This window comes from Lathyrus oleraceus, chromosome 3 (genome assembly GCF_024323335.1).
Source record: "Lathyrus oleraceus cultivar Zhongwan6 chromosome 3, CAAS_Psat_ZW6_1.0, whole genome shotgun sequence".
NCBI classification, from domain to species: domain Eukaryota; kingdom Viridiplantae; phylum Streptophyta; class Magnoliopsida; order Fabales; family Fabaceae; genus Lathyrus; species Lathyrus oleraceus.
In genome coordinates this window covers 486,113,613-486,185,701 of record NC_066581.1, presented here as the reverse complement: position 1 = coordinate 486,185,701, position 72,089 = coordinate 486,113,613, and the positions used below count along the sequence as shown (strand labels likewise).

The following is a 72,089-nucleotide window of genomic DNA, read 5'->3' as shown; positions in this document are numbered from 1 at the left end:
AGAAACCGATAAGACAAGATTACTGGTACTAGGAAGATATTAAATTGGTGCTTCAAACTCTTGGCTATATCTTTGAAGTTGGTCTAGTTGTTTTTGGGAAGTCTGAAAAGACTTTGGTTAGAACTCAGAAGAGCATTGTTGGAACAATATTGTTCCTCATAAACAATCTCATAAATCTAATTTGAAACTGAATAAAGAAAGATATGACTATCTTTTTGTTTTTATGCAACAGTTTCTAATCCTGAGAATCTTACTCTATTATCAAAATTTAATGATGTCTAGAAGCTACCTTAATCAAAAGCTCTGAAACATCTTCTGGTTAACTAATAGCCTCTAAATCATCTTAGCCTATGATACTATGAATAATATCAACTGCCTCTAATATGCATACAAACGAACATATTATGGTAACTGTCTCTAACATTTGTCCCTTACGTGTCATAATTTTTTAAACATCTTCTGACACGTGGATTGTAACTGTTGAGTAAAAACTCCTTGGTTTTTGGCTATTTGTCTTTATTATTGTGGTTGTTGTTTCTTTTTTTCTTTATGTTCTGTTTTGTTTAAATTTATTTTTCACTCAAAACACTCGAGTTATATCAGAAGCACACATTTCACTATCTCACTTCCTACACTATTGTCTTCTCTAACCTCCTCTAAAAAAAACCTTTTTCAAAAGAATCCTAGAAACCCTAAAATCTTCTTTAACAATGTCGTCCTCATCATCTTCTCAACATGACATGATTGTCGAATTTGGCAAAAGTTTAACTATCAAACCCAAATCCATGGATTTAAATCAGGATCATCTGAAGCTTTTGGTGGAACAAATTATTGACTTTGACTCATTAAATCAAAATGTGTATGATCTTTGGAGCTACTTCAGAGTTCAAGAGTGGTCTTCATTCTTTGATATGTTAAATGGACCAACTTACCCTTATCTTGCAAGAGATTTCTGGGTTAGGGAAGAAGTCTTTAATGAATATGCTACTTCTGAGAAACTCGGACTATTGGTAGAAAATGACAGTTCTTTGAAAGGAAAGAGTATATAAGAAGTGGGTTTAAAGAAGTTTGAGGAAGTTGATATTAGATCAGCAATAATGGGTGTTGATGTGATCATCACTCAGAAGATGATTGTTAAACTTTTGAAAGCACCAAACTCTAGAAGGTTTATTATGAACACTTAGGAGAATAGTCATGAAGTTGAATCCATCAAAAGATGTTTTTTTGTGAACTCTAGAAATTTTTGTTCTTCTGACTTTGGAAAAGTCAAGAACATGCGAAAGAATTTCAAGCTTTTGTTTAAAATTCTTATTATTTGTCTGATCCCCGGAGAAGGCAGCACTAATCAGGTTTCAAGGGATCATAAGCACTTCATCTTTTACTTAAATAATGAAGATAAGATCAATCTCTCAGTATATATCTTCAATCATCTATGTGAAGCCACTAAAAATAGCACAAAGCTTCGTAAAAAGAATATGCCATATGCAAGACTGTTACCTGAACTAGTTTATCAGGGCCATCTAATTGATGCCCTTAAAACATTGTCAGACAATGGGGATCTTAAGGAAATACATGGAAACATCTTGTCTACTTCTGTTCTTTCTAACATGAAGCTTTTGAGGAAAACTAATGTGAAAGATTCAAGGGTGCCTCTCTCAATTAGATGTACTAATCCTGACCATATTGAGGATTATCTTGTTATCGTCGGGATGGATAATCCTGAAGTAATTAGAACATACATTGAACAGGAATTCAAGGAGGGGGTGGTTATAAGACTCAAAGACTTACCCAACAAACCTACTGATGTATTCAATTCTTCTAAAAAGAGGGAGCAAGTTGCTTCAATTGCTCAGAAAGTTTCACATAAACCCTCTAAGAAGAAATTTATACATCATAAGGAGATTGAAAAATAGATTGAAGAAATCATTGCATCCACTGAGTTGATGCCCTCTAAAATAAGAAGTGGAAAATCTCCCAAGAAATTGGTTTCTTCATTTGTCTCATCAGAAGCACCTTTGAGGAAGAAGAGATTAATAAAGTTGTGTGAAATTGAAGAGAACGAGGAAGAAGAGGATGATGGTGTATCCTTGGTTAGGAGGAAGAAAGTTGCAGTTGTTGTTGCTCAGGAAAGTGTGGTAGAGCCTATCTTCAGAAGTGCTCAATTGTTAGCATCTATTATGTTGGATCAAAAAAAATCCAGAAACTTTTGATGCTTTGATTAAAGAGGTTGGTGGTGGTGGTGTTATGGAGTTTGTTGAGGTTCAGGCTGCTAAAGTTATTGCAAAATTAAATTCTGTTGAGACTGAAGCTTCTGGTATTCCATAAGAAGTTGTTTCATAAGTTGTTGTTGAAGAAAATCATGCTACTTCAGAAGCTCTAAACACTGATATGACAAGTATTAATCTAAACTTTATATCTAAAGATGGTTTTGATTACTCTACCCTAAACCACAAATCACCATCTCCCTCATCCAATCATTCCCCAAAACACCTTTCATCACCAGCTATTGAACCCACCTTTGTTCAGAACCAGAAAACTCTTTATTTTGGTTCTGAACAACCATTACCCCTTAAAATCATGCTCGAACCTCCCATAGATATTTCAAGTGGGAAATCTGCTTCTTCTAGTTCTGAATCATAATCTGATGAAGCAGGGTTTGATGCTCACCTTGGCCTAAAATCTACTACTCCTAAACTTGTCTCTATTAAACCCATCCAAGTCATTCCTATTCAAACCTTCTCTCCTGAAAAACAACAATCTAACCAAACGTGTTCTGCTTCTGAAGCTGAACATGTAACATTATCCAACCAGAAACTACCTTTCCACTATATTTTCAACCACATCAACCATCACCTCAGTCATCACCTCATAAAGAACCTAGTTTTGTTCAAACTCAACTCTCAGGTCAAGATGCATCTGAACACCAGGTTGAAACTAAAAAAAGTTCCCAGGATCTATCTCTGGTCAAATTCACATCTAAACCTAGAATTCAATCTGAACATATATCTTTTGACTTCCTTCATCCTGAAACCTTTGTAAACCATTTCTTTTTCCTTCGTAGGTTTTATTGATATTTTCTCTTTCCTTTTGGAACAAATAAAATTTGGTGGCAACTCTAATGTATTCGAGCGTGCGATGCGCTTGGATATTTTTCACGACGTGACATATTCTACAACTCCTATCTTTTGTAATATCATTTGTGTAGTTTGTTTTATATGTTTATTTGTTTACTTCTTGTATTCTTCATTTCATTTATTCATACCTAAGTGGTTGTATGACTATTTATTTTTGTTTTAAAACATTTTTAAGTGCATCATATTAATTATATGCATTTGAGAATTATTTTTTTTGTTCATGCATTATTTAATCTTCCATCCACATATGTTTTGATCACATATTTGTGTTGTTGTGTAGTTGTATGTCTACTTATGCATATTATTGCATTTAGCATGTCTATATTTATATATCTTAAATATATCCTTTGATGTTGTATATTCTTCTTAGTTATGATTAGATTATATTTTTCTCTTAATTATCATTTATATTGCTTATTATTTTACGTTTAGGCTCCTTAGCATCTATCTCTTTTATCTAGTCAAACATGGAGAATTTGTAATGTGAGTCTATATTTTATTTATGTGTTTTATGTTGTCTGTGCTCTTGCGCAATGTTTCATAGGGAGCACAAGAAAATGGATAAAAGCATAGATCACACTTTGCTTCTGATTAAACTCGACTCAATTCCAATGGTAAGCTTTCCAAGCATCAAAAATGGGGAGACTGAAGTTGCATTGCATGTCTCTGATACCTAAAAGGTTGTGGTTTTGATTGCTTATCTTTTAAGCTTTTCGTTTTTCTATTTTTGGCAGCGAGTCTCCTCGTCAATTGCACATTTTTGGATTGATTTTTAATCTGTATTTTAGCATACATAAATTAAAGTGTTTGATTATAACTTAAGCAGTATGATTGATATCAATCTATTGAGTTTTTTAATCAATCACTATTTTTGAGAATGATTAAACTCATGACTATAGTGGAATCTCAAAAAAAATTGAATTTGGTGAAAAAGAGATCCTGCCTTGGTGATTTGAATCGCATTATTTGTTTGACTAGAATCAGACTCAAAGAGCTCATGAATTAATTTCCATTTTCATATTTGAATCACATGAATGTCTAATTCGAATAATACCATTCCTATTAGAATCACACGAATGCTTGACTCGAATTGAACTGAACTGAGAATTCTCCTGGTTGCTTTTGGTACTCTTATTCGAATTACCAGTTTGTCTTATTTGAATCATGTGACTCAAATCACAGATGGTGTGACTCAAATCACACAAATGGGTTTCATATAGTTTTTTCTTCTTGATTCAAATCACTTAGTATTCTTATTACAATTATACCTATTGCTTTTGACTCAAATTATACATCATTTTTCTTTCATTTTATGCTAGATCTCCAACTCATATAAATATCATTTTCTTTCAAAACCTTCACAATGTTAGAAAACATACACTTCTAATATTGATTTGAAAAATCACAAATCACTTGTTCTCTCATTTTTTCAAAAGAGATTTGAATCTTTCTTGAATACTTGAAAACTATTTCTTTAATCTTCTACCTCATTATTTTTCCATTGTCACATGGATTTAAATATCATCTTTAGAGATTTGTGATTGTTAAGGATTGACACATGGATCTAAATCTCATATTTGGATATTTGTGATTGTTGAGGATTGACACATGGATCTAAATCTCGTCTTTGGAGATTTATGATTGTTGAGGAGATTCTGTTATTGGATCTAATGTTTCTTTGATATTTTTTTTAAATTTTTAGAGGTTCGTAAGGTGTGTGGTGTGGTGGTTGGTTTTGACATTTCCAATGGAAAAGAATAAGGTTCTTCTCTCCTGGTTCATCTTGGTAATATTATATGGAAGCCTAGAGATAAGGTGGGAGTTCTTATTAATCTTGGGGCAGACCGACACTCAAAATACCAGTAGGATTTAGGAAAGATTGTTTCATAATAGAGACTTTGGAGCATGATTGTTGGGGCTAGAAGATTCAAGGATACTTCGAGTAAAGATTTCATAAGAATTCAGTTCGGATACTATGTACAAATCAAGGGATCCAAATATAAATTTTTTATATTTTCAACCTGATTTTGATATTATGATTGTACTGAAAGTCGTGTAATTTGCTATAAATAATATTTGAAGACTAAATTTTTTTGATGGGCATCCATCGGATTGTGGGTTAAGCTTAGCGAGGATGATAGTTGAACCAAAATAAATCCTATTGTACTTTTTTCTCTCTCTTTCTCTCTCCTTTTCAATTTCATAGAAATTTCATGTTAGGTTATTTTTATCGCTTTCATAGAATAATATGTTGTTAGGTGTGTTCTTAGTAGAAATTTATTTGTTAAGTGTGGGTTTTGTTAGAATCAAAACTTTGAGTTTGTCTTGTTGAAGCTGAAAACTCTGATTGTAGAATCCATGTCGTATTGATATTGTACAAATACACATCTTGTGTAGTTTTGATATATATTCAATATATTGCATTGATTTGTATATTTTGGTAATTCTTTGATTCAATATTAATTTTCTTATTTACCGATTAAGTCATTATGTGAAACTTCTAATCTATAAGCATAATCTCTTTTATGCGTAAAAGTATGCTTCTGTTGTGCAAATAATTTTGTTTTTCACACTCTAATAAGATCTTTTAAAATTATTTTAAACTAATGTTTTTAACTGGAAGGTCTATTTACCCCTCCCCCCCCCCCCCTCTAGACTGTTGCATACTTCATATTCTCGCCAAACATTCTAGACCAAGATATATTAAATACCTGCTCCGTGAGTTGTGTGATGGTTCAATACATTCTAGGTCATAGTTATTGGTCCATTTAAATGGCCAAGAATTGTTGTCCCCTAAACCCTTGCCTCTGCTCTATAAGATAAGGGATTTGTTGCGTTTGTCATCTTCTGTCGATCGTAACCCTACTTGAGTTGAAAGTCAATATGTAACATCATTGTCATTGGGAACTCGCACCTTAAATGGATCTCATGCTTTAGTTGTATTTTGATATGCTTTATTATGATGACCTTTGGGAACAATGGTACTTTAGTGCTTTCTTGATTTTGGGTGAGAATATAGACACAAAGAGGTCTAGAAGAGGGATTGAATAGACTTATCCCCAAAAAGACAATTTCAAAAACATTTTGGTCCCATAAACGAAATCAAATATTTTAATATATGCATAAGGAAAACACAACACTGTGAGAGCTTGGAAGAATCTCAATAAATTTAAACCAACTAAATTATTACATGATATCACTAAGGACTTGATTACTTATAATGCAAGTCAATTACAAGATGACCAAATATGCTTTAAACAAAGTGATTTTAAAACATTTTACATAGATACTCATTCAAGACATAATTGAATTTTGATGATCCAATTAGATTGATACGTCACAGACCTAAGCTTACATATTAAATCTCTATAAGCATGGTTTAACCTAAATGGCATACAAACGATGCAATAATGCACTAACACAATAGCAACATTAATTAATGCTAGAAAATTAAGGAGGTAAGGGAAGAGAGAAAAGATACACAGAGATATATAGTGGTTTGGAATTCGTCCTTGCTTTGCCTACTTCACTCTTCAATGGTGTTAATGAACCATCAGGAAATAATCACGATCTTCCATTATTTTGATAAGTTTGGTACAAGCATTTTGATTATAACGAAATATCACACGATAAATCCCTTTGTTAATGCAGACACTGAAACTGCTAACAAAACTAAGATCCCTAAAGATCTTGATCCAATAACCTTGCTATCCACAATAACCTGCTCCAAGTATTCGTGTGTGGCAATCCACCTGATCTCGTCGAGTTCTTGTCTGAGTGATTTCCATTAGTTAAGCGTTTATTGAACAACTCCCAACTTTGTCTATGAATAGTATTTACACAACTTCACCAAAGTTTGACATCTTAAAACTCTATCTTACAAACAGTTTGTACTCGACCTCACCAAAGTCTTCCATGGAGTATAATGAAACTCCCTTCTTGATATATAACAATAAAAAACAAACAGCATTCAAGAAAAAATATTTGCACCTATTACAAACAATAATCTTCACACAAAAACATTAGATACCCTAATGTACCACTAGACTCCCTCAAACACTCAATTTTTAGGTATGAAGGTCCACAATAATGGAAAAAGATTAAGGATGGAGATGGTGAGCAGTGCCAAAGAATTTCACGCACACTCTAATTCACAAGGTGTTACTCAAGTAATTAAGTGTTATTGAATGAAAAACACACATACAAGGTTCTCTCAAATTTCTGGATAAATGGGTCTTGTTTCTTGATGGATTTCATGAGCTTGATCAACCATGAATCACTACAAGTTTAAAAAACTTGCTCTCTCTAGTTTTCCTCAAAATAAAAATAAATTACACAAGAACAAAGTGTAACAAAAAGAAAGTGAATATGACATGGATTAACACTCAAGAAGTTATATCTATGGGTTTCACACACTTTTTTGGATCAAAGAACAACTATTTAAATCTAAGGTGGAAAATTGGATTTGGGATGTTATGATTCGAGTCAACAAGAAGGCATGATTCGAATCACAAGGTGTTGTGATTTGATTCAAGTTCAATTCATGATTTGAGTCAATTTAGCATAGCCCATTCCTAGATTTTATAGAGAGTTATGATTCGAGTCAAAATTAAAACATGATTCGAGTCACATTAGGTTGTGATTTAAGTCAAGTTAAAATTATGATTTGAGTCAAGTAACATTTATGATTCGAGTCAAATCATCTTGAGGCAAATTCAAATTTTCACAATATCCATGATTCGAAACATGCATAACACATGATTCGAATAAAATGACTTTAAACCTTGATCTAAGTGTTCTAACTTGTGATCCAAGCAACATCTGATGAAACGAAAAAAAGAAATTTGTTAGGCTAAAAAAGAAACATTATCATGGATCAAAAAGGAACACTATCATGGATCAAGACTCTAATTTATTGAATAATGAAGGGTCTTAGTGATACAAAACTATATAGCCGAAGTGGACACAATACAACTCAAATTGCGAAAGAATTATAAACACTCGAATATTTGAATAAAAAGAAAATTACAAATAAGCAAATAAACATTATCATATACATTCAAATTGACGAAAATATCAAAACAAAGAAAACAAAACCATATGATAATGTGACTACAATTTCAATCTTGATTGTTGATAGCGTCTATTTTATTTTTTTACCAAGGCATTGCTCGATCTTTGTAGAATCAATTATATAGTTTCTTGGTGGATTGCCTTTTTTCTTTATGTCATCTGTATTTCTGCAACTTACCATTTTGTTAATTGATGGATGTGGTGTCCACCATGCATTTTCGGACGCACCCTTAGTCTCACCAAGTCACACCATAATTGAGACTCACCCCATATTCTTTCCATAATTTATTTCGGATATACATCTCTGGAACTACTTCATGCATTCCTCACTAAAACGCCCTTTTTTGACATAAATTGATCCAGGGATACATCTTCGTATTCACCCCAGACAGAATCTGAAGATGCATCTCTGTATGCATACCACACAGTAATTTTCTACTTTGTTTTAGAGATGCACTGATGAAATTGGTGATGTATTATAGTTATTCTATCATATTCAATTTTATATAAACTAAACCATAAAACTGATATGATGAAAATTATATATAAATTAATAAATATGGAGTGCACAATGAAGTCAAAATAAAATACAATCGATAATAGTGCTCCTAATATAAATATTATATACTACTACATTTGAGGGACTCGGTCCCTCCTGTTCCTACATTGCCTCCTCTTCTGCAGTGCCTCCCTCATGATGGCATCTAGAATGTACCTCACCTATAGACATTCAGAAAGATTCATTTGTCTATATCGGCATGCAAAATCTCCATGATACGCCGACATCTAGGAAACACATCAATAACATGATTTTCCCTAGCCTGCTCCTCCTCTAATATCTCCTGATAAGATGGCATATGTGGATATCCCAGAGCATCCAAAGTCATATAAGGATTTGATACCATGAAATACCACTAGATGTATTCGTGTGCAGAACTCTAGTCTCTATGAGCTATGGTACTACGTGTCTCCTACGGTACCAGATGATTAAGGTAATCATCAAACATGGCATCCATATTTATACGTGTCATAGAGGGAGGAGCAGACTCAGAAGGGTCTCTGGGAATAACTTCATGTAGTCAAATTATCGCATGACACGCTCAGGTATGTGAGGAAACATCAGACGTGAATAACAAATCAACCATCTAGAGTATAAGGCTATGTCATCAAAGGGACACATCACACGGTGATCGACGTACGCATAAAAATGTATATCCTCTGCGAACAAGCGGTCAAGATACACTTTGTATGGCTCTGTCGCCTGATTCCCTATGAGTAGGATGAATGCATAGGCACTTGGCATATCCTCAGTGTAGTTCAAAGCACATGACCAGCGGGATATGCCTGGGAAGTGATGGAGGATCCAAGGCTGAAAATGGTACATATGAATTATTAGTAATAGTGTAGAAAAAGTGTTATGAAAGTGACACACAAACACTAAAAGATGTAAAAGTATTACTGCCAATAGTGTGATGTTGTTTGTCTTCAGTTTGGTCTTCCACATACAACATTTGCCTAACTTGGAGTATAGTTAGACTAAACAAGCCCCCCCCCCCCCCCCCCCTCTCCCCCTCCTTTCACTAGTTGTACTCATGGATCGACTGCAAGTCAACAAAGTATCCCAGGTAGACCACATCCAAATAAGTGGCACTCTTGTCCATAAAATGGACGTTCCAACTAAATACAACATATATGCTCTCAAAGTGTATGCTCTATGTTACGCAACCTACTCGTCATCACCAACAACCTACTCTGATGCATACAGTTGTTATGTATACAGCCTCTCCAAGAATTGAAACTTGGCATTATCCCCTCGAGTGGCTTCTATATCCTTTATGGCATCCCCTATGTCAGCTCCCAGATAGTCTACCGTCATCTTCAGTGTATCATTTTTGTTAATTTTGTCGTGGTCTAACAATCTTCCCCTAATCGAAAAATGCAGCAGGAACGAGACATCGTCTAGTGTGATAAACATATCATCATATGGAAGATAAAATGATGATGTGTCCAAGTTCCATCTCTTTCAAGCGCAGACAGCATACCATGGTTAACCGTAACATAACTGATCTTGCATAAGTCTCTCAGCCCAGATAGCTGCATCACATCCTGAAACCATTGTTCATTAGGCTGCGACGGACCCGTAATATTTCGACCATGGTTGATAACACTTTAAAGTATCACGGTCCTACAGAAAAATAAATCATCAAAGGAAACTTCAAATATTATAACAAATATGATTTTCAAATAATGAATACAACTTAATTTTACATTTCCTTTCCAAGCATGTCTGCTGGTATGGTTCGGGTATAGAGGCAGCAGCGATACAACTGAATTCTACAAATGTATATAAAAAAATAGATAAATCAAAATCTTACTAATTGTGAGTTAATTTTATATTGAGTGAGCTCTTTGATCGATTTGATGTTGATGGAAGAAGTTTTTAAATGAGCTGTGGATAAGCTTGAGAGAATGTGGGTTGAAAGAATTTGAAACTTGAGAGTTTGAGAGAGTATTTTTTTAAATGAGGAAGGGGAAAAGGTCTAGCGCCTTTTTGATTAAAACAATTTCCGAAGATGCATATGTGTAATTCTTTTTGCATTGCCTTATGATCAAATTCAATAAAGAATATGTTTGGGGTGCGTTCAAAAATACATTTCCAAATTTTGTGAATAGTTTTTATTTTTTACAAAAATGAGAAAATAATATTTAGAATACATTAAACAACTCTCAATAATTAATGGAGTATGGGATAAAATTTCCCTTGTTTGGATCCCTCCTAAACGGGAGAAGATTGTCTCCATTGGAATAATGGTTCAGTGATATCTGAACCACACACTAAAAAATAAAAATATAAACAAAAATAAAAAAATAATGGTTTTTAAGGGTGGAATCTTCAACTGCTCTCTCTCCGGTGATATTTACACGGGAGACAATTTGTCCCCCTCCTAAACACATGTGAAGCAAGTACCCATTATATTTTCCAAAACTTTTATTTATATAAAAATATTAGACAATTGCATGATATTAATGTTTAAATAATTACTTAATTATGTGGGGATTTATATTAATTTTTAAAATGATAAAAGGTAATCAATATTAAATATTTTAAAGAGTTTAAAGGTAGTGTGTTAATTGTATATCAATTTTACATATACATCCAATTAAATTATTTAAATTTGTTAAATCATATTAAATTTTAAAAATAAAATACTTTGTTGACATTATTAGTGCATGTTCTCTTTTTTCTATTTTAAATATAAAAAGTTGCATAAAGAATATCTTATGTATTAAAATTTTATTTTGAAATTTTTAAAACATATAATCTGACGGTCTTTTAAATGAATCAACGAATTTTAATATAAACATAGCCTACTAAGAAAAACATTTTTTTTTCATTGCATTCATTAACCAACATACGAGGAATATGGAATTTTTACTCAAATATCCCACATTTTTAAAAAAAATCCAAAATAACTTAGTTTTCAAAAAAAAATCCAATCTATCCTAATTTCAAAAAAAAAATACCTAAGACATAGGAGACAGACCAATTGGCGCCTACCCTTAAATTTTAAGTAGGGGCGCGGATTGGATTGGCTACAGCACATGGTGCTGCCAATCCAATTGGCGTCCATGTGTAATTTGGAAGAGGATGCACCAATTGGTTTGGCGCCTCAGTGTAATGTGCAATTTTTTTTATATAAATAGAGGTGTTGTGTTATTCATTTTTCCACATCTCATTTCGTCATATTGCAAACATGTATGGTGTTCGTCATCGCTATGGAAAAGTTAGTTATTCGAGAGACAAGCCTCTGATGTTGATGCTCTTTTGGAACAACTGTAGTTTCGATCAACTGAAGAGGGAGTTGGTTCGTTGGTTAGATGGAAAAATACCAGAAGGGAAAAAAATTAGAAGTATTGAGAGACTCGATAGTATATTTGGTTGGGTACGAGTAAAAACTGATAAGGATGTTATGGAAATGATGTTTGAACGAGATGACATCGGTTTGAATATTGTAATCAGTTAGAAATGTTGTTTTTAAATATTATGATTTAGTATTTTTTTTGTATTCGATGTTTGGTGTTTGTGTTGCTTATTTAGACTTCTTCTGTTTTAAGTATGCTTATGTTGTAGTGATTTTTGTTGTTAACCTTGTTGTAACAAAAAGTTAATGATATACAAAAATCCAAGGTTACAAAAATTGAAAGGAGATACTAAATTATGATGCAGATGTTGCTCCTAGATTGGGACATTTGTTCTTATTGTGTCCAGGTTGATGACATATACTACATAATCTTATCATTTTATCAGTCGTATTCATTTATGTTCTAATACGTGTGATGTTTGGCCGTCCATTTTTCTTTTCTTTGCATCTCATCGTTGTGTCAAACTATGTCACCTTCATATGGAGGCCAGTATTCCTCCATTGGTAGCACTGAGAAGCTTTTGTTATACACATTCATGACGGTAATGGCCTTGTAAATATCAGATAGATGGTTGCAAGCGTCCTGGCGAGTATGTGTTATGTCGCAATGACATGGGAGGAAGGAATATGGAAGGCCTGGAACTTTCCACAGTCGCACCAACTTTTGTTTAGTTTGACAGCATTGGATAAATTTGGCCTCCCCTCATTATGGTCCATTGTTTCCTGTACACTGAAATTTTTCCTATGACGGTCAAAGACTGTAACCGCGTGTGTGTTAGCTTTGATACTTTCTTCTTTCATCACTTTCATACAACATTCACTGAATATTTGACCTGACATTAAAATTGCACTCCATCTTTCACATCTGGTTACGAAGGTAGATGCCAACCTAAAATAGGTTATTCTGACCAATGCGGTTATTGGTAGATTTCTAATGCCTTTGAATATGTCGTTCATGCATTCCACAAGGTTTGTTGTCATGTGGCCCCATCGACAGCCTCTGTCAAATTCCCTTGTCCACTACTCTACTGGTATGTTATCCACCCACCTTCATGCATCTACATTAGACAATCTAATTTCGTCACGATAATATTGAAATGATGGCTGAGTTAGAGCATACCCTGTATTCACCACTTTTTTGCGAAGGTTCTTGTCTTTGATTACACGCATGAAGTTTTGTGTGATATGTCTAATGCAATAGACATGGGTAGAAGGAGGATCATGTCATTCGTTATCATGGTTACTATAAGCACTCTCAATGGCAGCATGTCTATCTGAAATCAAACAGAGATTGGTTTATGGTGTGACATGTGTTCTGAGATGTCGAAGGAAGAAACCCCAATCACCAGCGGTTTCACCTTCAACCAGAGCAAAGGCAATGGGAAATACATTATTGTTTCCGTCTTATGTAACAGCCATAAGCAAAGTACCCTTGTATTTTCCGTATAACCATGTTCCATCGATTTGAATGATAGGTTTGCAGAATGCAAAACCTTTGATGCATGGTTGAAACGCCCAAAAGAGGCGGTGAAAGATTCTATTTCCAGTAACGCAAGTTCCATCTGGCGTAAATGCTGGCAAAGTCTCAATAATTGCAACAGTTCATGGTGCGTATGTTTTAAGTGCCCATAAAAACTGTGGCAATTCTTTGTATGAATTCTCCCAATTGCTGAATACTTGTTCAACAGCCTTTGTCCTTGTAATCCATACTTTCTTGTAAGATGGAGTATAATTATATCTTGTGACGATATGAGATATAATTATACTCACCTTCACTGATGGGTCTTTGTTAACAAGCAGCAAAATGTCTTGACATATCAATGCAGTGCTTAATTTACGGTGATCTTGTACAACATTAGTGGCAATGCAACTGTGAGGTGAGTCTATAGAAGCTATCTCCCAAGAGTCGTTTCGCTTCTTGTGAGATGCAGTCAACCGGAACTTGCAAAGGATGTTACGACATTCGATGACATACCTTCTCGAATTAGTGTGTTGCACGGTGTAATCAGCAGAGTTATTCATGTGGAATTTTTTGATAGCTCGCACACATTCTTCTTTAGTGCGGGACATGTCTCCCACTTTTAACACACCTTCTGATCGTGGATCCAGGTTATAAAAAACATTGTTGGATGTTTCATCGTCATGCAAATCCATGTTTGTCATATGTTGAGACGGATTATATACATGACTTGGAGGTAATGGCGTTAGATGATCGTCATCTTCAATGTTGTTGTTCAACATATGATCGACATGTGTCTCGGTCTCTTCTTTTTCTTCATCAACGAGGTTGACTTCTACTTTTTCTTCTAGGTCGGCTTCATCTGAGTTTTCTGAATCAAATTCATCCGATTCAACTTGATTAGTTATATGAGATTGCTGAGATGGTATACTTGGTTGAAGAGTAATATATAACTCAATAGAGTTGCAACTAGAATGTTTGTGACTAACAAACATATATTCAACATCTTCATCGTCCCGTACCTTTAGCGGGAAAAATTTACATTGACTGTTCTCGAAATAAATTGGATTTTGATACGTGATTTGCGACACAAGACCAGATCCTATGCAGGATTCAATTCATTTTTTCAAATGCAAGAAATCTGAATTTCTCTTGATCGTAATTCGGATAGTATCGGTGTTTCGAAAACAAAACCCGTATACATCACACTCATATGTCTCACCGTTACAGTGAGCATTGATATTATATTTGGGTACAGATGACATTGTAATATTTTTTGTGCAGATAAAATGTAAATTTTTTGGTGCAGATGAATTTGTGTTGATTGTAGGATGAAATGGTAAGACACTTAAATAGCCAAGTGACGTGGCATGCATGCAAACCCTAGCGTCAGTCCTATTGACGCCTATATGTAATATTTGTACATGGGCGCCAGTCTATGTGGCGCCTTACAGACCTCGAAACTCAGCATGCAGATAGCCATGCAGCCTGCAGCCTATGTGAAGATCATGCATGCATGCAAGCCTAGGAGGCGCCAGTCCATATGGCGCTAGCATGTGAATTTTGCATGTGCAAGCCAAACCAATTGACGCCTACATGCAAGCCCTTTTATCCATGCATTCAAACTTTTGCATGTTTTTGCATGTCTCTCATTATAAATAGCCATGCAAGGTTCACTTTTTTTCATCACCAACAATCACTTCTTCCTCTGCAACAACCACTCTTTCATCTGCAACAACCACTATTTCATATATTTACTATGACAAGATGTCTCTCCTTACTATGGGTGAATTGCACAGAGACACAATTGCAAACATAGCAACTTATGTAAGCGTTTAATTCTTGTATTAGTTTTCTAGAATAATCTTTTATAACGATACTTATTTTGTTGTTTATTTTTTATAAAGTAACGTATTTTGTTGTTTCTTTTTTAGGATGTTTCTAGGTTTCGAACTCGGGTCCACGAATTTGTACACATGGACCCGATGATTCAACTGTATGTCGAACTCGCCAGTTTTGGACATATAAGCAAAATAATATCTTGGTCGATGGATACTAAATTTATTCTTGCATTATGTGAAAGATGGCGTCCCGAGACACACACATTCTGGTTTCCAACTGGTGAATGTACCATGACGTTAGAAGATGTCTACATGTTATTGGGACTGCCTATCGAAGGTAAGGCGATAAATGGTAAAACCAACTATGTGAATTCAATTTGCATGGGCCTCTTGGATGCTGATTTGTTAGATGATAACTCGAGAGGTCAAGGTATACTTCTTTCACGCCTTAAGGCATATTATAAAAACTTACAACTAGATGGGAATTCTACCGAAGAGGCTCGAATAATAAAAACTAGGTGTTACATTATGCTTTTAATTGGTTTATTTTTATTTCCCGAAGGTAGTGGTTCTAGTATTCATGCTATGTATTTACCTTTACTAAGACTTGTGGATAGAATAGAAAGTTATAGTATGGATTCCGCTTGTTTGATTTATCTTTATAGCTCTTTGTGTAAAAATGCACACAAAGACATATCTACATTTTCTAGATGTGTTGTTTTGCTCCAAGCATGGGGTTGGTCCGGACTACCGTCCCTAGCGCCAGTCAACAACAACCCATTCACATTCCCATACGCACAAAAGTAAGTTCTTAAAAATGGACTATATTTACTTACTTTACCGATTATTATCTCTAAATAATATTTTTACTTTTATGGTGCAGATGGTCGGCACGTGGTATGAGTTATAGCAGATGTCCTAGACACTGTATTACTCAGTATCGCAACCTCTTGGATCACCTTCAACCGACAGATGTATTACCATTAACCTAATTATTTCGTAAAAATTTATTAACTTCTTCTACCGAATTTATAATCTAATATATGTTCACATTTCAGTTCATTTGGCGTCCATATCTAAATTTGGATCATGACCATGAAATCAACAAACAAGACGCAGCCGTTTGGACTGCATGCACATCGATCATAAGATTCACCACTGTGGAGATGCACAATAGTGGTCGGGTTAAATTACAGTTTGGTATGCTTCAACACATCCCAGATCCTCCGACAAACCTCGGAGAATGGCATCTACGCAAAATTAACGAACAATGGAACTTTAACCCATGGCAAAGCTTCGCTAGATCTGAGTGTCGCAAATGGAAGCACCGCCAAGACCATGTCTTAACTGACGTTGTGATGCCAACTGAAGAAAAACCAACTCGTAATTATATGGATTGGTACATATCGGTTGGATTTGAGTTCATCGCCGAGGATATGTACCTATATGACCCACACCAGGCAACTTACACACTAGAAAGCTCAACATCTAACCCCTAACTACATTGTCAGACTGGCTACTCACAACCCCCTATCCATCAAAATTTCTGGTTCACAAACACATAAACCTACAACCCTAACATGCCAAACACCCAACCACAATACCAAGAGCATACCACGTACCACCACCAACAAGTAGATCATCATCAAGACACTCAACATTGCTATGCACCCAACACACCACCCTATCATAGCCGCCTTAGCCAAAACACTCAGTGATCATTTAACATCAATCGTCCCTCCTCCTACTATAGCCAAGAAGCCCAAACATCTCAAAACTAAAACCTCTAACAACCATATGTCTACCAAACACCACAACAATCATTTCAACATTTCCTCGATGCATCATTCACACTAGTGTCTCCCTTCAATCGTCCTGGTCTCCCTCCAACAACTCAAACACAGTCCAACTACTCTGGCATAGGTCATGAACTCAGCTATGGTGGTACCCCTTCGATGCATACACAAGACTACGCTGATTTGTCTGATTATCTGAGGCAATCTCCTGCAGTTGGTGGTGATGTCCCTGGGCCCTCAGATACTCAAACACCTGGAGTGAATCATCAACGTGGATTACGGTCACGAGTTCGGGTAGCTATGGGATGTGGGACCGGAGACCGGTTAGGTGATCCTGGTCATCGACATTAGTCTTTTTTGTGTAAACGCGTATTAATATTAATATGAATTGGTCTGATTTCGATTTTATCTAAAATGTACAATATTTTTAAAAAAAATCTGAAACACACAGGTGTCAGACCAATTGGCGTCTCCTTTAAAATTTAACACACATGCGTCAATTGGATTAGCAACACTAGGTGCACTAGTCAATTCAATTGGCGTCTCCTCTCTAAGTTTAAGAGAATACGTCAATTTATCTGACGCCTCCTCTTCAAATTGAGTATTTTGGAAAAATAATCTATTAAGAATGTTTTAAAAAAATAGAATTATTTGGATAAAAAATTCAAGAATATGAAAAAACTCCAAAAATATCAAACAACTTAAATAACTAAAATTTGATATTAGTAAATTATTTTTAAATAGAAAATTTTATCAATTAAATAATTGGGTCATATTCAAAGAATACGTCAATTTATCTGACGCCTCCTCTCTAAGTTTAAGAGAATACGTCAATTTATCTGACGCCTCCTCTTCAAATTGAGTATTTTGGAAAAATAATCTATTAAGAATGTTTTAAAAAAATAGAATTATTTGGATAAAAAATTCAAGAATATGAAAAAACTCCAAAAATATCAAACAACTTAAATAACTAAAATTTGATATTAATAAATTATTTTTAAATAGAAAACTTTATCAATTAAATAATTGGGTCATATTCAAAGAGACAGTACTAATAAAAAAAAAGTTTAGAAATAGAATTGGAGGTTGGATCAGGAAGGCCCGCACTTGTGAGTTCTGCAAAGTAAACAGCGTCAACACAAGACCAGCCTATCACCCTTCCAAAAATTATTGCATCATAATGATGGATGCTGCAACCAGTTCCCACTGATTACTTTGTTTTCCTTACTCATTAGTTTAAGGCAAGTTTGAATCAAGCTGCAACCTTCGTATTTATGCATCTCAGTTTGTCCACTAAAACCAAACACAAACGATGTGGGACTAAAGACCAAAGCATCCTCAGGCCATTTCCAAGTAAAAATATGTTGCACTATTAGTAGATTTGAAACATAACACTTCTAAACAAAAACATATTTCATATCTGACACGTGCCGGTTTTCGACACAACACCGACACATGTTCAATTTATTCATTTGTTTAAATTATTATTCATGTTTATGTGTAACTGTTGTGTTTGTGTCTTTACTTCATAAATGACTAGCACAGTTACTTGGACTACTTGTGGTGGTGAGTACAAGGTGAATTTTGTCATGTCAATAAGTTACAGTCACATGACTCTCATAACAGTTTTGAAATTGTAGGTTGGAGCATCATTTTCTTTTGTCATATACGAGTCAACTCCTCACATTGGTAAGTTTAGTTGATTATGTTTAGAATAGTTACATAGACTCTATAGGCATGGTTATGATGGATGCTGCTATGACCTACATAGACTATTGTTGTTAAGGCTTTCAAAGACTTGTATCAATGTCTATTTGCAATATCCAATCCAAAGTTAGATATTCTGCTTATTTTGTCTAAATCTGGTCTAGTGGAGTTGATGTAATAAATGTGTTGTCCCTAGTGGAGTTGATGTAATAAATGTGTTGTCCCTTTGTAACTCATTAGAGAAATGAATAAAAAATATCTTTGGTTTAAAATGAGTGACTCATTTCTAAAATAAAAATGTTTTAAAATGAATTATTATTTTTAATTTTCAATGCAATATTAATTATTTTTTTAATTTTATCTTCTAATTAATACTATTTTCGTTTTCAATACTTGATAAAGGTATTTTAGTAAAAATGTTATTCTCTCTTTCATTTATGGTATATCTTTTTTTTAATATGTGTAAAATTATGAACTAGATCACTAGTTATAGACAAAATGAGTACATAATTTTATCATCTTCTCTAGTTAGAAATTGGCAGTTTTATTTTTAAATTTCACCGATTGCTATACATATTATCCTTCCTCCACCTATCCATATGTTACCACTCCATTTTCATTTTATTCTCGGTCATTCCATATATTTCATATGCATCTTCTTATATCTCAAACATTTGTGATTACCAAAACTACGACAATAACTACTAACACCAACAAAGACCTTATCCTTTCTTGCAATTTGCATTACAAGTAAATAATAACTTTCAATCCCGATGAGATGGTCTTGTGTTCCACCTTCTTCTTGTTAAGATAAACAAGTGTGAATTTGAATTGTTGAGAAAAATAAAGTGTGAGTTAAAAGTGTTGAGAAATAAAGTGTGGGGAAATCCCATATTAATTAGAAAAATGGATACCTGAACATTTATAAGTGAGAGAATCGACATACCTATCACCTCAAGATTTTTGGTGAGTATATGGTGTATCTCTCACAATGTGTGTTGCTCATAAAGAAATGTCTCAATGAATGTAAATGCCCCCCCATGTTGATCCCTGAATTGATGACCTAACAGCGGTATAATGAGTTGTTGGTTCGAGTGAATGACTGACTCGCTTGTTTCGAAAGTCCTCCCCACATGATGGTGGGTAGGAGGCATGTCTCGTTTGAAAGAGTGTCAATGGAGATACAAGTGTATGTGGATGAAAGAGTTTCTGCTTGAGGGGGAGCATTGTGGATAGATTCACACTTGAGGAAGTGTGTTGAGATAAACAAGTGTGAGTTAGAAGTATTGAGAAAAATAAGTGTGAGTTAAAAGTGTTGGAAAAAAAAGTGTGAGGAAGTCCCACATTGATTAGAAAAATGGAGACTTAAGCATTTATAAGTGAGAGAACTTATACACCTCTCACCTTAAGATTTTTGGTGAGTATGCGGTGTGTCTCTCACAAGGTATGTTGTTCATAAAGAAAGAGATCAATGAATATAAATGCTCCCTTGTATTGACCCCCAAATTGATGACCCAACACTTCCTTCACTAAATATTGGCCTGATCAAGTAAAACTTCCAAGATAATTTGTTCTACGGTGGCGTTGTTTCCAGATCCAGCATTGGGATGGTTGTGGGTTCCTTGGTCTCCAAAATGCAGAGCATCTAGGGAAATATAGTGGGATGGTTGTGGGTTCCTTGGTCTCCAAAATGCAGAGCATCTAGGGAAATATAGGGAAATGTTAAAGAAATATGAGTTCATAAATATTTCTTCCACCATCAGATTAACTCTACATCTCTATAATATTCATACAAATCTAGAAATAAACTCAAAAAAAAATCAATCTTCATATTTTTTATAATACCACTCAAGACATTTATCATAGGTTTTAGATAGCGCGCTATAGCAGCATAGCGTAGCAGTACAGGACCTCAACGCCACGATTTTGGGCTGCTAACTGCTATCCGCAATAGTGGAAATAGAGGCCGTTATTTATGGAGTATGGCGGCGTAATAGCGGTTCTGCAGCGGTGTATCGAACATTATTGTGAAGATTAGGGTAATATTAAGTAAGTTTTAATTTTTTTTAATAGAAAAATGGTATTTTTTCCCTTTTATTTAGCTAATATAAAAGGTACTAGTTATGCTTTAGGTCATTTCCAGTTCTCTCTTTACTCAAATCAGCAAGCGGTGGATCTTTTAGCATAAAAATTTATCGTTCTCTTTCTTCGCGGATTTTCTTCTTCCACGTTCTTCTCAAATTGGGAATCATCCATCTTTCTCATCCATTATTCTTCTCAAATTAGCAAGCATCCATCTTTCTCATTTGTTCTTCCGTTTTCCTCTTCGCATATTGTAATTAAATCTAATACCTAATTTAAGACAATATAATAACTAAACTATTGTAAATCAATCATAAATGTAATTTACAGTGGCACAATCTCCATTTCAAAATAGAATTTAGTAAATTACAAGTTTTAAATCAAAACCTAATCAACTCAAATCTTCCTCAACTCTCAACTCAAAATTCAACATCAAAATTACAATAAAAAAAGCAACAAAGACATCATATTTGATTACCAACTCATTTCAATTTCAATTATCTCCTACACCATCGATGTGGCCGACGGGACAATACCTTCTTTTAAACATGATAAGAAGAACATTACTCTATTAAAATCCTTTATTTTGAGCAAATGGGAACCACTTGAGAGTAATGCCTCCATTGAACTAAAAAAGAACATGACGAGCAAGACTGGGTTACCTTTGAACCAACATGTAAATCATGGTGTTTCAGGATAACGGGTGTCTCTAGAAAGGTCTTTAAAAGGATACAGATAGTGGAACTAAGAAATGCGGATGTCCATTCAAAATCAGGTCGAATCCGGTGAATGATGGGTCTGGATGAAATATTGATGTAAAATATGGAGTTCATAATCATGGTTTACCTAATAGATTAGAAGGTCATTCTTTTGTTGGTAAATTGATCATATATGAGAAGCAATATGTTAATGATTAGACAAAGAGACATGTTCCACCTAGACACATATTTATTTCCTTGCAAGAGCGAGATCTGGAGAATGTCACTCGGATCACACCAATATATAAGCATAAGAGTATGTTACAAAAAGAGATAAGAGGTCATATAAGTGATATACAACATTTTTTTAAACTTATAGATGAGGCATCTATGTTTACTAGAATAGGAAAAGAGATGACTCGAAAGTTGTGAGAGATATTTTTTGGGCCCATCCAGATTCAGGTAAGTTGTTGAATATTTTTCTTATTGTGTTAGTTATGGATAACACTTACAAGACAAACAAATATAGACAACCTCTGTTTGAAATTGTTGGCATGACATCAACCGAATTGACATTTGGTGTTGCATTTTCTTATATGGAGTCTGAGCAGATATATAACTTTTGTTGAGTGTTGGATAAGCTGAAACAATTGTTTATGAAGAAAGGTTTGTGCCCACTAGTAATTTTGACGGATAGAGATTTTTCTTTGATGAAAGCAATTGAAGTTGTGTTTCCAAGAATGATTAATTTGCTATGCCGATTTCACATTAACAAAAAAATTTGGTGCAAAATGCAAGCAATATGTGGTGAATAACATGTAAAAGAAGATTGACACATTATGGATGGAAGTTGTATGGACTAGTGATGAGGTTGATTATGATCAACAGTTGTAACAACTTAAGCAGGCATGTGTTATTTGTAGTGAATTTATTGATTATGTGAGTGACATGTGGTTGACTCTACATAGGCAAAGATTTGTTATAGCATAGATTAATCGAGTGTTACATTTGGGTAACACCACGACTAATCGGTATGTATTTTTTTTAGTATTTTTACTATGTATTTTTTTTAGTATTTTTACTATGTATTTTTTGTAGTATTTTTACTATGTATTATTTTTAGGGTTGAGTCTGCTCATTGGGAGTTAAAGCATTGGGGAGCAGTATAGGTGGCATGGTCAAATGTTGGGATACTATCAATAACAACTTGAAGTTACAACTGGGCAACATTTGAGCTTTTTTTCAAAAAATAATTATGAACTTAAGCACACGCACATAAGTCCATTTTATGGTAATCTGCGTGATTTAGTGTCTCAAGCTGCTTTGAGACGCATTGCTAAAGAGTTATTGATGATTGATTATGTTTGAACTAACATACAAATATGTGTTTGTACTCTTATAAAATCTTATTGGTTACCTTGTGCTTGTGTGTTAGGAAGATACACATTTGGTGGTATACCACTACCGATAGCCATTGTTCATATTCATTGGAGAAAACTAAGTATGAAGTTGAGTTTGAAGTAGATGTAGATGATGGATCATAGGTGGATACGAGTAGTGTAATAGATGAATTGTCTAAAAGGTTTAGGTTCTTATATGTTATTGTAAAAAGAGCATTAAAAAGTAGGATTTCTGAACTTGTTTACCTTCGATGTAGGCTTCAACCCATGTCCATCAACCTTCAACTCTTTCTTCAAACCTCTCTCCTGGAAAAAAATTAAAAGTATACATATTATAAAACACATAATTAAAATTTTAAATATTATTCAATATAAAATAAATGTCATTTACTTACCTCACTGAACCATAAATGTTGAGCAACATGATGTTCGTACTTTACTAGAAGAGATGTATCGTACGACCCTCCTGAAAAGTCAGTCGGTTGTGCTGCAGATGCATATCCACCAGTATGATCTTCCTCACCTGCCAACGTCGATGAAGTGCCCCGTCCTAAACCACGCTCTAGAACCGTTCATGCCATGTGTTTGCACCACTGTCAAAATAACAAAAAACACATCAAAAATATTATAAAAAAAACAAACTTGAACACATTTTGAAAGAGTTCCGGTGCATTGACTTTTCAAAAACCTGGAACACTTTGTAAAGGACTTCCGGTGAAGGTTTCACCAAACCGAAAAACATTGCAAATGAATTCTGATATCTAGCATAAAAACTGAAAGACTTAGCCTAAAAGTTCCGGTAAAATTATAAAACCGTAGGACTTACTGAATCTATTTTTGTTTGTAATATGTGAACCAGAAGAGTTGTTGGAAGTGTTCCAGTATGTAAGAAATTTTTTCGGTATCGGAAGAGTTAAGAAATGAGAGTGAAGAAAAAGTGAAAAATTCTAAAAGATAAACTATTTATATGAGAGGATTTGGTCCAAAAAAAGTATAATGTAGGGCTAGGGGATAAATGATGGGGTATGGGGTAAAGTTTTCTGATTATAGTTTAGAATTTGTTTAGGTTTTCCTTAAAGGAGAATTTATACTACCGCCTACAAAATTTGACATGGCACCCCATTTTAGTAATGTTTTTATCTTTATCTCCCCTTTCTTAATAATTTTGGATTTTTTAAAGGTTTTCCATATTGTTTGCGTCCATACGAAGAAATGCCGGAAATTTTAATAAAATGTCAATATTTTGAGATTTTTTTAAAGAAATGTCGGCAATTTCTGAAATGTCCGATAAATAATCATTATTTTTTGGTAATTGCATGAAGAAATACTGATTTTTTAAAATATTCGGTGCATGTATATCGGGTATTTTAAAATTTTCGATAACCTATAAAATATACCGGATATTTTAAAAAACCGGTACATACCGAATATATGAAAAATCCGGTAGGCATTTGTGAGTTTTGAGAAATCCTTAATTTTTTGATATTTTTAACAAAATATACCCGATAAAATATATGCATATAATGCAAAAAATGTTACCATATTAATATATGACAAATTATTTTTACTTTCTAACTTCTTCCCAATGGCTTATATGTCCCGCATATGTGTTTCACATGCTCTTGCACCTTCACTACATTTATGTCTCCGTCGGTCAATGACTTGAGACAATGGATAATTCAATTTCAACTTCACCTGAACTCAATGATTGTTGTTAAGAAAACTAATGGAAATAGTTTTATGTCTACTCACAGCTATGCAGTGAGATATCACTAATGGGAAGAAAGTGATATTAAGGCTCCTAGAAAAGGATATCAATATGACACTGTATCTAGAAGTAATAGGACAACCCATATCAAGAAACGTCGTTCACTCCTCACGACTTTACATACTCAAGCTAACTACTGCAAAAAACTCCTAACTTCAGATATCGTGTCATATAACACATTGAAATACAGTTTATGGTGTTGATAAACTTTCGCATCTAACTACGTCTAAACCAAATGTCAGGACTCTTCGCCCCAACCAAGTAAATATGCAATAGCACGAAAACCACAATTTACATCTTCACCCATTTCAACAATGTCATCAATATTCTGATGTAATAAAATAGGAAACTGAGACGAGTAAAGAAGTCTTGAAGACTTGCTAGACGGTTGACTTCCACTTGGTTTTGTACATGATTTCTTCGTCGTTTGACTTCCCTGCGAGCCCTCATCATACTCCCACAAGAAAGGGTCACGATGCACATCACTCTCTTGACCTTTTTTACTCTTTTTAGTTCCCATATTTGGCGTGTACTTCAATGGTGGTGGACACATGGAAGTTGTGGATGGATGTGTTAGCTCCCGAACGTTTTCTTCATCACCCTCTAACCTACAATATTTAATGTACTAAAATACCTCTTCAACTCTTCCCACTCTTCTTCTAAATCCAACTTTGTCCCACTATCTTCTTTAGTGGTCTCATGCTCTTCAATGTATAATTTCTTCAAAACACATGAATTGATTCTAACGGAACCAGCTCACCTTGTATTTGAAGACCTGCAAATTGACACGCACAAGGTAATCCATGTGTTTCTCTAATGAAGCAACCACATGCATCTTTGTTAGAATCAACGAATTTCATATTTTCCAACTCCTTTTCAATGTATTGTATGCACTGTCTTGAAACGAAGTCGTGCAATCTAGAGTAAAGTGGAGTGTTATACTAATGCTTAATATTGGCAATGCTTTTTTCAAATGATACTTTAATTGAACCTAGTTGTAACTTTAGCATGGTTTTCGTAGCATCCCAACTTATGTATAAATATCACCTGCTAGTAGTCAACATGTTTTTTAGTCTCCTGTAAGCAGACTCAATCCTAAAAATCTTAAATAAAAAAGGATAACATTATTTGATAATTAGTAATGTAATGTATTCAAAGTCACATGGATGTACTTGTTCATTGTCGTGTTACATAAATGAGTGACTTGATTAGTCCATTCAGAAACAAATTTTTCTTGATATTGAACAAATAAAGGAATATCAGCACATACAACCCCAAAATGCTTCAGGTGTTTCACAAACTCATGCTCCCTATTTGAATACATGATGATGTTCCTTAGATCCGTAACATGTTCTGTCCTATGTGATTAAACATTCTCCTTACACTTCATACTAACATTTTTTTAAATATGGAACAGACACAACCGACGATTTTAGTTTAAGAACACAACTTCCATGACATTCATCAACGCAAGTTCCTGATCTGTCACCACAACCTTCAGTAGCAACTTCTCGGAAGCGAACAACTATTTCAGCTTCTCCAACGTCCATGTAAAGTTTTCCTTTCTTTCATGTTTCATATAGGCAAATCCAACTAAAAATGTCAACTTTGTGGAAGTAACACCAACAATCTCAAGTAGTGGTAGTCGATACTGCTTTGTGTAACGCCCTAGACTGCTTTCGGGATTACCGGTTGACCCCACAAACCAGCACAAGTCTTTTCAGCATATTTTGCCCTCACTCACACGTTTTCCAAGAAACATCCCAAAAGATTACCCATCCAAATACTATTCCAAGTCAAATACACTTAACTGTGGAGTTCTTATTTGTTAGGCTACCGAGAAGAAGATGCATCTTGTTGGTATAAGTAGTACCTATAAATTCTTATAAGCTTTCCTTCAACCATGCATTCTCATACATGCACAACTTCAGGATCCTCTCATTTCGATATCAATTCGGACGACCACTCTCCGCCCTCTTCGGCCTCGGGTGTTACAACCACTCTCCGTCCTCTTCGGCCTCGGGTGTTACAACCACTCTCCGTCCTCTTCGGCCTCGGGTGTTACACCCGTCATCACTGTGCAGACGGTAGAACTGCGTTTTTCGCCATGGGAGCATTTCCAAAATTTCGATTTCAAACCCCAACCACTCAAATTGAATAGAAAAACATTATACATATTTATTCCATGTTTAATACATCATTTGCAAACATATTCACCATTTATTCCACAGATTTTCACCAAATCAATTCACATGTTCATCATATTAAAGCATAGCAACATGAACCTCGGCATTCAGATTTTCACATACAAATTTACATGAATTTCAATAATAAATCAGTATAATAATTAACATCAATCACGGAAATTAGGAGAAAGGTTGTGCATAAACCTTCTCCACATCCATTAACTCATCAATGGAGAGAATACAAACACAACAAAGAAGAGGGATCCTTATAAAATATACACCCCAATAGTGAGATAAGATTCTTGATAAGGTTAATAGATGATCTATCGGCAATCATCAGTTTTAATGGTTTGTTTACTTCAAACTTCAATTCCTTTAGAAAAGAATCCAACCATATATAATGACAAATTGCAAGGTTCCTACAATATATTCAGCTTTCTAATATGACAATGTTGGCACTAACTACTTCTTGAGACACCAATAGATTGATGCTCCATAGAACATGAACAAGTAACCATGAATGCTCCTTCAATCTCTTTTGTCTCTAAACCAACCTGAGTTAGAGTCAATCAGATCCACTTGTTTCTCATCATTTTGTGCAGGAAATAACAAGCCATACTTTGAGTGTTCCCTTTACATATCTCATGATTCTTTTTTTTTCTTTTTTTCTATCATATGAGATTTTCTGAGTTCATTCATAAATCTTCGTATGACTCCTATTTCAAAATAAATATCAGACAAATGTCTTTATTTGTTGAACTTTTCTTTGCATTTCTTCTGTTTCTTCTTACCGTGGCTATATTTCTGGTTGGTTTGGGAGTCTGAGTTCTTTTTGTACTGATTTTTCAGCTCCTTTTTCAATCACACCAAGTTCATGAGTTTCTAAAGACCTTTGTTCATGATCACTCATATCCTTTGATTCCTCAATTGCCGTCACAATTAAATGAAATTGAGGACTCAAAGTTCTCATTACTTTCTCAACAATTTGTTGATTTGTTATGGCTTTACTACAATGCCTTCATTTGATTTACTAGAGTAATTAACCTTGATAAATAATCAGCTATTACCATATGCAGCAGTTCATACTTCATTCTCAAGGACTGAATCTTCACTTTCTTGACCTTGTCTAAACCATCACAATTTCACTGATATATCCCAAGGCTCCTTACATCTTGTTATTTTTTAGATTTATTTCAAAATTGTTGGAATCGACACTTTGATGAATGTAGAATAGAGTTTTGTAATCTTTCTTCTTTGCGTTTTTCAAAGATGTTCTTTGTGCCTCTGTTGGATTATTGCTCACTTCTTCGTACCTATTTTGTACCACTTCAAACATTTCTTAAGCTCCGAACCATCATTCCCAATTACTTCCATCAAGAATTGGAAGATTTGAAGGGAAGTTACTCTTTCCAGTCATGATTGCTTGCAAGAATTTTCGTTAGATTACTCACATTCACCTGTGTTTCCTAGAATTTTAACCTCACAAACTCGTGTTTCTCCAATTTCAAATCTGGCTCTCAATTCCCCAATTGTTAGCGCAACATATGCAATATTGCAGAGAAAGGAATGAAAAATGCTGATAAATATCAGTAAAAGAATGCAACATGTATTGACTGGTGTAATGTGTTCTAATAAATGAATGTAACATTACGACCTTTATGGCTAGTAACTTGTTAGATAAGTATCCAACTCAACTATCTAACTAACATCTCGTAACCAAGTAACAGTAATTAACAAACTAAATGAATTATGGATTACAACTTAACATTAAGCCTGAGCATAATTATCAAACTAAAGAAGCCTAGTACTATGTACTAAACCATATCAATAGCTAAAGTGATTAACAAATCTAACATCTTTTAACAAAGTTTTGATGTAACTTGTTGGCAGACCATTTCAAATGCAATATTAGACAAATTACTACTATTAATAACCACAAATCAATGGCATGAAACCAGGGTGTGCTGTAGGTGAGCGTTCTCGAGATTAGGGTGCATCCGTTTAACACTGTCAGTGTCACCATCTTTTTGGCAAAAACATAAAGATTTTAAGCTGGATACCAGAGCATAGTATATACACTAAAAATTCTTTCATAAAATTTCATGTAGTATATTTTACAATTTACAACAACTTGGCAATCAAATATTACATAGATTATTATTGTTTATCACTCCCTTGATTGCCCTCCATTTCACCTTGAAAGAATGACTAACTACATATTTTTACAATACCTTTTTTTTCTTTTCTTTTTATAATATAGAGTTGGTTTTTTAAACAAAACAAAAAAACATATTTTTACAATACAATGCGAACTTCATCTTTCTTTTGGCAACAATGGCTCTGATTGGGAATCTCTGATCGGGGCAAGTGGAGGCCTTCCATTACCAGACTCTAAGTCGGTAGTTGTACGACTTTCTCTTTGTTTAAACAATTGCGAAAAGATGCTTGGTTTGTCTTCTGATGAAGAAGAGCGTGATGATTGTGAACTTTCATATCCTGGTTTCAAGCTTTGAACATGCTGCAAGCAAACTTGAACAGCATCGTGTACTCTCACAAAGTACCATTCTTTGCCTATCAACTCCACCAGACCGGATTTAGACAAAGTAAGCAGAATATCTGGGTTTGGATTGGATATTGCAATCTGCAAAGTGAAAAAAAATTATGGACGTTGGTGGGAAGTACAATACAGGATTTATCGGATAATTTCATGAATTAAACTGTCCTAAAAAAAGTCCAAAATCTCACTATACCTGAATGTCCCGTAATTTGTACTCTTGATACAAGTCTTTCAAAGCCTGAACAGCACTAGAGTCTACGTAGGTCACAGCTGCATCCATCATTACGACATCATAGAACAAAATAGGGTCAACTTTCCATCATCATCTTTAATAATTGAGTTTATGAGAAAATATAGTATAAGAAACAATTAAGAACTTCAGTACAATGTTCATGTGATCCATGAGATCAAGGGAGCTAACAATTAATTATGGAACACAACTTCATATGCATAGGATCCATAGAAAACAGAATTAAGAGTAATTACATTATTAATCAACTAGTAAACTACACAGGTTAAGCAGTACTTACGCGCCATCTCCAGAATCACAAAACTGATTCTTTCTACCTCGGGTCCACGTCTTGTAGAGCTGTCAACAACAACTTCATATTCCCGCAACCTGATATAGAACTCTAAATCAATTAAACAATAATCTTGTTTGGATATATGTCAATTACAACTCATTTATTTATTCTTACCTGTCCTTTATGTAACTGATATTTGCAAAATAAATAGGAGCATCAATACGAACAATTACAATTCCATTGTATGTATATGCTTCAGGATACTGTTTAACATTTCTATAAACTGTTGTCCCTGGCAATCGACCCAAAACAGCTGCAGCACACCACAAACAATAGTATTAAGAAACCAACATATTTCACACCATGTATATCTATCTATCTTCATGGACTTGAACAAACACATCTATACACTAGCACACTATATCCTCAATCCATGAGAAATTCAGTCCGTAAAAATAGAGAAATATCATTGATAACTTTCTTTTATTTAACGTAAGATTGAATTATTCATAAAATATAAAATATAAACTCATAAAGCATATGTTTGATGGTTTCGAAAAACAAATTTTGTACTTTGAAATACATCCCTTATGACATCTGACTAAAGTATGAGCCAATAAATTAACGTAACACGTGATGCAATTTACATCACCAAATCTGAGTACCTTAACCCATTAACCCAATGGATTAGTACATTGCAACCTAAACCAAATCCTAAGTACTATCACATTTTCTAGCTATTTTTTCTGTACCGACCTGTTAGCAACTAAGTATCCGTGTACTGTTAATCTGTTGTAGGTTTTGATTGCATCCCTTTTAATAAAGATTCTAGAGTTGTTTCTTTCGGGATTAGTGATAGTCTGGTATACTTTCCTTGAACCATAAAGGTTCCACGCTTGTATTGCTTTAGGGTACACCTAATAATAATAGGTTCTATTAAATGAAGTTTTCTGGTCTTCAGAAAAGTGATCTTTTCAAAGTATGTGAATATACTCTCTTATATCTTGATAAATTGGTGTTAGCTTATCACTCCAGGTTCGAGATAGCCACCACTAAGAACACAAGATAGGTTTTCATTTTTTTAAGTAACATTTATATGAATGATGACATGATTTTTTTTTATATTTAGGTCGAAAAGGTAGTGTTAGTAAGGTGATTCAAGTCCATACATAGATATAAAATTGGAATTAACAACAGCATACATAATTTCTAAGCACAAACAAATAAACTTACCAATGTGAGGATTTGCTGACTCATGAATGACAAAAGCAAGTGATGCTCCAACCTACAATTTCAAAACTCTTATGAGAGTCATGTGAGAATTACTTATTAACATAACAAAGTTCCCATTGTACTCACCCCAACAAGTACGCCAATCTCAATGCCAAGGAACAATGTCATAGTGCTAGTAATGGTCCAAAGAAGAAAATCTTTTTTATCTACACGCCACAAAAAAATGGCTTCATCATAATCTACCTGAAAATATTATGTTGAACAGTCCAAATAAATGCTTAGATGTTGCAAAACTGATAACCAGCAAACGTGATCAGTTGAGTTTAGACAAACAAGATATGGAAGCTAACTCAAGTTTTCAAAAATACAACATTTTGGTTGAATAAGTAAATTATAAAATAATTTGGGATAGACAACAAAATATTCTATACAAGCTAGATATTTATTAACGAAACAAATACTTTATAAAATAGAATAATACTATAAACTAAATAAACATATTTTGTGCAGTTTCGCATAGAAACCAAACTAGATTGTTGTACCATTGTATGTTATCAATGACAAGGATGGAATCAAAGCATTAAGAAAGATTCATATTTATGATATATCATAATCAATATTTATGATATGACATAATGACATCATTTGATTATTGATTAATGCCAACCCCATAGGTGCAAAAGGGTGGTCTTTGTAGCTGTGAACTTTCCACTTGCCACCACATATGTATATACAACACACACTCATCAATGTTTCGCATGAAATTAATCACTCGGCACAAAGAGCAATGCTCAATGCTTACCAGACCAATCACAGCAGAGATCACGATGGCAGCAAGAGCAGACTGGATTATTGCATTGCAAACATAAAATTCAAAATTAGTATTATGTTTGTGTAACGAAGTAGGAATAAAGTAATACAAATTTAGAATTTAATGAAAAGGAATTGGAAAAGAGCTCAATAATTTTGCTAGCCTTAATGTATGTCCTATTGAATGTCATTGGGTAAAAATTCAAACTACTCCTCAATAGATGTGAAAGGTCATATTAAAATGATTCTCTAAAAGATTTTGGGCATCAATTAGGTTCTTAAATTAAAGGATGCTTTGGCGCAAAGTTTAGAGTTGTTTCCATGTGACCGGAGATCACAGGTTTGAGCCATGGAATAGGCTTTGGAAAATACAAGGTAAGGCTGTCTAGAAAAGATCCAAAATAACTCTTGCCCTTCCCTGGAGCCCATTATGACAGGAGCTCCATACAACCAACCAGGTTTCCCTTTCTTTAATCCTTTCTTTAATAATTTGGTCCTTCAATTAATTTGGTCCTTAAATCAATGATTACATAAAACAGTGAAGGATCGAATTAATCTCCAAAATGGATCACCTTAGTAGCTTATCTTTCAATAATCAATTTGAACATTTGCTTAACATTTCAATCTACTTTAATGGATTAATCCCAGCAGATGTCAGCTGTATAACGTAAAAGGTGCAAACAGAACTTCAATTTTAAAAAAATTAGTCTGACTCGGATAGCATCGCGAAAAAACAATTTCAAACATGACATAAATGACCTATAAAAACTTGAAGCAAACCTGAGGTATGCTCTCAAATAGTGGTGTTAGAAACAAAAGTGCACATGTAATTATGATCCCCGAAACTATTCCAGATACTCCAGATTTTGCACCACTTTCATGATTAACAGCTGATCTTGAAAAGGATCCTGCATAACTCATTTAAAAGGGGAAAAAATCAATTCAAGATTTATATTCATCTCAGGTAAAACATAATATGGAAATATGATGATGCTTTGGTACCAAAAGCCATGTAGCCAACTACAAAATATTGACGACCTACTGTAAGTTTCAAAGTCAAATAGATGTCTGACCTGTGGTGGGGTATGCTGAAAAGAATGAACCAAGAACATTGGAAACACCAAGACCGAACAACTGTTCAAAATCATTCAGAAGAATAGTTACAGAGAATTATTTTTATCAACAAAACAGAAACCTGTCTTATTTCCTATAACTAACTACAAGAATACAAAAGCCACTTTCTAGAAAAGCAAACTAACTACCAATTAGATTCTTGAATAAACCAAGGGAACAGATATATCAGTGGCAGATGGTGAATTATAGCGGCCAGACAAAAATCTGCTACATCTATATGCCGATTCGGCCTATGGCGGCATGGCACTTTATCTGCCATTTCGGGGAGGAAATTCGACAATACTGCAAGGGAGGTCCTTACATATCCACTTATATATTGGAGCAGTATTGCTCAAATTTTTAGGATGGATAATTGAATGGATATACTTAAGTAAAACAGAAACAATCAGGGAGTTGTACATGAAAATATATTTTGGAAAGAAATATACCTCTTGATTTGAATCCAGCTCATACCCATTCTTTGCAGCTAATGCCTTTGCAATTCCTACAGATTCCTGTATTTTGAAAATTTAGTGAATTTGAGAACAAAGTTACCAATCTATTACTTCAATTAAACTAAAAGGAAAATTAATTAGGACAAAACAGAGATCTTACCAGTATAGCCACACCAGTTATAAGAAAAGCAGTTGGAATTAAGGACTCTGCATACTCAAAAGCTCTCGGAACAGAAAATTTTGGGAGGCCCTGCGGTATCTCTCCCACCTAATTAAAAAACAATAATCTTTATCGAGTTAATTTAATTGCTATCAGCTTCATTAAAAAGTTGGTGAATCACTGTCCCAAATTAGTCATAGTAGTCATTCACAAAAGAACATCCATGCCAATAAAATAAGGAGAGTTACTCAAGAAGATTAAAGCAATTTACACATTTAGTAGTACTTAAAATATCAAAAACTGAATGACCATACCAGACAACAAAGCCCAGATTTCTCAGTTAGGACAGTCAATTTAGGGAGGTGATTAGAGAAAATGAATGGGCCACAAAACAACAAACTTTTTGGAGAACGCAATGGCAGTAGAGTCGAATGAATTTATAAATAGGGTTTGTCATTGAATTAAAACAATAGTTTTTATAATATATTGACGGGTTAAATGAATATTGGCTTTTTCAAGAAAACACAAAGATAAGCTCTAAGTCTAAAAAATCAATTGAAAAGAAAATGTACAAAACAAAATTTGATTATGATTTTACTGGTTCACTGCACGAAACTATAATCACATCTGGGAGATAGTCTCATGATTTCTATATGCACTATCATTATGGCTCCAAAGTCATTTTCAATGTCACTGTCAACCGAATACAAGCCAAAAGAAAACTAGAAGCATTCATATTTTTTAAAAGTATTAGTTCAATTAGGTTTTAATTGGAACTAACTCAGCAAAATAGGAACTTGTATATTTCTTTTTTTGAATCTGAACTCAATACATTATCCAATATCCAATTCTTCAAACAAAATGCAAACTAACATGAACAATATGTATTTGGATTAAAGTCATAACCAAGAGTAGTTAATTAAGTCAGTAGTATCAACTACGTCAGTTATTACTGTTTTCCAAGAAGAAAATTATCAGAAATTTTAGAATATATTTTTTAACAATTTTATGCACAGCAATTATAGAGGGTATAAGAACATAAGGTTTTAATTTTATTATCTAATTTTTAAATCTAGTTTTGTAGCTTCACTGAGATCCACTTGGTTCTTACCAAAGAAATTGATGGTGGGTGAAATATTTTTACAAAAGCCGTTCCCAGAACCACTGCTGTAAGAGGACCTGCAGCCCTCAAGAATCGCAAGTATTTCCTCGACTTTCCCTGGATATATAACATCATACAATAAGCAGGATATTCATAAGTAATATAACTATTTCACCAAACATCGGAGATACACTGATAGATTCATACCAGGTGTTTCATGACAAGAAGTATTGTCAGCATAACCGATCCCATTACAAAAGGGGGCCATGAAAACTACAAAAGGAAAAAACTCTTCTGTTAAATTAAGGGGTTTGATGGGTATGGCACCAGAACAACTTCAGAAAAAAGAAAAGATATAGACAACTGAACATAAATGATGATTAAAAGCATTAAGTAAAAGATCATTGCAGGCTGAACTTCAAAATAAGAATCTTGATTCAAAATAATGTACTACGAATTTTAGAGGGGACTTTAACTTGTTAAGTTGAAATATATTGAACTTTAACTTATGATCAAGCAGTGTTATAAAGTACATTAAAAATAATGATTTCCTAAATGTCTACTAGAAAGGGATAACTGGCATCTGAAGAACCTCAAAGCTAGAATTTTAGCCATAAATACCAGTTCATTTAACTACTTAGTATAATATGCAAATTCAAGGTTATGAATAGTGAATTCCCTCACTTCCTAAAAAGACCTGAGTTAACAATGTAAACAACAGGAACCTATTTAAAAATCCTTGAAAACCATTGGTCCCTACAGATCAATTTAATTTAGTTTATCTATTACTTTGATATTACTAGCCACTATTTTAGTTTTCATGTTTTCTGCATGGGTTTAACGGAAACAAAACTAAATCCTAAAAATCCTCTTAGGACGAGTTACATGAGGTCTATTTGAATGTTACTTATGCATTTATTCAAATTTCTTGTTCAATTCTGAGTATGATGCTGAAGGAATCATACATGTGAAGTTAGTTTTCTTCCAAAAGTATTCTTTTTCATTTGCTTTTCTGACCTTCTGAGACTTAATTCACTCTGAAAAAAGTTAAACATCTGTTCCTTAAAAGCTCTTTTCCTTCCTTACGTAAATTGAACCAAGAAGCCATCAAACCCAAAATCCCAATTTGGCAGGTAGCATTTACTACATCTGTGCAGTTAGTGAGTCGTCCCTAACAAAGGGTTTGATGCATGAACAGGACATCCTGTTCTTTTCTCTTGGTTTCACTCTTTTTAGTAGAACTTACAGGCATCACTTTCTTTTAACCCTGTGCCCTATTCTAATAGAGTCGTGTTCTGTTCTGTATCTAAAATCCTGCATTATCGTATGGAAAAATTGTCCATCCATTAAATTAATGAAATAAATATTAAAACACAACAAATCCATTTCCACCAATAGTCCACCCTAGAAAACCTAACTTTGTATTTCATCAAACTTTATCCTAATTTCTTTAGTATCCTAAATAATTTAGTAACATCTTATAGGTATTCTAGAACTACAAGCATAAGTTTTTAACCAGAAAATTTGGTAGATAATCACACCTAGTAGAAGAATCTTCAATGGAAATTCATTTTCAAAATTTATTGCATACCTTATCAGCTCCAGCTATTATACTTTTAACCAACGGTATAATCTTGCTACTTCTGTCTATATCATACCCCAAAAAGTACTTTGCTTGAGATAAACCAATCACAATAGCGGAAGCACTTGTAAAGCCAGATATTACAGAATGGCTAATGAAACGGATCAGCCACCCAAGCCTGTAAAAACCAAAGACAGGTACTTATAGGTTATCCATAAAACCACTTTCATGAGAAAAGTCAGGCTTGATCTGAGAAGTAAGTTGTTGTAGATGTCCTAGGAGATAAAGCCCAAAGAAGAAAACTCTGTTTCTGCAGCCCTATATAAAAGAAATAAGATACCTCAATAGTCCCATTACGCACTCCAGTACCCCAACCATAAGGGCCAACAAAATTGCCAACTCTGTGTATAATTCACTGGACGTATCAGCTACGCTACCAAGAACATTAGAGACCAATAGAGAAACCAATGCTACCGGGCCGACTGCAAGTTGGCGAGAAGACCCAAATATGGCGTACATAAATATGGGCACAAAACCAGAGTCTTCCTTGCAAAGAGAAAAACATTAATTACCAGATATTACTTTGAATTTTATGATACATAAAGATTAATGACACAAAATTCAACAACATGAAGTGTTAAAAAAACAATAAGAACCAACATAAAACTCAACATGGCATAAGCAATAATGTTGTTTAGATCAATGAGATGAGATTTATAAACATAAAACTCAAAGACATGCTAATTTAGCTGGTTTGGCAAATACTATTTGGTAAGATGCAAATCTAAAAATGACAAGAACCAACAAAGACTTTCCTTTGATCTAGCATAGAAACTCCTTCTAGCATACTTATCCTACTTACTCAATTGTTTAAAATAAACTAAATCACTAACCCCTGAAGAAATTTTACACAAATTTTCAGGACAATTGTTTGTAAATTTGCTTGTATCACAAAAATTAGTAGAAAATGCTAACTCAAATTATATCAGGAAAATTAAAACTTAATGACAAATTTAATTCATATACATCATTTGTGTAAATAATTTCCAGATCGTCAATCAATCATTATCGGTAGATCAACGTTTAATCGTATCTACTTCTAAAGTCACAAATATTTGATTGTGATTTGCTGAAAGTGTATCAAACTAAACTCGTGTATTTAATTCATATACTTAGTCCGTGTAAATATTTTTGTGCACCATAATCGTGTTTAACTACATCATAAGAAAAACATTTTACTTTAATCATATCTACTTCTAAATGAGTTTTGAAAAGCAACAGCACAATAATACTCCCTCCGGTCATCATCGTTATAAGCAAAAAAATCACTTTTTAGATTCAATGAATAATCCATGTATCTGGTCTATATATAGACCACCAGGTGTATCCGTGATTAAAATTATTTTTTAGATTCAATGAATAATGGATGTATCTGGTCTATATATAGACCAGATGCATCAGTGATTGGATGAACCTGAAAACAATGAATTTTAGCTTATAATGGTGAGTGGAAGGAGTTCGTGCCAAATCTGAAAACTTCATCAACAGCTTAGTAGTTAAGCAATCTTACAGAGTCCATATATTGGTTGAAGTCCAGCCAATTTTGCATATGACATAGACTGAATGAACAAAAATAACTTGATTAGCACAAGACTAAACTAAATAAACTTGAAACGGAAATGGAAACAGTTTATATTATTTTCTAAGCAACTAAACGGAGCAAAACCACTACCTGAGGAACGAGCATAACTCCGACGGTGATACCAGCCATAAGATCTACCTGAAAATACTCGCGCCATTTGTAGATGCGAATCCACCGGTAACAAGGGAGAAAAAACTCGAGCCATTCGAGCGCCGTCATTCGCCGGAGCTTCGAAGCCCACTGTGAGAGCACGACATTCGGAGGCAGCGAAGAAGAAGACGCAACGTTCGGGTGTTGCATAGGAATGACTCTGATAGGACGAGATGAACCGGAGGCGGTCGTCGTTGACGGCATGGAGGCGGAGGGGAGGTCGGAGTAACTGTGCGATGCGAAGGTTATCTCCATACGCACCGCCGGCGCATTGGTTTGATCAGAGCGAGCGCGTGTGAGTGGCGCGTGGTGGTTGGAAAAATCTAAAGTGAATGCGATGGTGGAGATTTGAGGAGGAACGGGGTTGAAAGATATATAACAGAATGTGGACCCGTGAAAATAAAATTTTTATTTATATTAAAAAAGAATAAATTTCCTCAGAAAAATAATAATAGTAATTGAATTGTGTTACAGTTGTAAAAGGAAAGAAGAAACGTGGGGAAACCGGGTTTTCATTTTTTTAACTTTTTTTCTTTGTTTAATATTTGATTGAAATTGAATCCGCTAATGCCACGTAAGCAAGCGTGCACTAGAATTAAATTAACCCACCAAATTTCATGTATCAAAAACAAAACACCCTTGGCCACACAATAGCAGCTGCCAACTAATACAAATGCACATCAAAAATAAGATTCCTAAAACTGAATAAATCTAAAAGTATACAAATATAAAAGTAATTCACAATTAACTCTTAAAAATATAAAAATACAAAATTAAAATTTTTATGTATTTAGGTTTGTTTAATAAATCATCATTATTATTATATATTATAAATTAAAAAAAAACATTATTAAATAAATGATGTATTTGGTCATTATTATGTATCAAATACATCAATTATTTAATTAATCTAACTAGCTTATTTTTCGGATGATATTTCAGATAACGTTTTAGTTTATCATATTTTCTTTTATTTTTATTTTTATTATTTTAACAAAAACCCTCTTTTATCTTTTATAATTTATTTTAATTTAAAATAAATATGTATTGAATATCTTTTATATTATTTGACATTTATAAATTAGTTGAATTGTTAATTTTATCAAACATTTCAATTAGTCTATCAACTATCATTCATCAACCATCCGTTCTAAATTATAAGCTATTTATCATTAACCATCAGTTATCAATCATCAGTTATAAACTAGTTTATCAGTCAATCATTATTTTTGCCAAATAGAACCTCAGTATGAAATGTGTACTAAATACGATAATTTTTATAGATTTTTATTCTTTTTATCATTTTTACATAATAAGTATGTTAAAATGATTTTGACTAATAATATTATAAGAGAAAATAAGATAAAAAATATTAAAGTAAATTGTACAAATTCATTTTACAGACAAAAAGAAATTATGGTTCAGTTTGGTAAAAATAATAATTGGTTGATAAACTAATTGATAGCTTACTTTTTCTAACACTTACTATTGAACCTTCTTCGTTGACCTAGTTACACATAAAAGATAAAAATTAATTACGTAGAAACTTGTTGAATCTCTATGGCATGGATCAATTACGAAATAATATGAATGTTAGGTCGTTGTCTATAAGCAATGTGTGTTGTATGGCTCGAGTACAGTGTCAAAAGAGTAAGAGTCGTTGCATCGCCGCCTGGATGCGATGAAAAATAAGCAAGGATTCACACATATTTGTGAACGGGTATGGCTAAAAAAGTTAGTTCATGAGAGTATGATTTGTTTTGGATCGTGGAATATAGGCACGCTTATTGGAAAAATAATGGAAATAGTGGATATTGTGGTTAGGAGGAAGATCAATTTTATTTGCCTACAAGAAACTAAGTGGAGATGTGAAAAAGTAAAAGACTTAGACAACTCGGGATTTAAGCTTTGATACATTGAAAAATAGGGTAAGAATTATTGTGGACAAGGATGGAAAAACGATATTATGGATGTGAAAAGAGTACGAGATCGAACCAAAGTCTTAAAATTTGTAGTGGAACAAGACACCTTTGAAGTTGCATGTCTCTAATATATTCAGGGAGATAACCCCAATATGGTTTTGTTGTTTGTCTTTTACGTTTTTGGTTCGTTTAATATTACTTATCGAGTCTCCTTCAAAATTACATCTTTGAATCATGTTTTAAATTGATTTTTTTAGCATGCATAATCGGATTGTTTGTATTTGAGTATGATCACTATGGTTTTACTCAACTACTTGAGTTAATGGAACAAGAACCATTATTGAAGTTGGTTCACGTTATGTAGGAAGTGAAGTCTCAAACTATTTTAAAAAATTAAGATTTGGTGTGTATGACTCGAGTCACTCACAAACCATGACTCGAATCAAATCAAACATATGAAAACATGATGATTTTGGTGTTTGTGACTCAAATCACAGTTTACACATGATTCGAATCATACAACTTTGTGACTCGAATCACAATTTGTACATGACTCGAATCACAAATCTCCTGTTAGCCACTATCTCGTTTGATTCGAATCACATTTTCTACATGACTCAAATTACTAAGTTTTTCACTTTTTCCTAGTTTGCTTTGTCCAAATTGATTCGAATCAAGCTTTAAACATGACTCGAATCATGAGCCTTTATGACTCGAACCAGAGTTACAACGTGACTCGAATCACAGGAAAGTGGATCACTTTTTTTTATGTTGATCTTGTTTCGCTCTACTTAATCATTTAACTAAAATCAATAATTTTTCTTAATTCGAATCTAACAACCATTTTCACCTATTTTTATGCATAATCTCCAGCACATGTAAATTCATTTTGTCAACGTCTTTTCATGAAGCAATTTCATAATCATTGTAATTTTGAGAAATCAACAATCTCTCATTTTGGAAAACTCAAAATCTCTTGCAAACAAAACTTCTTTCATCTTCAACCTCTAGTTTTCATTTTAGATCTTGATCATGAGAGATTTGTAATTGTTAAGGGAGACGTTGTCTTGAAACTAATAGTTCGTAAACGTTTGGTAAATATTTTAAAGAAGCTTGCAAGATTGTGATTATTGTAACTGGTGGTGACAAATTCCAGTGAAAAGAAGGAGGTTTTTCTCTCTAGGTTGATATTGGTAGTGTTGTGTGGAAGTCTACAAATAGAGTATGAGGTCTTCTCCATCTTCATACATTCCATCGCTCAAGAAATTTATGGGATCAGGGGTGATTGCCACACACGAAGACTGTGACTAGATTGGTGAAGATAGAAGATTCAAGAAGTGAGAATCGAGTAAAGCTTTCACATGGATTTTAGCGTCAAATTTTAGTTTTTTTATTGCATTTAATTTTCGTAAGATATTGCATGTTCAGGTTTTTTTAGTGTAATTTATTGTTAATTCCTATTGGTAGTGATTTATTACGTAAGTGTAAGTTTTGTTGGAATCGAAACCTAATTGAGTTTTATTGGTGATTAAATTTTTTTGACTAGTGGTGTTATAATCCTACAATAATTGAATTTTTGTAAATGACATTTCTCGTGTAATTCACAATTTATCAATTTGATATAGCTGGCAATTTTTTATGTATTATCTTAGAACAATATGTGGTGTTTATGAGCTGTGTATCTGTAATCGTGACTGTTTCCAATACAAGCGTAAGCTCTTTATTTTCGCTTTAAGACTTCCACGTATTTGAAAAACTTTGATATTACTTTTTGAAAAAGCATTCAACTTTTTAAAAGGGTTTATTCACCACTAGACCGTTTCTCTACTCCACATTCCTACCCAACAACCTTTAATTTTATTAGTGCTTATGCACCTTAAGTTGGATTAGTATAACACCTTAAGGTAAAAATTTGGGAGGATTTAAAAGGCTTGCTTCAAGATATACCCCAAGGAGAGAAGCTTTTTCTAGGGAGCGTCACAAAATGTTTTGAGAACATGCATGGAGAGTATGGTCTAAGGAAGGTGAGTGTGAATGGTAAATCCATCTTAGAGTTTTCTTTAGATCTTACTATAGAAAATACCTGGTTCAGGAAAAGAGATGAGCATTTTATCACATACAAAAATGGGGTGACATGTTATTAGATAGATTTCTTTCTTATTAGGAATTCATATAGGAAGACTTGCTTGAACTGTAAAGTTATTCCGAGAGAGAGTTTGACATGGATGTAAGAGTAAAGGGGATAGTAAAAAAGAAATCACATGGGAGTCCAATGATCAAGTGGTGGCATTTGAAGGGAGAAAAATAAAAAAGTTTCCAACACAAGATCTTGGAGGATGGGTTTGGACAACCACAAGGAAATGCAAATGACATGTGGAATAAGATGGCCCAAGAGATTACATAAATGGCTAAAGAGACGTTAGGAGAATCAAGAGGTTTTAGACCTAAGGGTAAAGAATCGTGGTGGTGGAATCACTACTACAAAATATATCTTTGATAATACCATATTACTACGGACATTTTGACAACCATAGTAATATCTCATTTTTACGCGCCTAATTATTTTTTATTAAAATATTTTTCATCACGGTCATAGATTAAGGGGTACAAGCTTCTAATACAATCATCAACATTTTTCCATTTTTTCTATAAAAAAAGTGAATGTCCTTAACTTATATTGTTATATAAAAATTGAAAAATATTTAACTACAATTGTTTTTACCAATTGTGGTCATATGTATAATATTTCACCGTAATTTGGTATTTGCAACCGTGGTGAAATTATTTCCTGCAAAATTAAAACATAACAAGTTCTTTATTTCCTTCATAACACATGCCCTAGTGAATCAGACGACAACGATAGCAAAATCGTCATCATATTCATTCATTTCTTGGAACGTCCAATCTTCACCATCTTCATTCATTTCTTGGAAAGGAAATCATTTATTGACCTCTTCCTCCTCTTTGAAGTACGGTATGTTACCTTCCCGTGTTCATTGTTCATTGTTCATTTCTTGGTCTATCGTGTTGTGGTGAGGTTTTCCTTTATGCGGTGTGCATTTTCATTCTGTTTCAATTGGATTACTCTGTATTTTGGTTTTATTCATATTTTATGGTATTTTTGTTGTTGTAAGACTATGTGATGTTGTCATATGTCATGTTCTCATGCTATGATGTTTTTGTTGTTATAAGGTTATGTTTTTGTTTTCGTTTTGTTGTTATGACTCTATTGCAAATAAATAAATAAATATGGTCATGAATATGCTTTATGTTTTGGTGTTCCAAATGAAATTGTTGTGTTGTTGATTGATGTCTTGAATTGTGGAGGTTGGTTATGAATGTAATTTATGTTTTGGTATTATTAAATGTTATATTATTGTGATGGATATATTAGTATGCATATAACCATATTATTATGTTGTGTGTGTAACATTAGTGTGTCATTCACATTAGTCTTTTGATATAAATTTCAGAATTTGTTATGGATCGTAGTTGGATGAAAGTTGATAGACTATGTATGGTGTATGCGAAAAGAGTTTTTGAATTCCTTGAATTCGCATAACAAAATATTCCCGACAATAATAGTCTATTTTATTATTCTTGTGTTAATTACGGGAATATAAAAAAACGTTCAAAGGAAGAAATATTACATCACCTATGTTGTGATGGAATATGTAAAAAATTATACAACATGGATGTGGCATGGAGAAGTGGATAAAAATCAAAATACAACATTACAAAGACATGAAGTTGATGAAGATATGGATGATCGACTAGAATATATGATACATGATATGTGATAAGGATGCACCTTTATATAAGGGGTGCTCAAGTTTTACACGATTATTTGCATTGTTAAAAGTGTTTAATTTGAAGGCAAAAAGTGGGTGGTTGGATAAAACTTTCATGAAATTGCTTGATTTGTTGAAACAAATGTTACCAAAAGATAATAATTTTCCGGATCGTTGTCATAAGGCCAAGAAGATATTGTGTCCAATGAGTTTGGAGTATATCAAAGTACATCATGCCCTAATGGTTGCATATTATACAAGAAAAAGTATGAAAATTTGGATCAATGTCTGGAATATGGTGAGTCGCGCTATAAGGTGAAGGACAATAATGGTGATGACAATGACAATGTTAGCAAGAAGCGTCCTCCTGCTACAATTTTATGGTACTTGCCAATAATTTTAAGGTTTAAGAGACTTTTTTCTAATGTAAATGACATAAAGAGTATTAAATGGTATGCAAATGAAAGAAAGTGTGATGAAAATATTCGCCATGTAGCTGATTCTTTGCAATGGAAGAAAATTGATTCGTTGTTTCTGGATTTTGGCCTTGAGCCAAGAAACCTTAGGCTTGGGCTTGCCAATTATGGAATGAGCCCCTTTGTGGCTTGTGTCTTCTCATGATTTACAATCTATCTCCTGTTTGTGCATGAAGCGCAAGTATATGTTATTAAGTATGATGGTTTCTGGACCAAAAAAATCTAGAAACGATATAGATGTGTATCTAAGTCCATTAATTGAATAATTAAGACTTCTGTGGAAGGAAGGCATCGGCGTTGATGATGTATATTCCAGTAAAAAGATTAATATGTGTGCAATATTATTTTGCATAATCAACAAATTTACTGCATATGGTAATTTGACTGAATACAATGTCAAAGTACATAAAGTGTATCTTATATGTAAATCTAATACCTATTTTAATCAATTTGACTTTGGAAAAAATATTGTTTACCTTGGGCATCAAAAATTTCTAAAACTCAATCATCTTTATCGTAAATTGCAGAAGGCTTTTAACGGAGAGAAAGAATTTGAAATCGCTCATAAACATTTAACGGGCGATGAAGTTTATCAACGACAAGAACACCTTATTGTTTCCTTTGAAAGAATAAAAAAGGTCTCATGAGAGAAATATTTGGAAAAAGATATCGGTGTTCTTTGATTTTCCATATTGGTCTAGCCTTGGCGTAAGACATTGTCTTGATGTGATGCATGTGGAGAAAAATGTGTGTAATAGTTTGATAGGAACATTTTTGAGCATTCCAGGAAAGACTAAAGATAGTAAAAATTCCCGTTTAGATATGGTGGATATGGATATACAACAATAGTTGGCTCCAAAAGATAGAGGAAAAAAAATTATTTGCCTCCAGCATGGCACACTCTATCTAAAATGAAAAATAAAAGTTTTTGCGTGTTTGTGTAGTATCAAAATTTCCCAAGTTTACTCATCAAACATCAAGAAACTTGTATCAATGAAAGATCTCAAGTTAACTAGCTTAAAATCTCATGACTATCATTTCTTGATGCAACAACTTCATATGAAGAAGTTGATATAGATGATATGCATGCTATTTGTAACGATCATAAAGAAGGCATATGCAAAAATTAATAAATAAGTATCTTTTTTTATCATTTATTCGTAATTTATAGTAAGTTATCATTTCTAAGGCTATATACTAATAGTATTATTATTTGAAATTATATGTGTTTAATGTCAAAACACTAAGAGACAAGACAATAAGACACCAAGATATCATTATTTGATGTAATCATGTGTAAATTGTGGTTGTTTAGTACCATTTTGGTTTTGATGTAATATACAACTTTTGATTCTTAATGCAATTTTGGCTTTGATATAATACAATTTTTGGTCTGATACGATTAACAAATTAGTGTGTTGTTGTTTCTGGTCTGATATGATTTAGAAAAATTCAGGTTAAAAAATTAGGAATTTTGTAAAATAAGAAAATATATATTTTTAAAAATAATAATTTCACAACGGCAACCGTTGTTATAGGTAGAGTGTTACCCAGAATAATAAACGCCAAAATAACATTGCTGGGTATCGAATCCAGGATCTATAAATCTTTTACTACATTTGTTCAATAGAATTATGGTTATAGATAGTGCACTTTCGAATTTACTAGAACGGGCAATAGACCGTGGTTGTAAATTGCACACTTACAATCACACATTATCTAACAATGGTCATACAACCGTCATTATATGTCTCTCACAACCGTTGTCATATGTATTTTTCGTAGTAGTGAATGAAAGTGTTCGGAATAATATTAGAGTAAAAAATGATTGTTTTAAAGAATGGTCTAGTATAACAATTATATTATTTTATTTTATTTTTTAATACCAACCATTTTATTTGAGATTTGACCAACGTTGTTATTTCTGCTTAAAAAATACAATTCCTTGTTATAGTGGACAACATCTTGAAAATTTGTAATATTTGACTAGGAACTCTAAATTGTTTAATGAAATCATTTTTATATTGTATGAATTGAATATTGATTTAGTTGATTATACAGTGTTGTCTTACTATTAAAAACGGCAATATTTATCGTGGAAACTCGGTGTTGATTTTGTGGAGTGCGTGAACCTGGATGCCATTTTGGACTAGATACAATACAAACCACAAGACGTGTGTGACAGAATCCAATCACACCGGCTGCTTTGAGTTGTTTTAGCTGACACACACATTTAATAATTTTGAGTTTAGATTAATTTATTAATTATTTATTTAATTAATTTTTTAATTCTTTAAAATGTAATATTAGTCATTTTCATCTAATTTTAGTTATTAGATTAAGTATAAAAATAAATAAATAATTGATTTTTATGGACTTAAATATTACGTCATCTGATCCTTATTTATAAGAGAATATTTTATTTTTTAAGTTTATTGAATAATCAATATATTTGATATATTATTGATCAATTACATTGATTATTCAATGAATCTAAAAAATATTTTTTTATATAAAAAAACTAGGGAGAATAATAAATTATTTTTAAAACTTATTAAGTATATAATGTATCTAATTTATATTTGAAATTAAATTGATTAATTATTTAAACAATCTAGTAAAATAATATTTATTTATATATGAAATTAGAAGAAGTATAATAGAGTTTTACAATTGGTAAAATTTCAAAGTTTAACATCGGTAAAAGATAGAGTCTGAAAAAGTATTTATAAGGAGTGTCACCACTCACTTTATAAATCAATGTGTATGAATGAGTTAGATACAATTTACATACTGTCATACCCGGTCCACATACGCTAATATGGTATCAAAGCCTATCGATCGGACCATGGATCCTCCGGCGTTAATATCCATGCACCAAATCAAATGGTATTGGATGTGAGAAGGTGTGATGGTAAAATTCTAAAGTCCTATATTGGTAACAAATCGAGCTTGGAAAATGTTTATATAGTATGACATCACTCACCTTACAAATCGGTTTTATAGGGATGAGTTCGGCTCAATTCACATACTTTAATATAAACATCAACCACTTGCACATATTCTTTAATAGAATAATGCAATAGAGCCCATGTCATATTTTCATGCATCCAAATATCTTTTGAGCCAAGTTATTAGCTTATTCATTCTCGCCACAAGGTTAATGTAAAACTATGCATCTATAAAAAGTTATAATAGCTTGTTATCTATTTCATTGGAGATTTGAGTTCAAACATTGACATAACATATTGTCCATTTCATTGGAGATTTAGGTTCAAACACAAACATTCTCAGTAATTAGTTAGATTACTAAGTTATAAGCAACCATAACTTGTAAATTATCATAACCTTTGACCATGTCTACAATTATCTTAAGTTATATAACTATAGTCTCATTTTCAATTTGATTATTGAAAACTTAGGATCTAGTTGGCACTTAATGTTCCAAACAATCCTTTATGGATAATTATAATAACATTAACTCCGATTTATGGATCTATACTTGTATGTACATTTATCTGTAATTGCCAGATGTTTAATGTGGTTTTGATGAATACAAATTTATGATGTGAAGTCTTTACTTATCAAAAAGACGCTTTAATGAAGATGCTCTATAAGATGCCTATGTGAGATCAAGACATCAAAATCAATTTCCGTAAGGATACCACCTTAGGTCAAGTGATATCTAGTGAAGTCCTAGATGATCTATGGGCAAGCAATCTTTGATGACGATGACTATGAAAGTTATATCAAGCCTCATCAATTATAAGAAGTCAAGTCCTTGATGAATCAATGACGAATCAATTATGAATCAAGCAATATATATTGAAGCTTAAAAGATTATGAAAGACAGGAAGTGAGAAAGCTCACTTGGTGTGTGTCTGAGTGATCAGTGTATTGTAAAGATATAAGAGTAATTCTTAAACTATTAAGAAAACTCACACACATGAACACATAGTTAAAATAGTTTTAAGCCTCTCTGTTTTGGTGAAATACTTTAAAACGTATTAAGGAACCATCAGGGTGCATGTGAGATTGACGTAGAGTGTTTCTAATGATTTAGGAAACATTTGTACAGTTCAATCGATTAGGACTTTGTCCAATCATTAGAAAAAAATAAAAAGTCATCTTAATCGATTAAAAATACTCATAATCAATTAAGACACGTAATCATTGTAGGGTTTCCTTTTTGGGATTATGTTTGTCGTCTTTTTGAATCTTCTAATTGGTTAAACCTAGAACTTAATATAGGCCCATTTTGAATCTTCTCAAACGTTAATTGAATAAACTAACCTGATAAAAGAGAGGATTGAAAAGGAAAAATAAGATTTTTTTTCTGGTTTCAAACAGCTCTAACAGAGAAAGAGAGAAGAAAATAACGTTTGAGAAGAGAGAGAAGTGAAAACGTGTGAGAAAGGAGAAAGAAAACGTTTGGTTTCCAAATATCTTATTTTTCAGCATTTAATATTTTGTTTATTATATGTGATACAATTTTTTTTTTAATTTTTTATATTCACTAATAATAGTTAATTTGAGGCCCCACAAAAAGTGAAGCCTTGTGCTACTGCATAACTTGTGAAAAACTTACATCTCATATAGTGGAAACTCTCGAGAAGAAATTCTTGGAGACAAAAGTATGTCAAATGGTTAGGTCGAATGTGTATGGTTTAAATTTCAGTTATTTATTTTCCCGTGTTGCATTTGTATCTCTTAATCTCTCTAATTTTATGTATTTCAATTATTTCCCTCCCTATTCTTTGTTTGATTTATAAAACTAATCTAAACATTTTTTAAATCAAAATTTTTATAATTGAACATCGTCTTTCAACCTACATAATTCGCCTCTCATCTTATGTTTGGAGTCAATTGTCCAACAAATGACATAAGAGTAGAATGATGAATACAAACACTTCTTCTATTTTTAAAAAGGTTTTTTTTTTCATAAATACACATCCACCGTTTGACGGTGAAATGTTTGACTTATGAAAAGTTAGAATGAAAATTTTAATCGAAGCAAATGATTTTAAAATCTGAGATTTTCATATAACCTTTGGACCAAAGATTATAAGAGAATAGTTTTAGTATTCAATGGGCATCATATCCTTCACTCTCCTTCAATTAAAACAAAATTTTACAAAATAAATTCAGGTTTATTTTTGTAATAGGAGAATTATAGAATTAAGGAAATGATGTCTTAGTCCAAAATAGATAAGACTTTCAATTTAAAAAACACTTACAAGAAGATTTCTAGGGCAACTGAATCCAACACCTCATACCAAACCTTTGAAGCAAAATATAATTAATTTATTGTAAAGCATCTTATGCAATCTTAATTAAAAAATCAATTGTCATTCTTTTTACTCAATCTTTATTCGTCTTTATTATATAGTACAAGATGACATGACTTAATACTCATGTATATATCTAAAATTATTTTTGAAACGTGTCTTACAAAGAGAGGATTTGCTAATTGCTAATTACTGTAAGCAAGATTAATTAATTATTAATAGACTAGCCATCAGTATCGGGTAGGATATAATATAATTTGCAGGTCTCTCTGCTATAAAAATGAATAATAAATTTTATTGATAACATTGTAAATTAGTTTTTTTAAGGCGAAAATACGAAACAAAAGAAGAAGAAAAAAGCATGCAAAAACATGTATTAAATTAATAGAATCTCTAACTAACAATGTAGTGATGGCCAATTGTTTAGAGAATAAATTAATAGATCTCTAACAATGTAGTAATTGTCAATTGTTTGGATTCTCTTCCTTTCATTTTCTTTCATTTATCAAATGTATGTCATCAGTTTTAAAATATATGAATATATACTCAAAACTTAAATAATATTTAAATTAACTTAATTTTTTTACTTTAATTTTGAAATTCATTTTCATAAATTTTATATTAATTTTTTTAATTTTATATAATTATCATGTTAGTCACTTTTATTTAATTAATAAAAAATTTAAATATTAATCGTTAAATTTGTAGTTAATTAGATGAGAATGATTATATAACATCTTTCAAAAATTAAAAGATTAACATGAACTTTATAAGTTAAAGAAATAAAACAAATCTCAAGATTAATCTACAAGAATATTAAATTTATTTTTTTAGGCTTAAATATGGTTTTGGTCATCATAGGTATTTTTATTTTTAGTTCTTTTAAAAATTTCTTTAAAAAAAGATAATTTTTTTAAATAACCACTATTTTTATAAAAAAAAAAATCAAAATAGTCATTATATTAAAATATTTTCCAAAATAACCACCTTTCAAAACAGATGCGTCAGTTCACCTGGCGCATCCATTTTGCATTAGGAGGAGACACCAACATCACTAACGCATGCTTTGGAAGCATTGAATGCTGGCGCCAAGTGAGCTGGCACATGCATTTTGGCCGATTAGGTGGCGCCAATGCTTCTGCCGCCTACATGTCTTGACATGTGAGGTGCCTAGCCCTTTGGTGCATGTATTTTCTTACTCCTCTATAGATACCTCGCCCTGCATGCAATATTTTTCACAAAACTATTACCCTACAATCATATTTTCTTTCATTCAACTTCACTCTCCTTCAAATTTATGAGTTTTAACCATGTCTGAATACATTCACAAGCGAAATATCGATTTAATCTTTTCCTCCATTATGTCTCCGATAAAGATTTGACTTTGGAATATAGATTCGTTTGAACGTCTTAATCGTACGTTGAACAATTGGTTAGGTGGAGAAATTGAAGATGGTGAAAGGATTAGAAGAATCTAATGGCTTGTGTCCACGTTCAACCAAAATGGAGAAGTGCGTGAATGGGTGGATATTAAGACTGACCGAGGCGTTCATAGGATGATGCATTACATGTTCAAAATTGTTTTGATGGTTGTAATCGCTTAGTTATTATATTTTAATTATTTTAGTTGTTTGTGTTGTTGTTTATGTAATGGTATTTTCTCACAAACTTATAATATGAAATAAATTTGGTTTTTCATATATTGCAACAAAGGTACATGTGAATTTATCTGGTTGTGTCCGTACCAACACTATGACAGTTAGTACGATTGTGACCTGGCTGACGGCATGAACTACATAATCTAACCATTTTGTTCGCCGTATCCATTTTGGTTCGAATGCGTGTGCTATTTGGGCGACCCTTTTTCTTCCTTCGCATAACTTCGTTGTGCCAGACGATGTCCCCTTGATATTCTAGCTAGTAATCCTCTTTTGCCACTACGGAAAAACTAATTTTATAAACATTTGATAGGCTGGTGACTTTGTAAACGTCAGATAGCAAGTAGGATGGATCCCTTCGAACCTTTGAACATGCCACAATGACATGTGAGCAGGGCGTATGAAAGGCTTGGAACTTTCCGCAGTCGCATCAACCTCTATCTAGTTCGACTCTGTACTGTCCCATCGACATGCCCCCATTGTGATCCATGGACTTGGCAACACTGTACCAACCTTTAGTGCGGTCAAACACCGTGACCACATGTGTGTTTGCTTTGGCAACTTCATGTCTAATGAATTTCATTGAAGCATCACTGAACAACTTCCTAGATTGCAACATTGAACTCCATTTGGAACGTCTGGTCTCAAACAGCGCCGCCTAAAATATGTTGCCTGCACCAAATCGGTTATAGGTAGGTTACGGATGCCTTTGAAGACAAAGTTCATTGATTCCACAAGATTTGTTATCATGTGGCCCCAACGTTGACCGTTGTCGTATGGCCTAGTCTATTTCTCTAATGGAATAATGTCGATCCACCGTATTGCATATGCGTTTGACAATCTTATTTCTCCGCAGTAGTGTTTGAAAGAAGGTTATGATAATGCATAACCTGCATTAATAACCTTCTTCCGCAATGTTTTGTCTTTGATCTCCCGCATCAAATTCTGAGCAATATGTCTAATACATAAGACATACGTCGAAGGAGGATCTTGCCAGCCATTATCAGTGTTATTATATGCACTGATGATTGAAGGGTGTTTGTCAAAGATCAAACATAAGTTAGGTTGAGGTGCAACGTGCAATCAGAGATTTCTTAGGAAAAAACTTCATCCCTCAGCAGTTTCCCCTTCAACAAAGGCAAAGGCGATTGGAAAAATGTTATTATTGCCATCTTGTGCCACTGCCATCAGTAACATTCCTTTGTATTTCCCGTACAACCATGTACCATCAATTTGTATAATAAGTTTACAGAAAGAAAAACCTATAATGCATGGTTGATACACCCAGAAGAGATGGTGGAATATGTCATTTCCAATAGCACACGTCCCGTTTGGTGTATATGCGGGCAACATTTCCAACTTGACAATATATGGCATGGTTTAGGTCGGTAACAACACAACAATTTGTGTCTGAGCCACAATATTTGATTGATCCACGCCAACTAGCTTCGTCATCATACGCCCAACAACAAGTCCCCGTCCAACACCAATGTCAAACCACCCAAACCCAACAACCAGCATCACACCATCAACCTACCATATACATCCAACAACCAAACACCCAACTTTGCAACCCATTCATGCCATCCACCTAGCAACGAAACACCCAACATCGCAATCCATTTATGACACCCACCCAACCACAAAACCAAGAATCAAACCCTATCCACCAACAACCATACGCATCAACCACAACCGTCTATAGCCTAGATGATTCATATGGGCCACTTCATCGTAGCCCCCCCCACCAATGACCACTCAAACATCTCATCACAAAAACACCTAACCGTTGTTTAACTATAGTTCATCCCAGGAACCATTGCTTCGTTTCCAAAACGATTCAATGTCCCAATTCGGGCAACTATACCGTCCACAATCCACCCAACCACATCGACCTAACTACGATAACATGGGCACCGAACTACATTACAGAAGCGTTGTTAGCCAGAGCCCTCCGACTATTGCGAACAAATGATGACACATCTATCAAATACCGCTGGAAGTTCCGCTTGACTTTCACACCAGCCATCATTGGATCAGGTCAGCACGCAAAGACCCCAAATACCTCAAGAAAATCGTGGGAGACCTCGACGACAAACTAACGCATGCACCTGGATGTGGAACAGGGGAACGTTTCGATCGGGTCGATCATTAAATTTTTGTCAATCCCATGTAACTTTTATTATATCATGAATAATTTTTTTTAATATTATATTTTATTATTTATTAAAAAATTTAATAAAAAAATGAAAAAAATTAATACAAAGGTGTATGCGGCAGATGAATTGACGCATACACCAAAGGCCAAAATGCATACGCCAACTCACTTGACGCCAGCATTCAATGCTTCCAAAGCATGTGCCAGTGATGCTGGCGCCTCCTTCTAATGCAAAATGGATGCGCCATTTCATCTGGCGCATCTGTTTTGAAAGGTGGTTATTTTGGAATTTTTTTGAAATATTGATTATTTTGGATTTTTTTTAAAATAGTGGTTATTTAAAAAAAAACAAAAATTGTTTCCTTCAAAAAAATTTCATTGATACAATTGATCTATGACGTTAAACGCTACTAAGAAATGCTAACATGGCAGTATAAGTGATTCTTTTTTATTTAATTGAATGACAGCGTGAAAAATAGAAACTTAAAATAAATTGATACCTGATACATTTTTATTTAACCTAACATAATACCTTTGGTAGGGTGTTTCAACATTTTTTTTTGGCAATTCACCGGAAACAACTGCAAGTTGTCTATTTTTCTTACATATGTTGTGATCAAATTCTAAACATGTCTTGTACATGATATTTGTTCTTTGCCATCTTATTTGGGATGCCTCATCTAGCTCTCTTATGCAGAGTTAGGTTAGGTTAGGTCAAATGAAAATGTATATGATTTCAACTTGTTTTAAGTTCTATTTTCCATATTGTCATTCAATTAAATAAAAATTAGTTAATTCAATTGTACTGTCACGTCAACATCCGTTACTGACATTTAACATCAGAGATTATTCGTATGAATGCAAAATTTTGGAGGAAATATTATTTAAAGAATTTTTTTAAAAGGAGTAAAAATAAAAATGACTATATTTATGAAGATTAAAGCATATTTCACCATTTTTTTAATTTCTTTTAAAAATATGGATGATATAGCTTGTTGGACAATGAAATCGACTTATAAGAAAAATAGGTCTTATCATTTCCTTCCCTTAAAAATTAAAATCAAATTTTCTTGCTTAGGGTCAAGTAGACATCGTATATTTATTTGTTGTCATGAAAATTGCTAACTATGGGTTGTTTGTAACACAAGTAAGCAACCTCTACTACACAATAAGCCACATAGCATACTACTTAATCCTAACAGATCCTCTCTAATGAACATTACTACTTAAGTAGTTCAATTTAACACAATTATTATTAAATCAATTTCAATTAGACAAATCACAAATGCCTAGTTTATCCATTAGCTTGCAAAATGGCTCAATTATTAAAGGAAGAGCTATTATCACATTTATGTGCTTGCATGAATAGTTGGATTATTTTACAGCTTAATGGAAGAGCTATTATCACATAAGATCACAGTTAGCTTTCCTTAAGATTAGCCAAGTTGATTAAGGACTCTTCTAAGCTAAAAACTAGTTGCCACAAACTCAACTTCTATGGTGGAAAAATCAGTTACGGCCTGTTTTTTAGATGGCTAAGTTATAAACCTTGATCCAAACATGAACACATACTTAGATGTTAACATAATGATAGAAACGTGCAAATTCAGAAATTTAACTTTGTTCACAATGGAAATAACATTGAAAGATAAACATATTCTCTTAATTTTTTATTTTGTTGAATTATTTCAATAGTGTTTTCTATTCTAGTTATCTGCATATCGTTCTTTATCCGTTAGAACTCTATTTAATGCTTTTAGTTCTTTTACCGTCCCTTTCTCCACCTCTAATTTTATTTTCAAAGTAAATAATATTTTGCAAAATGAATTAGAGGTGAAGGAATGAGAGGTGAAAGTACTGAGAGCATTAAACAAAATTCTAACTGTTAAAGAGCAAAGTACAAATAACTTAATTGAAGAACTCTTATCGAGCATTGAACGTGAACTAATTCTTTCAATATAACTTAATTTGTCATATTATAATGTTCTATATCAGATTGAAAGGTTATATTTTTAGTTAGCATTCGTGAAAGAAGCATTCCACATAATTTATAATAAAGAACGTATATATCACAACGATTGTTTATACCAATCGTTCTTAAATATTATGCGCTAAGAATATCACAACGGTTGTTTAAAGTAAATATTGTGATAGGTAGCGCGCTACATAGTGTATAATCACTAACGCATGACCGTGGTGGAAAACATCATACATACAACCATCCCCTACTTCGCAACGGTTGGTCACGCGTGGTGATATCCCTTTTCCAACCGTTGTGAAATGGCTTTTACGTAGTAGTGAGTTAAATCTTTTCTTTTGAAAAAAAACTATGTTGTTGGGTGTTAATATTTGTCACCAATAGATTTAAAAAAAACTTTGTTGTTGGAAGATGATGGCATGGTTGCTAGTAGATGAGAAATAAAAAAAAGGGGAGAAATAGATGTGAATGGATGAGAAAGTAAAGAAAAAGATGAATAGGTGAAGAAGAATGTGGAAAAATGAATGAGAAAGATGAATGCTTGCTAATGTGAGAAGAAAGTGGAAGAAAATTTATGAAGAGAGAGAGAACGACGCATTTAAGTCAAAAAATCCACTGATTTGAGAGAAGAGAGAATTAGAAATGACCTAAAGCATCACTAGTAGCTTTTTTATTTATAAATTTAGATTTTGCAGGAATTTTCTGCGATTTAGCTGCGGATTTATCATAGAATCGACAAAGATTTTAGTTGAAAATCATATGCAAATAAATTCGCATGAGAGCTAATAATTCTAATAATGTTAGTTGTTTATATTTGAGGGATTGTCCTACTAAACTTGTTTCATAGTAAATAAATAAACCTAGGCTCAAATTCATAGAGTTGTCTATATCACTTCTTCTAAATCAAAACGTTCTGCTAGGAAGAAAATTGAACATGCATTGTATAAGGACATTTTAGTAAATTAAAATTGATATTTTAGTAAAAAAAATATTTTTTTTTTCAATTTAATCAAGCTTAATACCTAAAAAATAGATATCAATAAGAGATTGAAATTGTTTGTATTGCTCATAGATAGCACTAGGCAATACAATTTTCATTTGGAAGAATCTAACTATGCTTTGTAGATTTTGTTTGAACATTCATTTTGTTTTCAAAAGCAAAGTCTAAACCCTAAATACATTCATTTTGTTTCAGTAGGTGATACATTCATTTTATTAAAAGAAATGTTTGAAGAAGTTGTAGTATAGTGTTTGGTTTGAACAAGAATCTCACCTTATGTTGATTTTGTTTTTATATTTCTTGTTGTGTTCTCAATTTCACCTTTGTTCTTTTATAAGTATCATCTGTAATTATACGGACTAGGATTTATTGTGCTAATGGTTTTATATTAGAATTCTAATAATAATAAAAAAAAATTGAGTTCTCTGCCTTGAATAATGGATACTATATTGTTGTAATTGTAGGAGAATTGCGGTCCAAAACGCAGCGGAAATTAAAATTTTCTCCTTTAGAGATCCTTATGAATGGTCATGATCAATGATAGAATATTTACCTCGTGTGACGATTGAAACCTTTGATGCAGATCTCTTGTGACGATCAAAACTCCACGGAAACGATCACGAACGTTGAACGATGACAACGTCTCTACTCAGTCCACACGAACGGGTTCCTTCAATCTCAGTGCTAGCTGGTACGAATGAAGGCTTTGAGTGAGAGAGAGAGAGTGAGAGAAAACGAAAATAATGCAACCGCGAATTTTTGCTTCTGCACAAGGGTTCTATTTATAGAACCACTTGTGTGGGCTTCAAGCTAAAAGCCCACTTAAGTGTATTTTGGCCCATATCTTATAATATGCCCAAAATCACTTAAGCTCGTGGTACCTTACCATATTTCGTATTCTACTCAAGTACATCATACCTTACGATGCTCTATAACTCACTTAAGGGCACCGTACCTTACGGTATTCCTTAGTTACTCTATCTCTCATCAATCCGTCCTTTGTGTGTGACCCTGTAGGTTTTCGTGACGTTGGCAATTATATTAAATCACGCATTTAACATAATAAACAGTGAGCGGTATCTAGCAACACATCACTGCTACCCAAGACACGAAAATGTCATGTGATCTGACAATTCCTTCTGTGATAATACTTATGTGTATAATTACCCTTTTGCCCTTATGTCTATATTGAACACAAGGCATAGACCGTGTCATCCTTATCCAGTTCAATATTGGGCCCATAGACATTTATCCTGTTATGCAGGATGGGCAAATTCCATCTAGGTCACTCATGTCCCTCAGCATGCTTTGTGGAGTACCCATCAACTGTCTTTATGGTTATCCAGTTACGGACAACGTTGGATCAGCAATAAAGCACTCGACTCTACATCTAGGGTCCATAGTGGTTTCAGGTCGAAGAGTGGAATACACTATTATCACCATGAGAATAACTTATGACACCTTGCATAACTTTCTATATAGTATTCTCATAGCGGGTCAATCCGGTATAAATATTACTCCTAATATTCATACCTATGTTTAAGACTTGATAACTCTTTATCCATGATCCATGAGATGTGATCATCAGTCTACAAACATAATAGTCTTAATGCTTTAATGTTATCCCACTTCACACTAAAGCTCGACTACAGATACTTTAGGAATAGTGTCCTTATGTTTAATGTGTTCTCATGATTAAGTCACACTTAATACATTAAACGGACTATCTATTCCAGGGACTTTATTAATCAACCATAATAAAGAGAATGCCTTTTATTATTCGATACAAGTACCAAAAGTATTGGCCTCTAGGGCTTACACCAACAATCTCCCACTAGCACTAGAGCCAATCAGGCACACCCCGTATGCCCATTGATCTAGTATGGCCATCATGCTTCTGCTGCGCAAGAGGCTTTGTCAGTGGGTCAACTATATTGTCAAATGTAGGTACTTTACATATTTTCACATCTCCTCTATCTATTATCTCTCGAATGAGATGATAACGCCTAAGTATGTGTTTGGATCGTTGGTGAGATCTAGGCTCCTTGGCTTGTGCGATAGCACCATTGTTATCATAATAGAGACCAATGGGATCCACAATGCTAGGGACTATGCCAAGTTCACTAATGAACTTTTTGATCCAAACAACTCCCTTTTCTGCATTTGAGGCAGCAATATACTCGGCCTCGGTTGTAGAATCAGCAACTGTATCTTGCTTTGAACTTTTCAAGCTCACAGCGCCACCATTTCAGCAAAACACATAACCAGATTGGAATCATTCATATTAAAGCGTCTCAGCACTTTGTCTATGTACTCTGACTTAGGCCAAGCATTTCATGATCTATCTCTATAGATTCTGATAGGCTGCTTCACCCAGGTCCTTCATAGAAAAGCATTTCCCCAACCAAGACTTTACTTGTTGCAGGGTAGGGATATCGATTCCAATGAGTAATATGTCATCTACATATAATACCAGGAATACGATCATGCTCCCACTAACCTTCTTGTAGACACAAGGCTCATCTTCGTTCTTGATGAATCCATATTGTTTTACTGTTTCATCAAAACGAAGATTCCATGAGTAGGTCACAAGCTCATCTTGATCCATGAGTAATACATCACCTTGATCAGATATCCATATATCTCAGGTAGGTGACGTATCCTGCCTGACCTACGTTGGTCTTGTTCCACTTGAGCAGGTTGCTCTTACACAACTACTTGTGTTTCCTGCTCCAATTCCTCTATAGGTGTGTCGATGCTTTGTGATTCTTGAATTTCTTCAAGCTCTACTTTCCTCCCACTGGTTCCTTTGGAAATAAAATTATTTTCTAGGAAAACTCCAGTTCGAGCGACAAACACTTTGCCCTCAGAAGGATTGTAGAAGTAATACCCTCTTGTTTCTTTAGGATACCCCACAAATAAGCATTTGTCAGATTTGGGCTCAAGCTTAGTTGAAATTTGTCGTTTCACAAAAACCTCGCAACCCCAAATCTTTATGTAAGACATATGTGGTTTCTTACCACTCCATATCTCATATGGTGTCTTCTCAACCTTTTTGGATGGAACACGGTTAAAGTGTGTAAGCTGCTGTCAATGTCCCCAAAAGGAGTTTGGAAGATCGGCGTGACTCATCATGGATCGGACCATGTCTAACAGGGTTCGATTTCTTCTCTCAGATGCACCATTCCATTGGGGTGTTCCAGGAGGAGTAAGTTGGGATAGGATCCCACACTCTTTCAGATGGATCAAACTCTAGGCTTAAATACTCACCACCTCGATCTGATCGAAGAGTTTTAATATTCTTACCTAGTTGGTTTTAACTCGTTAGGTTTCACCCTTTTAGTATTAATGTTATTAATAGGCATTTTGAGATCAAGGACATATAGTCCATTGCTCATTTGTGCAGTAGCATAGAATATATCATTCAAATAAAGTGAGCAACAATTGTTCTTTATTATAAATGAAAAACCAAACTTGTCCAGACAAGAAATGGAAATAATATTCCTGCTAATTGCAGGTGCATAATAACAGTTCTCTAACTGAATTATAAAACCACTAGGTAAAGTCAATTCATAAGTTCCTACGGCTAAGGCAGCAACCTTTGCTCCATTACCAACTCGTAGGTCGACTTCACCTTTTGCCAATTTTCTACTCCCTTTTAGTTCTTGCACATTTGTACAAATGTGAGAACCGCATCCGGTATCTAATACCCATGATGCTGAAGTAGATAAATTAATTTCAATAACAAAAATACCTGAAGTTGGAGTCTCTACTCCATTATTCCTATCTTCCAGGTACTTTGGGCAGTTCCTCTTCCAGTGTGCGGTCTTACCGCAATGGAAGCAGGTGCCTTCTTTCTCCATGCTTCCACTAGGCTTCATAGCAGCAATAGTGGGTTTGGGTTTGGCAACTTCCTTGCCTTTCCCTTTATCATGTTTGAGGACAATCCTCATGTTTCGGTACCAATCCAGAAAATTTGTCCCAGACAATTTTTCTTTCTCAAGGTTTGATCGCAATATGTTGTTAGAGGTGTTTGTTGTCATGGTTATCTACATAAGGATTAATGAAAATATAAGTATCATTAACATATTTAATTAGGCCTTTAATTAAACATGCTCCCACTATTTTATTCAAAACAAATGACCCTCATCATTTGATTCGGAAAATCCCGTTGGAAGATTTTCTAGTGGGTCGAGATCCATATTTCACTTCGTTCTAAGTCCGCGTAGGCGGATTACACAAAACTAGGTTATTTAGGTAGGAACTCCTTCCAATTGTATCTCATACAACTCTCGAATATTTCAGTTGGGTGAATAACTCCTTATTCCAATCCATCATATGGATCATTCCCAACTCTTGCTTCTAAACATATATAAGAAAATTATAATCAAGTTTGACTCATCGTTTTAGCAGTTGGATATTACAATTATCCCATCGCACCTTAACTAATACAAAACATGCACCTCGCGTAGGCGAAACCTACATATCCGACACCAATCTTGATGAGTGCTAAAACTTGGAAAGCAAACACATATAATATTATTATAATTTGTTTAGTTAAGTTTGACCCATTGTTTTAACAGTTGGATATTACAATTATCCCATCGCACCTTACTAATATATAGATCATGCACCTCGCGTAGGCGAAACCTACATTATCCATTACTAGTCTTGATGAGTGTTAAAACTTGGAAAGCATAAACTTAATATTTTAATTTGAGGGAATTGCAATTTTATGATCTCACCGGCTTATTTATCATATAAATCGTCTCTCACATGCATCAACATACATACACATGCATCAACATACATACACAATGAAACAGTTATGGCCCCTAGCGCAATTGTTCTCCCAAGCCAATGAGAGAACCTAAGCTAACCTAATAACGATCTAAGCTTCTCCAAGCAAGATCTTCAAGGTTGTCCTCCTTTAATATTGAATTCTTCTCTAAGCTTCTCCAAGCAAGATCTTCAAGATTGTCCTCCTTTGATATTGAAATCTTCTCTTTCTTCATAACATTGTCTTCTTCTCTTTCTTCATAACATTACATTCCAGAAGAAACTCGTTTTACATACGAGGGTTTGAGATGAGAAAAGAAGTTACATTAAGAGATCAAAAGGAGAGGCACGACACGCAGGTCGTATTTTAAAACCCAAAACAAAATAAAGGATAACTAAGGCCATAACTGATCACCACAAGGCAATAATAATAAACACATTGTTATTATTAAATTTTAATTCCTTTAATTAATTAAAACCAAGTTAAATTTCGGCGACCGATCACACTACGCAGAGTTAGCCGGGGGTTCCGCTGACCGATCAGCGGACGGGGTTGGAGGGGCAGCGCCCCTGTCCAAAATTTTAATGAACAATTCATTTGGAATGAACATTGTTTCGCATGAACACAACCCTTGCGTAGTCACAAAACAGGAACCCCAAAATTTTGACTCTGGGAGTGTGACGACCGTCACAGGCGTGTGACGACCGTCACAGGCGTGTGACGACCGTCACATGCAATGTGAGTGTGACGACCGTCATGGGCGTGTTACGACCGTCACACATCCATTTTGTTACGCCTGTTACGCTCGTCACACGAGCTTCACGCGGCCAAACTAATAGGACTTTGAAACAGTCTATGGACCTCTTCCAAAAAGCCCTAAATTCACAACTCCTTGACGGCACAACCCTTGCGCCGTCACCAACCCTAATGCGCCAATTTCAGACCGTCAAACACACCTCGATTGTTGATTCAGTATGATTGATCAACAGGTCATTGCTTCACCATACTAATGTCGGATTCCGAAGCAAATGACCATTGATCGCTCAAAGGAAAACAATCATTTAGTGTTCGAATGAACGAAACAGAAACAGTATATCACATATACTGTATTTTGCATTAGGATTACTTATATCATATATAAGTTGATCGGTCTCAATTGCGTAACCTATGGACGATCGATGTATCGCTGCCTCACCATACAAATGTCGGTTCCGAAGCATAGTCAACATCAATCATCCAACTCGTACACTCATGATGCCAAATTTAATTACCCGTTTAATTAATTGATTCATTCTGTCTTTTAATCATATTAATACAGAAATTAAACAGCTATCCGATTCATGGTTTCGTAAGTGGCTCTGATACCACTGTAGGAGAATTGCGGTCCAAAACGCAGCGGAAATTAAAATTTTCTCCTTTAGAGATCCTTACGAATGGTCATGATCAGTGATAGAATATTTACCTCGTGTGACGATTGAAACCTTTGATGCAAATCTCTTGTGACGATCAAAACTCCACGGAAACGATCACGAACGTTGAACGATGACAACGTCTCTACTCAGTCCACACGAACGGGTTCCTTCAATCTCAGTGCTAGCTGGTACGAATGAAGGCTTTGAGTGAGAGAGAGAGAGTGAGAGAAAACGAAAATAATGCAACCGCGAATTTTTGCTTCTGCACAAGGGTTCTATTTATAGAACCACTTGTGTGGGCTTCAAGCTAAAAGCCCACTTAAGTGTATTTTGGCCCATATCTTATAATATGCCCAAAATCACTTAAGCTCATGGTACCTTACCATATTTCGTATTCTACTCAAGTACATCGTACCTTACGATGCTCTATAACTCACTTAAGGGCACCGTACCTTACGGTATTCCTTAGTTACTCTATCTCTCATCAATCCGTCCTTTGTGTGTGACCCTGTAGGTTTTCGTGACGTTGGCAATTATATTAAATCACGCATTTAACATAATAAACAGTGAGCGGTATCTAACAACACATCACTGCTACCCAAGACACGAAAATGTCATGTGATCTGACAATTCCTTCTGTGATAATACTTATGTGTATAATTACCCTTTTGCCCTTATGTCTATATTGAACACAAGGCATAAACCGTGTCATCCTTATCCAGTTCAATATTGGGCCCATAGACATTTATCCTGTTATGTAGGATGGGCAAATTCCATCTAGGTCACTCATGTCCCTCAACATGCTTTGTGGAGTACCCATCAACTATCTTTATGGTTATCCAGTTACGGACAACGTTGGATCAGCAATAAAGTACTCGACTCTACATCTAGGGTCCATAGTGGTTTCAGGTCGAAGAGTGGAATACACTATTATCACCATGAGAATAACTTATGACACCTTGCATAACTTTCTATATAGTATTCTCATAGCGGGTCAATCCGGTATAAATATTACTCCTAATATTCATACCTATGTTTAAGACTTGATAACTCTTTATCCATGATCCATGAGATGTGATCATCAGTCTACAAACATAATAGTCTTAATGCTTTAATGTTATCCCACTTCACACTAAAGCTCGACTACGGATACTTTAGGAATAGTGTCCTTATGTTTAATGTGTTCTCATGATTAAGTCACACTTAATACATTAAACGGACAATCTATTCCAGGGACTTTATTAATCAACCATAATAAAGAGAATGCCTTTTATTATTCGATACAAGTACCAAAAGTATTAGCCTCTAGGGCTTACACCAACAGTAATATTGTTGTAATATGCTTTAAATTTTCAAGTGGAAAAGAGAGAGAAAAAACATATTTTGATATTACTATATTTTCGAGTTTGTTTGGATTTGTTTGTTATAGGATTATATTCGGGGTATATTAAGGTTTTTCCAATTATAAATAGGATTTTTTTTTCTCATTTGTTGTAAACACAAATTGCATAAGATACCTAAAGTAGAGATCTTATCGAAAAATAAATGGTAAAAAAATTTAGGATTATCAAAGAGATTTAAAAAACAATTTAAACATTTTGAGTTTGTGCAATTGAGTTGGAGAGATTGTGAAATATTTGAGAGAAAATAGAGTTTAGTTTGAAAATTCCTAAGATTATTGTTTTGTAACTTATATTATAATCAAATGTAATAACTTTTAAAATATAGTGAATCAGAGATCTATTATTTCCTCATAGGTAGATGATTGATCAAACAAATTAAACACTTCTTTGTGTTCTTGTCTATTAATTTTTGGTTGTTTGAAACAATTTAATTGGTTGTCATTGTTTTTTTTCACATATCAAAGTATTATTGTGTTAAAAATTATTTGTGCTTATTTTCATAACATATATAAACAAATTCCTCTCAATATTTTAAAATAAATTTGTGATATTTTTAATATTTTATAATTTAGTTATGGTTATTTCACGGTTTTGAAAATCAGTTATTGAAGAAATTATCAAGTCGAGTCGCGGATTAGGTCGCTCTCTTTAAGATGTTTCGCGACACTGTTCAAAATTATTTAAAGCAGTCGAATATGATATAAATATCACTCATAGTATCTGGCACAACGACAAGTCGTAATAATTTCTCAAACCAAGAGAAATTATAATAATTCTTCAAAGAAAATTCAATAATTGTTATTTAACCACTCAAAATGATTTCTCAAACAAAGAGAAATTCGAATAATTCTCTAAAGAGAATCCAAAAATTATATTTGATAATTTCTCAACTTAAACGAGGAGAAATAAATATAATTCTCTAAAGAGAATTCAAAAAATTACTCGAAAAATTCAACAAGTACAAATAAAATGGGAGAAGTTGACGCTTCGACAATTCGAAAGACACAGAGTTATGAGAGTGAAGAAGGAAAAACTCAAAATAAATCTGGTGTGTTTTGGAATGAAACAATGAATTTCCTTATATAATGAAATGGGGTAGCTAAGATATCTCATTCAAGCAATGTGAGATTACGAAGTTTTTTCAACTAACACACAATGTGAGACTTAAGGAATCTTTTCAAATTCATTTTTCTATATTGGTATATTGACATAATGTTTCATCAATTACTTGTAATTCAACTTTATACATGTAGTGGATGATGATGAAGATAATGATAATGAAAGCTTGGCGAAAAGTATTATAATATGAGCTCATTTGTTCATAACATAGATGATGATTGATTAATGGATATTTTATGTTCGTAGAAAATTTGAAGATATTCGAAACTTATTTCATGATGTTAGATTAGATTAGTTATGACTTTTTTTTAACTTTTGTTGACTTGTTTGATGGTGGTGAAATTTTGTTGAATTTATAGTATTTAATTTATTCTGACATTATGATATAATGATTGTCTATGGCGTTTCTACAATTTAGTATATGATTAAAATATATATTATATTTACTAATATATAGCAATTTTGTGTTCATTACTAACAAAAAAAAATTAATAAAACAATTTGACAACAAAATATTATAAACTTAAAACATTCCGAATTGTCATGGTTAAGATTATAGAATCTAAAAGCATGTTTGAAAGTATGTTCGGTTTCTATAATCCTAAAACAAGATTGGAGATGTTCTTTTTATTCTATAATCCGGATAATATCAATAACCTTGAAAAAGAAAGATGTAACGCATTAAATCATGTAATCTAAACAAATATGTACAAATCTATTTTAAAATTGGAGACGGGCCTTTAACTTGTAACCTCCCATTTATATTTGACACCTATAGGTTTTTATCGGAATTTTTTTGTCTATACCGAAAATTTTGAAAATTTATAGTGTTTATATGCAAAATTACTGATAATTTTTAAATTTGCAGAAGTTTTGTTTTTTCTCAGAAATTTTGACAATTTTTGATATGAGTTAAGATTTTTCAAGAAAATACCGGATTTTTTGTAATTTTCGGTATTTGTTACAAGAAATTTTGAAATTTCCGATATAAATGTGAGAATTTCTATTGTATTATCGGAAATTTCATTTTTTGTATGTTTTAAAGAGTGAAATATTTTAAAGAAATGTAGTTAGTAAATAATAGCAATGACATTTTTGGAAATTTGAAATTATGGGGAGTGTCAGGTATAAGTCGGAGAGTGACAAGTTAAATACTCCAAGCAAACTGGCACAAGACTTACACATGCATATCCTTAAGCTCGGGAGAATTTAACACACCACCCCATATTTTATACCTGACACCCCACGTATTTGGATATTAACAAAAATGTCCCCGCTATTATTTACCAACCAAAACTTATATTTGGTAAAAAAAAATCACTTTTACTAAATTGTAATTTTAGAAATTTTCGCTACATCTTTTTCGCATTTTATGGAAAGTTTGCAATTATATCAAAAATATAAGAAGATTCAATATATTCTAGAAAAAAACATGTTTTCCGGATATTTTTTAAATTGTCGGTGAAGAATATCGAATGTTTTGAAAATTCCGTGTAATTATCTAAAAAAAAACCCAGGGATTTTGAAAATTCCAATAAACATCTAAAATTACTGATTATTTCCAAAATTCATGTATACCAGAGTTTTCCCCTACAATTAAAATTTATGGTAGTGCAGAATAATTCTTTACTTGTGTTATCCAGAACCGGAAGACTCATCTACAGATTCATGTACATATTATACGTAGTTCTTCACCACAGACGTTGTATGTTTTCTTTTTAACCTGTTCAAAATTTAAAGATTTTTTCATCTTTATCACATTAGTAGTTTACTCTTCATATGTTGTAAATGACATATATTTACATCTCGATCTGAAGTATTAGCATGAACGCAGTCCATTGGTAAATGTCATGGTATTATTGTTGTCGTTGTTCATTATGATACCGCAAATGGAATGTGAGGGAGGAGAGATAAATTGATTTTGGGTTTGAGAAAGGAGGAAACTACAAAAGGAAAGATACATCTGAAAGCAATAATTCCTCATAAATCATTTATAGTATGAAAGCTAAATGTCCTTTTAGGATGAGATCTGTGTCAAGTGGTAGCGGTTAGAAGGTGATGGTTATGTGCAGATTGCATAATGATCAAATATCTAAGGATTAGATGGACATTACATACTGGGTTGTTTAAACGATCATGAATGAAAGTTTGTGAATGACATGACGAAGTACACTATGACTTTAAGGTACATAGTTGCTACTTTGAAAGATGAAGATCCAAAAAACCTCACGAGTGTTACCCAAGTGTATAAGGCTAGAGCTACATATAATACGAGCAAGAGAGGTTCATTGACGAAAACCCAAATATTGTCGAGTCATATTCATGGAGAGAAATACATGTGTTAGACTAGAAATAGGGATGACTCAAATGTTGTTGTTGATATCTTTTTGACACATCTTGATTTAGTGAAGTGGTTGAATATGCTTCATTTAATGTTGATTTTTTATTGCATATACAAAACAAATAAGTAGTGGCTACCACTCATTTTAAAATGCTTATTTTGATTTATTTGATTGTTAGTTAGTTGTTGATTAGTGAATGTGCATCGTGATCCTACAGGTATCGGCTACCACTACTTGAGATTTTTGGTGTTGCATCAACGAAGTTGCCGTTTTTGGTTGGATTTGCCTATTTGGAACATGAAAGGGAGGAGAGCTTCACATGAGAACTGGAGAAGCCCAAAGAGTTGTTCTCTTCCAAGAATTTGATATCAAAGGTTGTCGTAACGGACCGGGAACTTGCGTTGATGAATTTCATGGAAGTTGTGTTTCCAAATTCAACTTATTTGTTGTGTTCGTTCCATATTTCAAAAACGTTAGTATGAAGTGTAAGGAGTATGTTAAATTAAAAAGATAAGAACATGTCATGGATCGATGAAACAACATCATGCATTCAAATAGAGAGGTTGAGTTTGTGGAACACTTGAAGCACTTTAAAGTTGTTTGTGTTGATATTCCTTTATATGTTAAGTATGTTAGTGAAACATGGTTAAGACCTTATAAACAAAGGTTCGTTGCTGCTTGGACTAATAAAGTCACTCATTTAGGGAACACAACAACAAATAGGTACATAGATGTGAGTTTGATGTTATTACATTACTAAACATAATTTAACATATATTTCTATTTATGGTTTTTAGGCTGGAGTCTTCTCATTGTAGACTAAAAATATGCTGACTACGAGTCAGGGAGATTTATGTCGAAGTTGGGATGCTGTGAACACCAAGTTGAAGTTGCAACTAGGTTCAATCAGAGTTTCGTTTCAAAAAAGTATTGTTAACATTGAACATTAGCATAACACTCCATTCTACGCCAAATTGCACAATTTCATTTCAAGATAGTTTATACAACAAATTAGAAATAAGCTAGAAAGGGTAAAATTTGTTGGTCTCAACCAAGATGCATGTGGTTGCTTAATTATAACAACACATATGTTACCATGTGTGTGTCAACTTGCCTGTTTCCAAACACAAGGTGATCTTGTTCCTTTAGAATAAATTCATGTATTTTGGAAGAAATTAGACATTGATGATAATGAGGTCACTCATGAAGATAATGGTACACAATTGGATTTAGAAGCGGGGTGTGAATAGTTGAAGACATATTTTAGTACTTTAGCTGTTATAGGCCAGAGGAGTTGAAGAAAAAGGTTCGAGAACTAACACATCCATCTCCAAATTCTACGTGTACATCGCCAGTGAAGTATAAACCGAATAAGAGAGTTAAGAAGAGAAAAAAGGATCAAGAGAGTGATGTGCATCACGATCTTTCACAATGGGAGTATGTTGAGGACTCGTAGGGGAGTCAGACTATAAAGAGATGATGTACAAAACCAACTTGAAGTCAACCGTTAAGTATGGCGTCGGGAAGTCAACCGCTAACCGAATCTTTGAGACATGTTTACTTGTCTCAAATTCATGATTTCTTACATGCATACATTTATGGCATTGTTTATGTTGATAAAGATGAAAATCGTGATTTCCGTGTTATTTAAGCTCTACTTGGATGGGGCGAAGAGTCACGGTCTTTGGTTCGAAATAAATTAGATACTCAAGTTCATCAACACCCTCAATTGTATTCTAAATTATTCTATGATACAATATTTATAGTTAGGAGTGTGTTGCAAGTAGATACCTTGTGTGTGAAGGGTATGGATAAATGGATGACGATTCATGATATAGGTTACTTTATTGCTTGTAAATACAATGTCATATGTGTCTCCCTGTCCAAGAAACTTAACATCACATTTTCCCCTTTGTCGTAGCTCCACATATATGTATACGAGTAGGCATACAATTATTGATGTTGGTTTTGTCAACAACAATCATTAGATTAAGGTAAAGTTGAAAACCGATTGTCCATTGGCTTCCGTCACTGACCGTTTGTGACAAAACTGTATTGAATATGTAAAAGCATGGGAAGCACCATATGCGGGACGCATTAGGCACTAGGAAGACGAAGTTAGGAAGTCATCCTAATTTGTTTTGTATTCTTATATGTAGCATATTTTCCATTTAATGTATATATTTTATCGGGAGTTATTTTATCGGGTTATTTATTTCACAAAATTTATGAAAAAAAATAAAATTCAATAACTTAGTTTCTATTGAATTATCCAAAATTTTCGTAAATTTTTTGTTATGGCAATACCGGTCTATACCAAAAATTTAAAAAAGCTGATATTTCTTCATAGCAAAAAACTTGTTGGTATACTTTGTGAAATTACCAGTATTTTTTGTAAGTTTCACAAAATTTCCTGTATAGTTTTGAAATTTCTGGTACGTACTCATACTTTGTGAAACACCGATAACTTTAGGTAGGGGTGTTCGCGGGTTAGGTTGGGTCAAATTTGATCAAATTCAATACTCAACCCAATCAATAATCTTTGACTTGGGTTGAGTGTTCAACCAGTACTTCTAAACTTAAATCTGAATTGCAACAACCCGCTTTTCAATGTGTTAGGTTGGGTTGGGTTTGCTGGTCATCCACTAAATATAATTTTTAAATTATAAATAAAATATTTCAATTAACATATTATATACATAAACATTAAAAAATTCATAAAATTTTAGTATTTAATTTGAATAAAATGTATTATTTAATATCTAAAAGCCCTGTCACAACGTGAACCAAATTCAAAAACAAATATAAATTGTGTAAAATATAATTTAAATGGTAAGATATATTTCTAATCTCTCTTTCAATAAAAAAAATTGTCTCAAATTTTATTTAGTATTAAGTTTTTACAATTAACAACAACTATAATTTTACAGGTTTGAAATTATGGATTTTGCTAAATCATTTATAAAAAATAAAATAAAAATAACACAACATGTCAATTGGTTGAGTTTGTGGATTTAAAATTCCAAACCTGTTATCTGAACCATATATATCAATGGGCTTGAATGGGTTGGTTATATTGGATCCGTTCATGATTGAGTTGGTATAAATAAGAGTTGATTACTTTGGATGGGTGGGTTATCGGGTTGATTTGTACTCATGAACACCCCTAACTTTAGATAAGAGTATAACGGTAAAAACGCGCATATTGCAGGGGTGTTAGGTATAACACGGAGAGTGACAGGTTACATTCTCTAAACTTAGGAAAGCAACGTCAAAAGAGGAGAGAGAGAGAGAGAGAGAGAGAGAGAGAGAGAGAGAGAGAGAGAGAGAGAGAGAGAGATTTAAAACAAAAATTTAAAAATATAGTTTAAAAATAAATCAGTTCTAAGGCTACTCATTATATAAAACCGGGTTTTAAATATAATCTGGTTATAAATCGGATTTTCAAGTTAATTGGATATGCTTTTATCATTTAATTGATTTTTTTATTATAACTGTTTTTTAAAATTGAACCAAAACCATTATTGTAGTTAAATTGAGTTGATAAACCCTAAACAACTACATGATTCCATTTTGTTGGGATTATTCGAGGGTCAACACGAGGGAGCATTTTAAACTTTAGGGTCTTTTCATTAAGAGTAACATACACCATATATTTACCCAAAATCTTAAGTTGATAGGTGTGTGGATTCTCCCACTTATAAATGCTCAAACCTCCATATTTCTAACTAATGTGGAACTTCCCCACACTAATCACACTTATTTTTCTCAACACTTTATTTCAAATGTGAGTCTAACCATAATGTTCCCCCTCAAGCAGAAACTTTCATCCACATACACTTGTACCACCTGTTGATACTTGATAATTCACTTTTAGTGTGTTATTGTTATCACTTTTTATTTCTGTTTATGTGATGAATTTAATGATTATTTATTAAGTTTGAGTGTTTTTAGCTTATTTTGCTTGGAGCACAATAAGTCCTCCTTTTGTAGTTTTCATGTGTTTGCTGTTGAATTTCAAGGCAGTTTAAGGCAAGTTGAGGCATGACTGGTCTAGACAGAGTCTGGAAGAGAGAGCTGAATGGAAAATGGAAAGTTTGTTGAAGTTCATAAGAAGATAATGACCAAGAGCATAAGGAATTCATATTTCTAGAGCTTGCGTGACAGATTTGTGCTTGGAAGAAATATCAAATCAAATGGATAAGATCAATTGCACAAGAATATAAAGAAATGGTACGGTGGGGACCACCACTGTAAAAGCACGCTCCCTGCACACATACGCAACACTGCTTGAACCTCTGTACCACCTGCTGCAGCAGCCCGTGCCAGACGCTTTGTATCCCACTATTGTTTGTACCTGATTTCTT

General features: G+C 33.5%; 1 protein-coding gene and 1 non-coding gene across 3 annotated transcripts; both read right to left on the bottom strand.

The window, feature by feature from the left end:
* Positions 1-18,318: 18,318 nt before the first annotated feature.
* On the bottom strand, positions 18,319-18,471 carry LOC127132882 (U12 minor spliceosomal RNA). The gene has a single exon (XR_007806887.1). It is a non-coding gene; the product is annotated as a U12 minor spliceosomal RNA (small nuclear RNA).
* Positions 18,472-29,141: 10,670 nt separating this feature from the next.
* On the bottom strand, positions 29,142-38,777 carry LOC127128310 (sulfate transporter 4.1, chloroplastic). Of its 2 annotated transcripts, none has more exons than XM_051057559.1 (17): positions 38,336-38,777; positions 38,174-38,222; positions 36,944-37,145; positions 36,613-36,781; positions 35,229-35,294; positions 35,031-35,138; positions 33,920-34,027; positions 33,754-33,819; positions 33,265-33,325; positions 32,972-33,099; positions 32,184-32,225; positions 31,508-31,624; positions 31,382-31,433; positions 30,323-30,461; positions 30,155-30,243; positions 29,818-29,894; positions 29,142-29,708 (listed from the first exon to the last, which is right to left on the bottom strand). In XM_051057559.1, exons 1-17 carry the CDS (start codon positions 38,648-38,650, stop codon positions 29,382-29,384), a joined length of 2,115 nt encoding a protein of 704 aa, XP_050913516.1. In that variant the 5' UTR covers positions 38,651-38,777; the 3' UTR covers positions 29,142-29,381. The 2 variants fall into 2 exon arrangements, with proteins under 2 accessions (XP_050913516.1, XP_050913517.1); XM_051057560.1 differs by having other exon boundaries at positions 36,944-37,149; positions 38,336-38,410.
* Between the last annotated feature and the right edge of the window lie 33,312 nt (positions 38,778-72,089).

Bases quoted from the DNA above. Each gene is read 5' to 3' on its own strand.
- LOC127128310 (XM_051057559.1), bottom strand. From the start codon at position 38,650: ATGGAGATAACCTTCGCATCGCACAGTTACTCCGACCTCCCCTCCGCC. The intron at 33,326-33,753 runs GTATATTTCTTT...GATTTTGAACAG, and splicing joins AGCTGGATTCAAATCAAGAG to TTGTTCGGTCTTGGTGTTTC. The intron at 31,625-32,183 runs GTAAGCATTGAG...TAATATTTTCAG, and splicing joins TCTCTGCTGTGATTGGTCTG to GTAGATTATGATGAAGCCAT.